The 70712-nt window shown below is 37.6% G+C and overlaps 5 protein-coding genes and 1 non-coding gene across 10 annotated transcripts; 1 reads left to right on the top strand and 5 right to left on the bottom strand.

Annotated features, from left to right (window-relative positions):
• Positions 1-25847: 25847 nt before the first annotated feature.
• On the bottom strand, positions 25848-33425 carry LOC132601379 (peroxisomal membrane protein PEX14-like). 2 transcript variants are annotated; one of them, XM_060314479.1, is made up of 13 exons: positions 33240-33425; positions 33053-33122; positions 30825-31048; positions 30673-30721; positions 30376-30560; positions 28805-28991; positions 28550-28639; positions 27506-27579; positions 27382-27424; positions 27220-27287; positions 27010-27054; positions 26854-26919; positions 25848-26596 (listed from the first exon to the last, which is right to left on the bottom strand). In XM_060314479.1, exons 2-13 carry the CDS (start codon positions 33108-33110, stop codon positions 26144-26146), a joined length of 1542 nt encoding a protein of 513 aa, XP_060170462.1. In that variant the 5' UTR covers positions 33111-33122; positions 33240-33425; the 3' UTR covers positions 25848-26143. The 2 variants fall into 2 exon arrangements, with proteins under 2 accessions (XP_060170462.1, XP_060170460.1); XM_060314477.1 differs by having other exon boundaries at positions 33053-33130; positions 33240-33423.
• A 1110-nt stretch (positions 33426-34535) lies between these two features.
• LOC132601374 (uncharacterized) lies at positions 34536-41344 on the bottom strand. Its single transcript, XM_060314471.1, has 9 exons — positions 41162-41344; positions 40968-41042; positions 39937-40023; positions 37864-37920; positions 37129-37221; positions 35613-35685; positions 35444-35519; positions 35195-35285; positions 34536-35085 (listed from the first exon to the last, which is right to left on the bottom strand). The coding sequence occupies exons 1-9, from the start codon at positions 41210-41212 to the stop codon at positions 34966-34968; spliced, it is 723 nt and encodes a 240-aa protein (XP_060170454.1). The 5' UTR covers positions 41213-41344; the 3' UTR covers positions 34536-34965.
• Positions 41345-44006: 2662 nt separating this feature from the next.
• Positions 44007-44086, bottom strand: TRNAL-UAG (transfer RNA leucine (anticodon UAG)). Its single transcript has one exon. It is a non-coding gene; the product is annotated as a tRNA-Leu (tRNA).
• Positions 44087-44145: 59 nt separating this feature from the next.
• Positions 44146-55795, top strand: LOC132601359 (general transcription and DNA repair factor IIH subunit TFB4). Of its 4 annotated transcripts, none has more exons than XR_009567555.1 (12): positions 44146-44304; positions 44386-44483; positions 44875-45118; positions 45443-45489; positions 49820-49857; positions 49932-49977; positions 50157-50210; positions 50311-50379; positions 51288-51364; positions 52100-52195; positions 53711-54139; positions 54284-55795. XR_009567555.1 is itself a non-coding variant. In XM_060314462.1 (12 exons), the coding sequence occupies exons 1-11, from the start codon at positions 44274-44276 to the stop codon at positions 53787-53789; spliced, it is 879 nt and encodes a 292-aa protein (XP_060170445.1). In that variant the 5' UTR covers positions 44146-44273; the 3' UTR covers positions 53790-53802; positions 54284-55795. The 4 variants fall into 4 exon arrangements, 3 of the variants coding, with proteins under 3 accessions (XP_060170445.1, XP_060170437.1, XP_060170449.1); XM_060314462.1 differs by having other exon boundaries at positions 53711-53802; XM_060314454.1 differs by lacking the exon at positions 54284-55795 and having other exon boundaries at positions 53711-54210.
• Positions 55796-55855: 60 nt separating this feature from the next.
• Positions 55856-60334, bottom strand: LOC132601352 (CASP-like protein 4A3). The gene is made up of 3 exons (XM_060314449.1): positions 59661-60334; positions 59014-59149; positions 55856-56316 (listed from the first exon to the last, which is right to left on the bottom strand). The coding sequence occupies exons 1-3, from the start codon at positions 60230-60232 to the stop codon at positions 56122-56124; spliced, it is 903 nt and encodes a 300-aa protein (XP_060170432.1). The 5' UTR covers positions 60233-60334; the 3' UTR covers positions 55856-56121.
• A 3265-nt stretch (positions 60335-63599) lies between these two features.
• Positions 63600-70484, bottom strand: LOC132601348 (protein EXECUTER 2, chloroplastic). The gene is made up of 11 exons (XM_060314446.1): positions 70101-70484; positions 67655-67771; positions 67480-67545; positions 67142-67248; positions 66983-67064; positions 65777-66478; positions 65277-65403; positions 64898-65064; positions 64743-64817; positions 64143-64235; positions 63600-64019 (listed from the first exon to the last, which is right to left on the bottom strand). The coding sequence occupies exons 1-11, from the start codon at positions 70386-70388 to the stop codon at positions 63918-63920; spliced, it is 1926 nt and encodes a 641-aa protein (XP_060170429.1). The 5' UTR covers positions 70389-70484; the 3' UTR covers positions 63600-63917.
• Between the last annotated feature and the right edge of the window lie 228 nt (positions 70485-70712).

The following is a 70712-nucleotide window of genomic DNA, read 5'->3' as shown; positions in this document are numbered from 1 at the left end:
AGATATAAGAAAAAGCAGAAAAAATAATGTTATGGTTAGCACTTGGAAGTTGGAAGGGGCTCAATGATTATTTGTACTTTCTTCTTCCTTTTTTTTTTCTCAAGTCTGCTGTTTTTCACTTTGTAATTCGCAGTAATGTCCTTATTTTGGAGTGATCTTTAATTTTTGTCCATCAAAATGAAAATATTTAATTTTTGTCCTTCGCCTAAAACCTCAGAGTTCCGCATTCGACCCCTACTCAGGCGAAAATTAAAAAAAAAATTGCTAGGTCGAGTTAGGTAAATTATGCCTGATGGGGCAAAGCTTGCCTGCAAAATGTGCCTTAAGATAGAGTTTTGCAGGCAAACTATGCCTTAGCAAACTCTACCTGATAAAACATAGTTTGCAGGAAACTTTTGGTCTGTCTTCCAGGTACACACATGCATATTGCTTTTCTATTTCATGCCTTGATTTAATGTCATTATTTATCATGCTAATTTTGTACACAAAAAGGCAGAGTTTTGCTTTCAAAATTTTGCCTTGCGAATCCAAACTTTTGTCTTGCGAAAATATCTTTTTTTTTTATTTTTTTATTTACAGATGCTGTGGTTCGAATCCAGAACCTCGGGGTATTAGGCGAAGGACAAAAATTAAAAACTACCCCAACTGAAGGGAAATCCGTGCAAAAAAAAAAAAATTGTAAAGATCTTGAACTAAACGTATTGATCATGGTGCACTTGTGCGCCTTTTTTTTTAGCGGAGTGCCCTTCTTTTGGGCTGGTCTTTATATTTTGCCCCTCATTTATGCCTTCTTTAATTTTTGCCCCTGCCGCCTGTTTAATGAAAGTTTTTTGACGAAATTACCCTTACCCCATTAAAACTCTTTCTATTTCGTCATTTGCCCTTTTCTTTTCTTTTTTTGCTTCTTCGTTCCTCCTCTGTTTTGTGTCTGTCTTATCTGTTCTAAAATTTAGGTACGAATTTGGATCTTTTGCTCGTTTCAATATTGTTTTTTCTGTTAAATTGTTGTTTGTTAAATTGATATCTTTGTCTTCATCGGTTTTTATATTTAATTGATCAATTTTTATTTAAAATTATAGTGTTTTGTTAAAGTGTCTGTATGATTTTTTTGAACTTTAGTTTTGTTCCCCATGCATATATTTTGGTTTTTTGAATGTCGTATTATGAATGTCGTAATATGTTTTAGTTGATTTTGATATGCGTTTTGGTTTTCTCTTTGTTGAATCTTTGAAGTTTACTTACTGAGTTTTCTAGTTCTTACCACTTGCGTAAATTTTTGTTTTGCTCATGAAAATGAAAGTTTGCCTCTAACAGCATACTTTGTTCTTTTGTAAAGTGAACTTCTGCCTCCTCCGGCAGACTTGTCTAATTCTTAACACTTGTGTACTTTTTTATTTTGCTTATGAATATGAAAGTTGCCTCTAACAGCATACTTTGTTCTTTTATAAAGTGAATTTCTGCCTCCTCCGGCATACTTTTCTAGTTCTTAACACTTGCGTAAATTTTTGTTTTGCTCATGAAAATGAAAGTTTGCCTCTAACACCATACTTTGTTCTTTTGTAAAGTGAACTTCTGCCTCTTCCGGCAGACTTGTCTAATTCTTAACACTTGTGTACTTTTTTATCTTGCTTATGAAAATGAAAGTTGCCTCTAATAGCATACTTTGTTCTTTTGTAAAGTGAACTTCTGCCTCCTCCGGCATACTTTTCTAGTTCTTAACACTTGCGTAAATTTTTGTTTTGCTTATGAAAATGAAAGTTTGCCTCTAACAGCATACTTTGTTCTTTTGTAAAGTGAACTTCTGCCTCCTCCGGCAGACTTGTCTAATTCTTAACACTTGTGTACTTTTTTGTTTTGCTCATGAAAATGAAAGTTTGCCTCTAATAGCATACTTTGTTCTTTTGTAAAGTGAACTTCTACCTCCTCCGGTATACTTTTCTAGTTCTTAACACTTGCGTAAATTTTTATTTTGCTCATGAAAATGAAAGTTTGCCTCTAACAGCATGCTTTGTTCTTTTGTAGAATGAACTTCTGCCTCCTCCGGCAGACTTGTTTAATTCTTAACACTTGTGTACTTTTTTATTTTGCTTATGAATATGAAAGTTGCCTCTAACAGCATACTTTGTTCTTTTGTAAAGTGAACTTCTGCCTCCTCCGGCATACTTTTCTAGTTCTTAACACTTGCGTAAATTTTTGTTTTGCTCATGAAAATGAAAGTTTGCCTCTAACAGCATACTTTGTTCTTTTGTAAAGTGAACTTCTGCCTCCTCCAGCAGACTTGTCTAATTCTTAACACTTGTGTACTTTTTTATTTTGCTTATGAAAATGAAAGTTGCCTCTAACAGCATACTTTGTTCTTTTGTAAAGTGAACTTCTGCCTCCTCCGGCATAATTTTCTAGTTCTTAACACTTGCGTAAATTTTTGTTTTGCTCATGAAAATGAAAGTTTGCCTCTAACAGCATACTTTGTTCTTTTATAAAGTGAACTTCTGCCTCCTCCGACAGACTTGTCTAATTCTTAACACTTGTGTACTTTTTTATTTTGCTTATGAAAATGAAAGTTGTCTCTAACAACATACTTTGTTCTTTTGTAAAGTAAACTTCTGTCTCCTCCGACATACTTTTCTAGTTCTTAACACTTGTATACTTGATGTTTTGCTTATGAAAATGATAGTTTGACTCTAACGGCATACTCTGTTCTTTTGCAAGGCGAACTTCTGCCTCCTCCGGCATACTTGTTCAGAACTTTGCCTGATTATTTTTTATCAACTGAAGTTACTGTAATTTCAAGTCTAAGTCATTGAGCATTGTATACTAATCAAATGGAACGTATAAACTAATCAAAATCAGAACAAAGCAATAAATTTGATCAATTCTATGTTGTTGAGTAAAATTATGATTCGCAATGTTGAATCTCAATTGAATATTAGTTGTTTAGTTCATAGAAGATGATTTGTTGTTATTTTCAAATATTAACAAATCTAAACTTAATAAAACATCAAATTGAGTTGAATTACGTTCAATTGAAACGCTATTTATTATGTATTTACCTTTTCCGACGTTGTAGAAGCAAAATCAATGGAGATTTCTCCGGTGAAATGTTGGAACGATGGAACGATTGAAAGGTTTGTTGTTGGAATGATGGATAGGTTTAATTGGATGTTTAGGGTTCGTTACAGACTTTCAGGTTTTTATATGTTATGGGTAGGGGTAGTAACGTCTTTTTCTTATTATCTTTTAGCTCAGAAGGACAAATATTAAAGACCACACATTACAGGGGCAAAAATTAAAGACCATCACATTTGAAGGGCATTCGCGCCAATTGCCCCTTCTGCACTACCCAAAGTGCATTTGAATCATATTGGGCCTCCAGGATATAATGTTTGGGCCTGACCCCTCAAGCGACGAAATAAGAATTCCAAGATTTTTTTTTTTTTGTGCGGATTTCATTCAAAGGCACTGTTTTTAATTTTTGCCCTTCGCCTAATACCATGAGGTTTGGGATTCGCACCCGACTCAGTAAAATGAAAATTGCAAGACAGAGTTTCGTAGCAAAATTAGGCCTATTTGGGCAAAAGTTGAGCATTAAGGCAGAGTTTAGCAAAATTTCAACTGAGTAAAAAAAAATTGTCTTAATGCAAACCTAGAGTTGCCTTATGCCTGAAGGCAATACTCTGCCTTAAGTAGAGTTTACAGTCAAACTCTACCTGATCAGGCAGAATTTGAGTCAAACTCTGTCTGATCAGGTAGAGTTTGACTGCAAACTCTACTTAAGACAAAGTTTGAAACTCTAAAGCAAGAGTTTTGCAGATGAAACTTTGCCTTGCGAATATAAACTTTACCTTGTGATTTTTATTTTAAATATTTGACTGAGCAGGGGTTCGAACTCAAAACCAAGAGGTTTTTAGCGAAGGGTAAAAATTAAAGACGACCCCCGAAGAAGGGCAATATGCAAATTGCCCAAGAAATTTCTCCAACTCTGTTAGCAATTAAAACAAGAAAATGAATATAGATGTACGTTAAATTTTCCTAAAAACATATGCTACTGTGGAAATTCAGATATTTTATATGGTTATCAACCATCATTTCATGTTAGCATTTTGGTCATCTAATGTCTAAAGCAGATTTTCGTTGTAATCCCATATGATAGAGCTTGAAGTGAAAAAATTTACCTTCCTTAAAACTTGCTTGTGATTTTATAAGTATTCCTATTACTTAATTGCCTTAGAGGAAAGGCAAAGGTTCTTTTTTCAATAGACTTGTTTGTGATCTTGAGTGCAAATTTGTTAAAGGGAAAATTTGCAGGATTGTCCTTCGTTGGGGGTGGTCTTAGTTTTTGGCCCTCAAATCAGTAGTCTTTAGTTTAACTTATGCCTTGCGAATTTTTTTTGTTAAATTTTTTATTGAGCGGGAGTTCGAACCCGGAACCAAGGAGCTTTTAGCGAAGGACAGAAATTAAAGACCACTGATTTGAGGAGCAAAAATTAAAGACCACCCCGAAACAAGAACAATCCGGACAAAAAAAAATAAAAATAAAGAGGGCCTTACAGCTTGGGCCTCATGGTAGACGTGGGAGTTCTCGTTCATATTAGAAGCCCAAATGATTTGGTAGACGGGTCATTTGCACTTTTGCACCTGTTTTGTGCTGGTTTTAGTTTTTGTCCTTCAAATGGGATGGTCGTTAATTTTGCCCTTCAAAATCGAAATTATGTCCACAGGGGGCATTACTTACGCATCATAATATCCACAATTTATGTCAACGCTCTTTAAAGAACTTATGTCCATATAGACATAAGTTCGATTTTAATTGACAAAAATTAAAGACCAACCCATTTGAAGAACAAAAATTAAAGACCAGTTCATTTGAAGGAAAAACTGTGCAATTTCCTGTTGGTGGACATCACTTAACTTAAAGGACCATTAGTCAAAGGGAACCAAATAGGGCCATTTGCACTCCGGTCCCTATTTTGTGCTGGTCTTTAATTTCGACTCCTCAAGACAAATAGCTTTTGCATTGGACATAAGTTTATTTTTTCGCATCATAATATCCAATAAGTTATGCCAGGGCGCTTAAAGAACTTATGTCCTGCTAATCAGTTCGATTTTGAAAGGAGAAAAAAAAAAAAAAAAGACCAGCCCATTTGAAGGGGAAAATGTGCAATTTCTTCAACAAAATACTCTGGAATTGTCTGTTTTAACTTTTAAATGTTAAAAAAATTAATTCAATTAATAATATATACACACTTTATTCTTCTAATTAGTAGCTTGGAAACGTTTAAAAATAAATATGAAACTATGTTTTATTATGCACAAAAATTACCTGAAAATATTTATTTAGTTTTCCTCATGACTTTGCTGACCTTTCACGAATAAAATTATAGTACAGAGATTATGTAGGATGCTTACGTATATCATTGGAATTCGGAAATAAAGAAATGGTGCAATGTAAAAAAGTGAAATGCAGTCTAAAAATAAGTTTTTCTTGTTTTCAATATTTCGGAATACAACTTCGAAAAAAAGTGAATAATTTTTATAGCCAAACGCCACTTAGCATAATGTAAAATTTCTTAGAATGTGTGGATATAATAACAGTCAAAGCATGTACATAAAATAACTAATGATCATTAATTACAAGTACCTTTCATCAATCACCCTCCGTTCACTTTTACTTATCTAGTATTCTAAAAATAGATTTTTACTTTTATTTGTCATTTTTAGCATATCAAGAAGCTAAGAGACAATTTCTTTTTTCCTGTTTTACCCATATTATTAATTATTTATTTCAAATTCATTAAAAAGATGCACCAATTAATATAGGTATCATGATAAATTAAGCACTTCACTTATTAATTCTTAAGGGATGTGCAAAATTTATAATAAATAAGTAAAAGTGAACGGAGCGAGTAATTGAACAGCAGACGCGGGCTCTGAATTAGAGAAGAGAGAAACAGTGGATCCATTTTTTCTTTAGAACTTTTACGTGTGGACTTAGACGTCTGATGGCTAGATATTAACCAAGCAAAGAACTACGTTTGCAACTTTATGTACATACATATCTACTACAGCTTCTACATACATTATACGCGTTGACTGACCACCTTAAAAGTCAATTTCCTAATTTCCACCAACTTTTTTCTTACTCATGAGCATTCAGCAACTAATCGATGCATATATTATGGCATAGATTCAGAATATAATAGTCTGATGCTTAGAAGATGATAATAATAGTTATGTTATGCGAAATGTTATACATATTTAAATTATATCCCTATACGGCCAACTAAATTATCGCTAAATGTGATTAAAAGTAGAATATTAAATATGTTAATTATTCGATCTCCTTTACACTTTCATATTTGTATGTTTCAAAAGATTGAAATCCTTAAAAAATTAGTTATAAGCTTTTCTGTATATGTTTTTGCTATTAACATGACTAAATGTAGAGATCAATTGATGTATATATATAACTTATTTCTTCGGTGAAATCTAGTTAAACATGCTAAATTAATCGGCATGAAGGGAGTACAATATTTAGATTAAGAATAGTCACGCACCAAAAAAGAAAGAATATGTACATGTCATTTTTATATTAATTAGTAAAAGAAAAAGATAAGCTTCTACATATGGAAATATAAATATAATAGATTAATCAATAGTATTTAATTTGCCACAGCTCTATGTAGTTAAACTTTAGACCTAGTGTTTTATTAAGTGGAGTATATACTATAACTTGATTAAACGTAACCTTTTATTCTTCAAGAGGATTAGTGAAGTGCTTACTTACATACAATGCATGTAGCAAAAAAATAAAAATATGTATATTTCAAATACGTAAAGTAATATTTATCATTTAATCTTTGTTAGTTAACACAATTGTTGTTTTAATTTATTACTTAACATTGTTATTTTAACATAATTTGGTGCATGCATTATCTAAAAAAAAATCCGTCCATATTCCAACTACTTGCCACCCCAGTAGTCTAGCCTATATATCCACTCTCCATCCCAATTTATATGAGAATTGATCTATTTGAGTAGTCAAATACTTCCTCTATTCCATATTAAGTGACCTTTTAGGTTTTTTATTTTGTTTCAAAATAAGTGACATTTTAGAATTTCAAGAATAATTCTTCCAAAATTGCCCTTGTTTAAATAATCAAGATTCATTAATTATTATTCAATACCCAATGTTAACTTAAAATATAATTAGGGGTAAATTGGTAAAAATACTCCTAATTTTCTAGAAGTGAGCAATTTCTTAAGGGGTATGCATGAGCTAAAAAAGTCACTTATTATGAAACGGAGGGAGTAATTTTTTTCTTTGACTTATTATTTATCATTTAATTATTGTAAGTCATTATTTAGCATTAAAATTTCCCCTTAAAATAATGCTAAATTAACTAAAAACGATTAAATGATAAATAGTAAGTCAAAGAAAGAGTTAGCTACTTATTATTCTAAAATTATTTAGCTTTACTTAACATTGTCATATTAGCATTAATTATCTGAATTCTTTCGGTCCATATTCCAAGAAACACTTGCCTATATATAGAATCTGAAATAACGCAATCTGTATTGTCATAGTATAATCTCTATCTATTTGAAGAGAAACGGGGGAATTTTAAAAGAAGGTTTAAAGGGGAAGTGTTGCAAAAAAATATCAGAAATGCAAGCGAGTCTCTCTTCGAGTTTCGGTTGTTACTCCAACACTAGTCTTACAGAAATTGCTGCTAGAGTTGTCGAAGAATTTAGGGCTGAAACTGAAACAGAGCCCGAATTTTTCTTCAATTGTAATGAGCCAGAACATGAAAAGGATGAGATAAATGAAAATCAAGTAGTAAATGAAGATGATGACTTTGAGTTTGCTTTTGTTACCACAGGATCTGATAATTTTTCACTTATTTCTGCTGATGAAATCTTCGACAACGGTCAGATCCGTCCAGTTTTCAACAAAAACTTATTGTTAGACGACGTCGAATTCAAATACAAAACCTCTTGTAATTCGGAGAAGGTTTCGACTCCACTGAAGTCAATTCGAGTTCCTTTAAGGAAACTTTTCATCCAGGATCGTGAAGCTACGACGTCGTCCTGTTCCTCGTCGGAAGCCGAAGATTTAGAAGGAATTCCTCCGGGAACATACTGTGTGTGGAGGCCGAGAGCGGTGGAAGAGTCTCCAACTGATGAGAGGTGTAAGAAGAGTAACTCTACTGGCTCCTCAACGAAGCGGTGGAAGTTACGTGACTTTCTTCACCGGAGTAACAGCGACGGTAAAAAGACTTTCCTTTATTTGACAAAGAGAGAAGAGAAAGCAGAGAAGACCAGGACTGACGACTCTGTTAAGATCAACGGAAAAGTTACCGGAGTTCCCGTCGGTGAAGGTAACGGAGGTGATAAACGGAAAGTCATACTTGCCGTACAGGCAAGATTTGATAGGCTTTTTTGGTAATGTTAATGGGTTAAATCGGAATTTACAGCATTTCTGAGGCTAATTACTCTTCATGGGATCTCTATTAAGTAAGTACTCTGATATATCATAGTTAAGCTTTTAAGGGGTTACTGATACTGTCGTAGTAAATTGGTGATTAAGCATTTGTAAATATCTGTGTAAAGTTTTGCCTCTATTTTAATCTCTGTAAATGGACTATTATGAATTAATGATGGAATTATCCTCCACTAATCTTGTAATCCTTCTAGTAATTTTGTAGAGGTGGTTTACTCAGCACGTAGCAAATGGTGATTTAGAGCCTCTTTGGATGGGCTTATGCCTATAAGCTGCAGACATAAGTTGGGGTAGTCTAACTTATTTTTTTGGCTTATAAGCTGTTTTTAGTTTATAAGCTGCTTTAGATAAGCTAAGTCAAATGGGTCTAATTATTTTTTTGAGCTTATTTTAAGCACAAAATGACTTTAAATTGGCCAATCAAACACTCAAAAAACTTGAAAACAGCTTATAAGCAACTTATGAGCAATCCAAACGGGCTCTTAAGCTTACCTGAATATCTTTACAGTTTTTCTCTTTCTCTTTTTATTTTTATTTTTATTTTTAATCTCTATTTATGGACAGGTCATGATCGACGGCAATCCTCCAGTAATCTTAATAAAGCAGCCAATCAAAAGAATCTTAAATTTCAGTTACTAGAAAAATTATCTCCCTCGCATTCTATATATATACTAAAAAAAGTAAATAATTTTGGTGGGACTTGAAAGATAAATACTTATATGCATGTTCACATCAAATTAATTTAATTTATCAATATTAAGTAATTTAATAAAATAAAAATAAAAATTAATTACTTATAATTAAGTGATAGAAATTCTGTATACCAATAAATGACATATATTTATGTGCTAGTTTGCGTGTGCAATTGCAAGCTTAGCACAAATATCTGAACTGAAAGCAGTGTCAGTGCGTAATAGCAAATTTGTGTAGTGTGTAGACGTGTCAACTTCGGCTTGTACAATGTCTCTCCAACTTCACTTTTAATTATGCCATTAAAAAGAAGATAACGAGTAATAATTTGACACAACAAAAAATGTAGAGAGCACGATAGAGCTATCTTATGTCTTCCATATATATATTTACGTGTATTTCATAGCACATTTCATGTATCTATTTATAGCACATTTCATGTATCTATTTATACTATTACATAAAGTTGGGATTATAATAGGGATGTTTTAAACAAGACATTAATCATTAACATTATGGGGGAAAGGTCATTTGATAGGTTTTAGAGGTGTGGGAGATCGTGGGGATTTTTTTTTTATTTGTTATCTTCGTATGGGAAATTTTTAAAACTTTGGCTTATACTATATGATTCGTAACTAACACATTGATCTGATTCAATTCATGCCTAACAAACTTTTGATGAATTAATAAATTGCAGCAAATCACAGGACTTCCTTTTAGTCATTATTCCCAAGTTCAAACCAATGAGAAACTTGGTTAGAAAACTTTCTTTTCCTTTTCTACTTTTCCTTATTTGCACAATGATAAACATATACATGGAGTAAATCTGAACCTTGATTTTCTCCATTTATTTAAATATATATGGTTGGGTATTTTATATGTACATATTCCTATTAATTTCCTGAATTAGGTAGTAGTGGTTGTTCTCGCACAGCCTTTGTTAATTATCGGAAATATGAAGTTTGTTCTTTTTCGTGTTATAATTTAAGAGTTCAGTATCCAATGCCTATTGATAATTCTATTAATTAGATTCATGTCGAGTAAGTCACAGAAAAGATAAAATACTCTTTATCAAAAAATTCTTCCATTTTTATATCTGAAACTTCTAGTCGAGAAGGATTACATGCACCGTCCTCATGGTGGTTGTTTGTTCATTATGGCATCATAATACATACGTAATTGCACACGTTATCCACCAATATACCTGTTTACCCCGAATTTGGATAATCAATTAAATTTGTGGGTGAGGTATAACATATGTGGTTATGCTTTGAATCCCTTTGATAGAGAAAAGAAATGTATGAATGTATTATGAAGGAGCAACTAATAATTGGTGGTTTGTTATGGATGCGAGTGTTTGCTAATATATGTGTGTTATTTGATTGAAGAAATGTAATAGAGATGGACACAATGGATTCGGATTGCACACGATAATGAGAGAGATTTGCATATATTTCTAATACAAAAGAGTGTTCTTGATGTTAAGGAGTCAACCCTTTAAGAGGAGGACAATGCCCTTTATTTATAGTAGTGCCCCATGGGCTTCACACAACATGAACAATAAAATAATGATGAAAAAGCTCTGAGTTGGGTTAGGTTGGATTAGGTTGACCGTACGATCTGACAACCGTACGATTGGCAGTTGAACATGGCAGGACGTCATCGACGCGTGGCAACCGCGCAACGGATCTCCCGGACCACCGGCCATGATCAAACGGACATACGGCCTCGATCAACCCGGTCATGGGGGAACCGAACCAAATGATGCCCTTCCCTTGCTTCGGTCCAAGCATTCCCCCGGTTCAGAACGGGAGTCTTCATGCACGTTCTTGTTCCTTTCTTCCCTCGACCTTTGGTCTCACCGGTTTAACATATACCCGATTTTTACTGTATACAGATAGTCCCCACACTTCCCGGACCGAATTTTTATCGGAGTAACGGGAAGTGAATGAATCAAGAAACCGGTGATCCCATTGGCCCGTAGTTATCTCTTAATTTTGGCGAGAACAGTTGCGTCTCGTTCCCCTTTCATCGGCCACGTGTCTTATCCCGGATGGTCCGTTCTGATAACCGCTGCACGCACGTCGTTTCAAGTCATTCCCTATTAATTATGGGGACACGTGTCGCCCCTGGGTTGGCCGGGGAATTGTAACCGTCACAGTCCCATGCCTATATAAGGCTCTTTCATCTCTTCATTTGAACATTTTACCTCTCCAATTAATCTTTCTGCTTCAAGTTTTCTGTCTCTTACACATTCCATATCTTTACTCATAATCATCTGAAAAACTCAGTTCTTGTTGATCTGCTGCTTGTACTACGTGAAAAGAATCGATACTGCCAATTTCTCCACTCGTCATTCTCGTCTGTTGCTGCTTCCTCCTTTTGCCATTTTTGAACTCTTTGACTGTTTCCTTTGCTCTTTCACCTTCCTTTTCGAATCCATTCAACTTCTTCTTTTCATATTTCCAAATGTCTGAAACCACTTCCCATGATATTCCCTCGGTTTCATCTCAAGGAACCGAACCTGCATCTCCGGCTAAAGCAAGGAGCAGCTTCGAGCCCACTGCCTCGGACATTATACCGGCCAAACCCAACTTCAACAAAGATCTTGAGGTCGAAAAACCTTCTTCGGTATCCGATAGGGGGTATGATGTGAGGCGATGCCCCTCATCTATTACTGAGGAGAAGCTCGACATAGTCTGGTCTGACTGCGGGTGGGATATCTGCCCGGTTCGGGTTTTTGCCCCCGGGCCAAGTGAATCAGTCACTGACCACCGAGAAGGTTTTTTGTATGTGTATACTTACCCTTTCACTCTCAAGCTCGACCCTCCAGTAGATTCGGTCATCCTGGACATGTGCCGGACCTATGACGTGACCTTGGCTCAGATTGGTCCGATCGTTTGGCGGGTCGTAGCATGCCTCCGGTTGTTGGCCAACAATGCCAGGAAAGAGCTTACGCTGGCCCACTTGATACGCTTATATTCCCCGAGATTGTTCCGGGGTGGCGTGATAAAGCTCGCAAAGCGTAGCCGGAATCCATTTTTCTCGAAAATGGACGAAGACAGAGACAGGGGCTGGTTGGAGCGTTATGTCCGGGTGAGGACCGCGGACATCATTCCGGACAATTACATGCCCTTTCCGGAGAAGTGGAACAACAAGCGTAAGTTCGAACCCTTAAGTAATTGTTTTTATATGTTTCGTCAAATTTTGATCCCACTTTCTCACCGTTTTTCTTACTTATATCAGCCAATGGATATATTCCTCCGGTCGTCCGGAACCTGAGCGAATGGGTCACTGCACTCCTTAGCCAACATGTCCACGACGACCGGACGTGGGGCCACCTGTCACGCGGCCGATGGGTCGCCCAGAACCACGGTTATACTTTGCTTTTCCCCGTGTTCACTGCATTCTCTCCTACCTGTATTCATTGTGTCTTTGATTTTCAGGTTTGCCTAAGGGGTCGGTGGATCCCAGCCCGGAGACGGCAGCCGAACCCACAACTTCGGAACCCGAGTTTGATTCAGCAAGTGCATCTCGGATCCTTGCTGCTGCCAAAAGAAAAAGGCCCTCAGACAAAGGGTAGAAAGCGAAGAAAAGGGCGAGGAGCGTCACTCGGACCTTACGGGACGAAGCAGAGCCTGATATTATTATACGGAGAGTCGATGCCGATCCTTCCGTGGATCCGATCCCGGAGGAGACTGTCGCCGTTCCAACCCTTCCTTCTACCAGTGAAGGACTTTTGGTTCCGGCGCCACACACAGGTGCGGAAGAAATTCTTTCCCCGACTCCTCTAAGGTCGATTGATTTCGTCGATATTTCAGGTGAGGCTTCCTCCGAAGAGACCCCCCTGCAAAGGGCAAGTAGATTTTGGGGGGGGGGGCTGCTGCTGAAGCTGATCAAAGAACAGAGCCGGCCCCCGAGAGCGAAGCTCCACCGGTTACTGGCCCGTTGCCCGATTACGAGACCGCTGCGACTACGGAGTCCCCTGTCTTTGCTGAAGCTGCTGAGGTCGCTCCAAGTTTTCCAACTCCGGCTCCGAGACCTGATGAATTTGAGGACATATTTTCGGGCACTCCTCCCGCTACCGGCGAAGCTGCAGGATTCAGGCATCTTCCGATCCCTCGGGCCACGAGGAAGGCTAGCCGGACCTCCGAATCTGGCGCCAGGGACAGCTTGGTGCGTATCTTTCCTGCCCTAAGCGAGAAGCTGAGAAGGACAAGATCGGTTACGGTCACCGTCCCCGAGGACTGCAGCTTTCTTTCTCGCCCGGTGGGCGTGGCGAGCTATTTGAGGCCTCTCGTCTCGGATTCGGACAAGCGAAAGATAACGGGGGTCTCTTGGTAGTGCCTCATTAACGAGGGTATGCACGCGGGCAACCGGGTAAGTTTGTTAGCCATCTTTCGCATAATTTCACTAAGAATCTTAACCTTGTTTTGTTCAAGTTTTTGACTCGCTCCATTTGCAGAGCGTGGTGCTCGTCAATGAGGCCTTCGTCCGTGCCCAGCAAGAGGTAGATGATCTTAAGGGCCAACTGGATGCCCAGGCCCGGGAAACGGAGAAATATCTGCACCTTCTTCAAGAGAAGGAGGAGGAGTTGAACCGGGCGGTCGCTCTTTCCAACCTCCGACCCGAGCTTGACGCAGCTAAGGCCGAAAACCATCAGTTAAAGAGTGAGCTGGCCGCGATGGCCGAATACAATCGGAGTCTCGAAACTGACAAGATCGGCCTTAGCCGGGACAACGCTCAAATTTCCTCGAGGCTTGGTGAGCTCGAAACCACCTTCTCCTAACTCCGGGGGGAGATGGATCTGGTAAAGTCTGATGCTGCGGGCTTGGCCGAGAGGAATCGGCTGCTAGCATCTGAGAGTGTTCGATACAAGGAGCGTGCGAGGGTCTTCGAGGAGAAGGCGGAGCAGAGGTCCCAGATATGTGATGATCTGGAAAACGAGCTTAAGGAGACGGCCGATGCAAATGACACTCTCCAGGCCGAGCTTCAATCGGCCATCCAAATGCAGAATGTTCTTAGAGAGGCTCGGGATGCTCTAGCGGCGAAGTTAGCCCAGGCCGAGGTTGATTTGGATGAAGCTTTGAAAAGCGTAGAGGCCGCCGAGGCTCATGCCACTATTGCTGCCGAGTACGAGAAATGGAAGTCTCGGAGGATCACCCTTGAGCAGGCCGAGCATGGCTTTACGGACCTTTCCGCCCTTATCCTCGAGGCTAGAAGAATCGAGGAAAAGGCCAAGGGTGCCCTCGGGGATGACTCCGATGACTCCGAGCGGAAAGTGTCTGAACACTCCGGCTCCAGCCATTCCGAATAGATTTAAGGCCTGTATTTAGCTTTTGTTTTTTGCCATTGTAAGGGTCTCTAGTGTAAAATCCTCTATATAAATAGAACATGTGGTTTTCTTAACTCTTTTCTTTGAATGGCTGTTTGTTATGACCTTCGCCTGAATTGTCGGTTCGTTTAACTAGTCGTTATTTTTTACTATGACTGAATATCGGCTTCTCACTTCATCCGGCACATTTTGTCCGAGAATTTCGTTGATGTTTTGCCCATGGGACTTTCTTTATGCTTTGTGAATTTGGACGTCTCCGAATCACGACGGGCATTTTTAGGGCCGGAATTTTTTGGCTATTTTCATATTTTAGGGCCAGTATTTTTCGGGCACCTGAATCTCAGCCTTAGCTAGAATTTGATGAAAAAATCCCCATTCGTGGGATTAAGGACTTTGTCTTGGTTCGCTATGACCTTGTTGTCCTTGTTGAATTTCGACCGTAGTGCCCGATACAGGGTGTATGAACGAAATTAGTGCCGAAATACGGCGGTTATCACCGGGGGAACTGTTTTAATAGGGAGACATCCGAGATATCGTTTATCCAAGCTTTCGATAATTTTTGCATTGCAAGTGTTTGTGTACATGAGAATGAATTTTTCCCTTCTTCTTTTGCCGTAGCAAATACTAAATGGACACGATTCATTCTGGTCGTTTGGTCCTTACAGCAAAACCTAATGCAAAAGATCCGGTTCTCGGTTTTGCCGTAGCAAATGTTATGCGGACACGATTCATTTTGATCGTTTGGTCCTTACATCGGAACCTAACATTTTTGGTCCGGTTTTGTTTGTTGAGGGCGGCCTCCGGTTTCGGCTAACCCGGGCAAACTCCGGAGTGGGTGTGATAGTCCCCTAGCTCTTAGCCGAGCTGCAAGATCGGGTGAGTGCTATTAAGTCCCCATTCGTTGGGTGTGACCCCGAGAACCGGACGTTTGTCCTTTATCTTTGTCAAGTAACACGCTGTACTTGTTGCCTCATTAAAAACCTTGTCGGAAAACCCATTTTGGGACAAAACCGCACTAAGGAAAAGAGTGCAACACGTGTTTTCAGAATTAGGTTCTTTTCTTTGCCCGGTACTCTATTTCCTGCCAAAAAGAAGGGTCAAAATAGAAGAACATGGGGAGTTCGTACCTCAGCAGTAGTATCTTTTCAGATGAGCCACATTCCAATTATTGCGCAACCGCTGCCCGTCCATGGACTCCAGCTGGTATGATCCTTTACCCGTTACCTCGGTTATCTTGTACGGTCCTTCCCAGTTCAGACCCAGTTTTCCTTCGTTGGGATTCTTGGTGTTCAAGGTAACTTTTCGAAGCACCAAGTCCCCAACTTGGAAATGACGAAAATTGGTTCTCCCATTGTAGTACCTTTCCACCCTCTGTTTCTGGGCTGCAATACGGACCAACGCGTTTTCGCGAAGTTCATCTGTGTGGTCGAGTCTTACGGCCATGGCCTCCTCGTTTGACTCCTCGATTGTATATCGAAATCGGAGGGTCGATTCACCAACTTCTACGGGAATAAGGGCTTCAGCCCCGTAGACCAACGAGAAAGGAGTTTCCCCGTGCTTGATTTCGATGTGGTTCTGTAAGCCCATAACACCTCCGGTAATATTTCTCTCCAATGATGCTTCGATCCTTCAAGTCTTTTCCTCAGATTTTGGATTATTGTCTTGTTCGTGGATTCCGCCTGTCCGTTCGCACACGGTGATACGGAGTTGATACAATTTTCTTGATCTTCAACCCTTCGAGGAAATTGTTGACTTTGCCGCCCACGAACTGGGGCCCGTTATCGCAAGTTTTCTCAGCAGGGATGCCGAAGCGACAGATGATGTGGTCCCATATGAAGTCAATGACTTCCTTCTCTCTGATTTTTTCAATGGCCTGCGCTTCAACCCACTTAGAGAAATAATCAGTCATAAACAGAATAAAACGGGGCTTTACGTGGCGCCCATGGCAATGGGCCAACAATGTCCATTCCCACTTCATAAAAGGCCAAGGTGAAACCACCGAATGCAGCAATTCCCCAGGCTGGTGAATCATCAGAGCATGTCTCTGACACCCGTCACATTTTCGGACAAAATTTTTCGAGTCTTCGTTCATTCGGTTCCAGTAATAACCGGCCCTGATGATTTTTCGGACCAGAGCTTCACCACCGAAGTGGTTGCCACAGGTTCCTTCGTGCACCTCTCTCAACACATACTCCGTTTCTCCGGGACCCAAACACTTAGCCAGGGGGCCGAAGAAGGATCGTCGATACAATTGGCCGTCTACCAAGTAGAAACGCGCAGCTTTGGTCCTTAACGACCATGATTCTTTTGGGTCATTCGGGAGCTTTCCATCACGCAAGTAGTCGATGTACTTGTTGCGCCAATCTCAAGTCAAACCCATTGCTTTTATCTCGGCATGCCCGTTTTCTATTGCCGTGTTCAACAAGTGCACCGTAGTCCCGGGGTTGATTTCTTCCCCTTCAACCGAGGATCCCAAATTTGCCAATGCATCGGCTTCGCTGTTCTGTTCCCCAGGTATATGCTGCATGGTCCATTCTTTAAATCGATGTAGTATCACCTGGATTTTTTCAAGATACCTCTGCATCCGTTCGTCCTTGACCTCGAAGACGTCGTTCACCTGGTTCACGACTAAGAGCGAATCGCCTTTTGCCTCGATTATTTCGGCCCCCATACTTCAGGCCAATTCCAAACCTGCAATCATAGCCTCATACTCGGCTTCATTGTTAGTCAATTTAGCAGTTCTAATAGACTGTCGAACAGCATCCCCGGCCGGGGTTCTAAGGACGATCCTTAGCCCGGAGTCTTTGAGGTTCGAGGCTCCGTCTGTATGCAGTGACCAAATACCCGGGGCTTTTCCCGAGGTCAGCAGAAGCTCTTTCTCAACCTCGGGGACAATATCCGAGGTAAAATCTGCCACAAAATCGGCAAAGATTTGGGACTTGATGGCCGTTCGAGCGTTGTACTCGATATCATATCCGCTAATCTCGACGGCCCATTTAGTTAGTCTACCCGATAATTCCGGTTTATGCTTGATGTTTTTCAGGGGGTAAGTAGTTACTACATATATTGGGTGGCATTGAAAGTAGGGCTTGAGCTTCCTAGAAGCGCTTACCAGTGCCAACGCCATTTTTTCTAAGTGGGGATAACGGGTCTCCGCATCCCCCAAAGTTCTACTTACATAATAGATAGGGAATTGCGTACCTGATTCTTCTCAGACCAAAACGCCACTTACCGCCACCTCGGAGACAGCGAGGTAGAGAAAAACGGCTCGTCCGCCTTTGGCGTATGCAACAGCGGCGGGCTAGACAAGTATCTCTTCAATTCTTGTAAAGCCCTTTGGCACTCCGGTGTCCAAACGAAGTCATTCTTCTTCCTTAGTAAGGAGAAGAAACGATGACTCTTATCCTAGGACCTCGATATGAAACGACTCAACGCTGCTATCCTTCCGGTGAGCCTCTGTACTCCTTTGACGTTATTCACCATCTCGATATCTTCGATGGCCTTGATCTTGTCCGGGTATATTTCGATCCCTCGGTTTGACACTATGAAACCCAGAAATTTACCGGACCTTACCCCGAAGGCACATTTTTCCGGGTTGAGCTTCATGTTGTACTTGCGGAGCACGTCGAAGGTTTCCTGCAAATGTTTTAAATGGTCCTCTATTTCCAAGGACTTGACCACCATGTCGTCAATATAAACTTCTATTGTTTTTCCTATTTGTTCTTCGAACATCTCATTAACTAGGCGTTGGTAAGTCGCACCGGCATTTTTTAGTCCAAAAGGCATGACATTATAACAGTAAGTCCCATATCAGGTGATGAATGATGTCTTCTCTTGATCCTCCGGGTGCATCCGAATCTGGTTATACCCATAGTAAGTATCGAGAAAGCTTAACATCTCATGCCCGGCCGTCGCATCGATCATTCTATCGATGTGAGGTAACGGGAACGAATCCTTCGGGCATGCTTTATTTAAATCCTTATAATCAACACACATTCGAAATTTATTACCTTTGTTGGGCACCACTACCACGTTAGCTAACCAGTCCGGGTACTTTACCTCCCGGATAGAACCTATTTTTAAAAGCTTTGTTACCTCGTCTTTTACGAAGGCGTGTTTTGCTTCCGCCATGGGCCTTCTCTTCTGCTTTACCGGGGGAAACTTCCCGTCTAAGCTAAGCTTGTGAGCTGCTACTTCCGGTGATATACCTGTCATATCTATATGGGACCATGCGAAGCAATCTGCGTTAGCTCGAAGAAATTCAATTAACTTGTTCCTGAGCCCCGGGATTAACCCCGTGCCTAGGTATACCTTTCTGTCCGGTAGATACTCGAACAAGATGATCTGCTCCAACTCCTCTATTGTTGACTTGGTTGCGTCCGAGTCATCCGGCATGGCGAATGATCTGGGCACACCGAAGTCATCTTCTTCGCATCCCGGGTTCAACGTTGTATGTTGTGATTGCTATTTGGTGTCCGTTTCCCCGGTTGAGTCCTTCGCCTTTTGATCCGACTTTTCAGGCTGAGGCATCGCTTCCTCGACCGCGAACATCTCCCTTGCAGTGGGTTGTTCGTCTCGGATGGTTATTATCCCCTCCGGTGTCGGGAATTTCAGTAACTGATGCAATGTCGATGGCACGACCCTCATGCTATGTATCCAGGTACTGCCAAGTAATGCGTTATACTTCATGTCCCCTTCGATCACATAGAACGTCGTTTGCAGGATAGTGCCATTGATATTGACCGGCAGTGATATCTCCCCCTTTGTGGTTTCGCTCGCCATATTGAACCTGCTGAGTACCCGGGCTACCGGTACGATCTGATCGAGCAGCCCTAGCTGTTCGACTACTCTCCATCGGATGATATTGGCCGAGCTACCTGGGTCAATAAAAATACATTTAATCTGAGTTTTAAAGATAAGAATAGAAATTACCAATGCATCATTGTGCGGTTGAATGATTCCTTCTGCATCCTCGTTGCTGAAAGAGATGGTAGCCTCGGCTAGATAATCCCGGCTACGCTTTTCGCGAACAGCAGAAACCTTGTTCCGTTTCATCACCGGCCCTCAAGGGGCATCGGTGCCCTCAACTATCATTTTTATTACATGCTGGGGTTCTACTGGCTAGGCCCTTCGATGAGCCTCCCTTTCCTTGTAGTGATTTTTGGCTCGTTCACTCAGTAATTCTCGGAGATGACCATTCTTTAGTAACCGGGAAACCTCCTCTCTTAGCTGGCGACAATCCTCGGTTCTGTGACCATGGGTTCTATGGTATTCACACACCATGCTCGGGTCCCGTTGGCCCGGGTCCGACCTTAGAGGTCTCGGCCATCTTACATCCGGGACACGGCCAATGGCCGAGACGAGGCCCGAGGTACTGACGTTGAAGTTGTACTCCGATATCTTTGGTAAATCCTTGTTGCCGGCAGAGCTTCCGGCATCGCGCCTGAACGAGAAACCCCGACTGTTCGGCGGGCGCTCGACCCGTTTATTATCCCGACCGGAGAAATGGCTTGGGCTGACCCTTGACTTCTCCGATCTAAAGCTTGGCTTCTCCGAATGAGAGTATGGCCGATACCTTTCCCTCGACGACTCGGCCTTCGTCTCGTAACCTTTCCTTGGTCTCTCAAAACTTTTGTTCACATTTATCGGCCCCGGGGGAAGTTCGAATTGATCATCCTCCACCCGAATCTTCGACTTGTATCGGTTGTGGACATCAGCCCAGGTCACAGCCTCGTACTCGAGCAAACTTTCCTTTAATTTGAACGAAGTCGTTGAGCTCTGAACATTGAGCCCCTTTGTGAAAGCTTGTGCAGCCTATTCTTCTGGAACCGGAGGAGCTCCATTCGTTCCCTTAGGAATCGGTTGACAAATTCACGTAGTAATTCATCGTCTCTCTGGGTTATACGGAAGATATCTACCTTACGGGCCTGCACCTTCTTGGCACCGGCGTGAGCTTTTACGAAGGCATCAGGGAGCATTTCGAATGAGGTGATCGAATGCTCGGGTAGATGGTCGTACCATGTCAGCGCCTCTTTTGACAAAGTTTCCCCGAACTTCTTCAGCAATACCGATTCAATTTCGTTTTCCTCTATATCATTGCCTTTTATAGCGCAGGTGTATGAGGTCACGTGCTCATGTGGGTCCGTTGTGCCGTCGTATTTCTGGATGTCCGGCATTTTAAACCTCTTCAGGATTAATTTGGGGCTACACTCGGAGGAAAAAGCCTTTGGATGTACCTCTACGAGTCCGACCCCTTCAGTAAAGGCGGAGCCCCCGGGATCTGATCCACCCGAGAGTTGTACGTTTCGACCCTCTTTTCAGTCGAGTCTACCCGCTTTGCAAAAGTTTCAAGCATTTTTAGAACCTCGGTGGAGGAGCTAGCTCCGGATCCATTGCTCTCAATAACCCGTGCCTCATCCCTTCTGGGTTCAGCAACGCCGCTCGTCTTCTCCGGGGTCGTTGTATCCCCTCGGGTTTGCAACTGGGCAATTGCGATCCCTTGTTCAGCAATCGCTGCTCGTTGTTCCTGCAACATTTCAAAGATCAAGCGTAAGTCAATATTGTCATTAGGTGCATCCGGTTCTTTCTGGCCCAGTGTCCGGGACAAAGTAACGGAATTGTGGGTATTTAGAGGATCAGTAGCCGGCAAGGTGGCATTCTCCTGGTCCACGGTGTTTTGACGATTGAGGCCCTCCCTCGAATTAACGGGGTTAGGGTCAACAGGGTTTGGCAATCCTCGTGGCCCGCTGCCTTCATTTTCGGCCACGATCTCGTTGTTGTTGACGTGACCAGATTGCCCACTATCAGCCATTTAGTCCGTTTTTTCAGAGACGAACGGAAGGTGGTTTTGATTTTGATGGGTAAGGTAGAGATCAAGATAAAAGACCACTATTATCCTAGCCCCACGGTGGGCGCCAAACTGTTTACCCCGAATTTGGATAATCAATTAAATTTGTGGGTGAGGTATAGGATATGTGGTTATGCCTTGAATCCCTTTGATAGAGAAAAGAAATATATGAATGTATTATGAAGGAGCAACTAATAATTGGTGGTTTGTTATGGATGCGAGTGTTTGCTAATATATGTGTGTTATTTGATTGAAGAAATGTAATAGAGATGGACACAATGGATTCGGATCGCACACGATAATGAGAGAGATTTGCATATATTTCTAATACAAAAGAGTGTTCTTGATGTTAAGGAGTCAACCCTTTAAGAGGAGGACAATGCCCCTTATTTATAGTAGTGCCCCATGGGCTTCACACAACATGAACAATAAAATAATGATGAAAAAGCTCTGAGTTGGGTTAGGTTGGATTAGGTTGACCGTACGATCTGACACTCGTACGATTGACAGTTGAACATGGCAGGACGTCATCGACGCGTGGCAACTGCGCAACGGATCTCCCGGACCACCGGCCATGATCAAACGGACATACGGCCTCGATCAACCCGGTCATGGGGGAACCAGACCAAATGATGCCCTTCCCTTGCTTCGGTCCAAGCATTCCCCCGGTTCAGAACGGGAGCCTTCATGCACGTTCTTATTCCTTTCTTCCGTCGGCCTTTGGTCTCACCGGTTTAACATATACCCGATTTTTACCGTATACAATACCATGTCACGAATCGCTTTTACTGGTAAACTTGACGAAAGTTACATATAATTATATTCAGGGAATCGCTTAAGCAAACAAGGAAAACAAGACATATATAGACATGATCAACCACAAGCATCAGAAAGCGACATATCCATTTTTACATACATATTCCTAGTAGATAAACTCCACCGTCTCACTTATTTAATCCTTGAAAACTTGTTGATAATCATTAAACATTTATATACATATATTTTTCTTCTCGTTCCAGAGGATATAGATGTATTCTCTGTGTGTGTATTTCTTGGCACGTGGTAAAGACTTCCGTCTGGTATCAAATGTTTAAGTCAATTTCTTCCTATACAATTTTTGTAATTATTTATTCTTTTGAACAAAAAAATGGCAAATGAAAAAGAGATATAATTGCATTGATTTGTCTTGAAACTAAAAATTTAATAAGTCTAGATATAATTAAATCCCTAGTTCCAACACCCTGACATATTGTTTGCTGATTTATCAAAGTGTGAGATAATGATCTGAATTTTAATTTCTTATTCATTTGTCTTGCAAGAAACACACACACACACAAAATCCGTAATATTGCCAAAGTTAATTGTATGCACTAGGAAGGGGCAGAGATTTAATTAATCGACACTTATAAAATGTGAATGCATATTATAACTTATGATTAAGTGATCAAAGTGTGTATGAAAAACAAGTATCTTGCCTTTATTAATCTGGTGTAAACTCTAGAAGTGGGTACTCAAGTTTTTACCCAGTGATAAATGTGGTTTGCACGTTGATTTCAAGATCTAATCAACAGTTAAATAAAAATGTAAGAATAATTTCTTTCAAGTAACAGGAGGCTTTAATTTTCTTGAGGAATGTCTCTTAGCATCACAAAAGAAAACAAAAGTTTACTATTAGGCTTCTGGAAGTACTGAAAAAGTTTATTTAGATATTAGCGGAAGTTTGATAATTATGCCACCTTAACTTCTCCCAGTCCCACTTGAGGGTTATTCTACGAAGCAGCTAATGGAGTTTTGTTTTTTTCGAATGAAAATGAAGTTAAGATTAAAACAGATATATCTGTCTATTCCTCTTGAAAATTTAGCTGGGTGCTCTGTATATCTTTTCCATAGAATAAGACTTAAAGGAGAACGTCAAGAAAACCAAAAAAGAAAAAAGATGTAATACTATTGAAGTTGGGTATAGTATTCACGTTCAAAAATGGAAATAATCGAATTAATTAGATCATCATATATCAATCTTGTCTTGGATACCCATCGTGAAATCAGATCTCTTGTCTTTTTACAATTTGAATAGAAGAAAATGGACTTTGCAGATCTCTTATGTGTTCTTTTCAAATCTCTTATTTATAAAAAGTAAAGATCTCTTGTAAAATGGTCATAGAAAAAAATTTATAAAAGGCGAAAAAACCATTTCTCCGGCATAGCCATCTATATAGGCTTGAAATTTCAGCACCGTTATTTCAGAATAATCTCTTGGAAGTTTCCTTCAAAAGGAACTCTTTATACGTGTTTTTCTTTTGCTTTCTTCTTTTTTGGGTTTGAACGCCTATAGTTTGTTGTTGTTGATATTTCTACTTTTCTAAAGTATTGTAGCAAATAATTTTGATTTTTTCGGGGGGCAAATGATAAGCATAGTGCCAAAAAACCTTTAGAAGCTGAAACTTGTTGGAGACAACAGGACAATAATAGGGACAGTTAAAAAGATAAGAAAACTCTTTTTAAAGAAAGAAAAGAAAAAAAGCTTCCACTAAATGCTAACCAGCCATACTCAATGTCCTCATCATAGAGGCAAAAGCTTCCACTATATTTTGGAAAAAGTGTGAAGTGTCTTCATCATAATTTTGAACTAATAGATCCACAGTAATCAGTACATACATAGTCTTTCCATATTGTTTCTTTGTAATATGGTAGGTTGTTTAATATTTAGATTTAATCAATTACATACACCATATCCGTCGTTGCGTACATGGTTGGTTCCTTTTCTCCATTTTCTTTTGTTATTATTAGAAAGGAAAAGAATGTTTGTTTGGAATGGTTAGAATGAACGTACATCTACTTTTGGTAGTTATATACATAATTCAACGTGAAAATGGGACGACTATTAGAGCCGGTTTGGATTAGCTGAAAAAAAGTGGCTTTTAAGCATAAGTGCTTAAAGTACTTTTTAAGTACTGAAAGTTATTTTATAAATAAACAGTTATGTGTTTAGATAAAAGTGCTTAAAGGGTTATTAAAAGTAAGGGTAGTATTGGAATTAATAGAAAATATAAGGGATAAAAAGTTTAAGTTGTTGGTCAAATCAAAATGGCTTATAAGCCAAAAAAGATAAGTTAGGATTGAACAACTTCTTGGTTTTGGCTTATTTTAAGCACTTTTAACTTAATTTAAGTTATTTTTTATTTTTACCAAACACCCAAATAAGTTTAAAATGGCTTATAAGCTGATTTGACCAACATATAAGTCAATCCAAACGGGCTCTAAGCTTTGAGGTACTAGTACCTAGTACTATCCCAATTGACGAATGGAAAAACCTCACACATTTCATATTTACACAAGGTCGACGAATAGATAACATGCATATGCTAATGTACACTGAAAAAACAAACTCCCAGCTGATGTGCAATACAAATAATCCATACAACTTCAAATATCTCTTGGCAAACGAAATTTAAAAAAGAACAAAAAAAAGAACAAAAATGCTGGAAAAAAAAAATCTTAAGGGGTTAAAAAAAGTAACTCGATGATTCACAAAAACATGATTAGGTATCACATTCCATCTTTGGCATATATCCCTTATAAAAGAAAAGTATGAGTATGTAGCAACAAGGACGTGAAACTTGGTTACGGCCTATTATCACATCTTTCCTTTTATCTTCTTTTGTATTAGTTACTACTCAGCATGATGGAGAAAGCTAAAATCCTAATAGCAACTTCTTGGAAAGCTAAAATCCTAATAGCAACTTCTTGGAACCTACCCAATCCAATACTACTATATAGTAGAAATTGCGTCCATTGCTCTCTCTTATCTTTAGATAATACCCATTGTCATGAAACAACAGTTCGAGATTTTAGTTGTAGAAAAAACAATACTACTAATTACAACAACAACAACAAACCCAGTATAATCCCACAAGTGGGGTCTGGGGAGGGTAAGATGTACACAGATCATACCTCTACATTTATGAGATAGAAAGGCTATTTCCGATAGACCCTCGGCTCAAAAAACAATACTACTAACTAAAAAAGTAAAAAGAAAAAAAAGTGGAAAACAGCATATAGAGAATAGCTTTTACAACCACCTCATGTCTAAAATCCTAGGATGAAAATGGAAAACCAAGTTTATGCGCATGCAAATCTTATCCTTATCTTGTTATTTGTTTTGTCTTTGCTTGCAGATCTGAATTAGTAAATAATGCCAAGTGAGAAGTGAGAACAGATCAATATATATTATTCTTAGTTATAAGTGAGAATCAATAGAAAGGAAAGGAAAGAATAAAAGCTCTCTTCACTGATATAACATGTGAACTTCCCAGCTAGAAAGTGTAATGATTCTTCACGGAGATTATAAGCTGCTTAGTAGATAAATTTGATCTGCTTTTCTGCAATTGATATGTGTCTTTCACCAAAAGATAGGGCCCCATGACTGATGTATCGGAGCATTTTCTATATCCACCAAATTACTAAACATAATCATGTTATCTCATTATCTAAACTTTATTCAAACTGTGGAATTATATAAAACGATTCTTAAGTTGGGTAGCCATTTTAGAGTGTATCAATAGACCACCAGGAAGAAACATAATGGCTTTGCTACATTTAGATATTGATCTTTTTTACATATACCTGAAAGTTGACAAATGTAACTGTAGATTTCATTTAGGGGTAAACACGAACCAGAGGCTCGATTCATCAAGAATATGTAGCTGCAAGATCTTGGGGAACCTCCATACTGAATACCCAGCCTTTTATATCAAGTAAAATAAAGGCTCTTTCAGCTGCCGAAAGTTTGATCACCTTCTCCAATTGGCATCGTCTCACTCATCTGTAGCACAGAACTCGAGCCATTAGCTTCAGGGGCACCACCAGATTCGGAGATTCTTGTAACCCTCTGCAGCTCATCCGTTATTTCTGATGAACGAGCTATCAACTGATCATCCGTCAATTGTTCGTTTTGAAACGCAGGCTTTTTAGGTTGACGGATGGCTGCAGCTGCTTCTGCCATTGCAACTGGAGGAGGCTGGGGTGGGACCCAGGATCTCTGAATTGGTCGTTCCTGAACTGGTGCAGCTGGAGATCCAAAGTTTTGTTCACCTTCAGATTGGATTTCAGTTATCCTGGCATTCTTACGTTGCCACCAAGGAGCTGAACTGTCTCCGTTTGTCAGATTTTCTTGGTAACCTTGGGATTGAAGCAAATTGTTTTGGCTCTGGCCAACTTCCCAAGGCTGTTCACAAGCACAAATTAGTAATTGTAATTTTCATCCTAGTTGCAGTGATTAATTCATCAAAATGCAGCAATATAGTAGGATCATAGATTCAATTAGTTAATTATATTTTTCATGTCCAGCTGCCTGAATGTCCATGCATGGTTCTTTTTAAAAGTCAAACATGCAGACACACACTGCTAAAGTGACCCGATTCCAACCTTCAAATTTGACCCAATTGCGACATTGTTAGAAGAAAGAAAAGGAAAAGACAAAACCTTAGGCCTTCCAGCAACACGATCAGGTACAGGCTGGTTAGGATTTGGTGGCTGATCATTTATATCCTGCATCAAAAGATGGATGTACAAACATTCAAGAAACTTCATTTTTCAACATACCAGTATGTCAAATACTGGTGAGAACCCTGGACTTACTCGGATGTTGGAAGGCTTCTCTCCTCTTTGAACCATAGCCATAATCTGCAAATTGAATATCAAGTTAGAAGAGCCAATTTTCTAGTTCTTCCAGCAAGCATCTGACCCGTTTTACTAGCATTTTCATTGAAGAGAAAGAAAGTTCAAAGTACTCAAAGATGAGCTGATAGTTAGGAAAAAAACTAATAAGCCACAGAGTGTAAGAGTTACCTCCATATAAGACTTGGGATGGGGTGCAACAGATGGTTCCACAGATGCAGGTGGCGACAAAGATCTCACTGAACAAAATATTCCAATCGCATCGCATTAGTATTTAAAGAATCAATAAAAACTGAGTTAAGAAAATTTGGCAGCTAGAAAGAAAATTAGAACCTGAACGTGCATCACCCTCCACTTTTCCATTTGCATAAGATTGCTGGACCATAAAAGCAAACATCAGAAGTGGACAGAGATATCAACTACAAGATCCAGATCTTTTTGTTGCTATACAGCTTACCCTAGATTGAGTAACTGAAATTCTGCGATCATCTAGTTCTGTAACAGGTATTCTTCCATAAGTATTACTTTGCCCTGCATGAACAGAGAAACTCCAATTAAGAAACACTTCCTGTCTAAAGATGACTTGGATCCCTTTATTTCCTTCCCCTTCAGAGGTGGGATCCCCCACCCCCACGCTAAGGGGCAGGGGGTGCATGATATATGAAAGTTAACTATTCATGACGAAAACTAAAGAACCTGATATTTACCTTATGATTTCTAGAATTCCAAGGCAATGACAATGTTATAACAAGGATGAGCTAGTGCTGTATATATAAAAGGAAGTGCCAATGGAGTGGAGAGAAAGACTCAGAATTGCGGGGACCAAGAGCTGAATTTTTTTTAAGAAAGAACTCAAAAAAGTCATGCTATAATGCATTTTATGGAGGTGTAGACCAACAGCCACCCTGGTATGCAGATGGTCACAAGCCAGGCAGATCCTCCATAAGGAAGCTTCAAATGATTCTTTGAACAAGTTCACAAGCATTGGTTTGTGGCTTGAGAGTTAAAAACTTTTACGGAAACCACCTAACAGGTATAATAGCATATACTATGAAAATTTCCGCAGTATAGGCACCACAAAAACCTCATATAAACAATGTCCAATGACATTCGAACACCGAGATTATCGAGCCAAAATGATCCCGAGCCGAAAAGTAATCCAGCCGCAGCTGAAGGTGGAATCAGCAAAACTAAACTTACACAGTTTATGCACAAATTATCTATATCTTTCTCCATTGCTCTTTCAGTTATGAATACTCAAGTAACTCTTCACTTCTCAGTCAGTAGTGTTGCTAAAGTTTACCTCTTTTTAACCCCCTATTGTTTCATAACACATCCCTTTTAATTTACATGACCCTCCTAAAAGCAAAAAATGGTCGAAATGCAAAAAGCTTATAGCTTAAGTAGAGACTTTTCACTTTAACAGTGAATGGAAATGTAAGAGGGAAAAGGCGAGAGAGAGGGTTCAGAAATGTGTGATGAAAAGCAACTGTATTACTACCTTCCAGTTTCTCTATAGCACTTGTCATTGATTTCATCTCACGTACTTGGTAGTTTAGCAGGCTTGTCAGCTCCTCAAAATACCTTTTCTCTGTGGAGGAACACAAGGTTAAATTATTGATGGTAATAAGTTAAGCACTGGAGAGGAAAGACAATGAAAGATTTCAGTCACCAATTCTGAACAATTTTTCAGTTTATTTTATGTCATATCCCGTTCTTTAAATTGTTGCTATTATAAGATTTTACATTAACCAACCTTCAGATTTTGATGCCAACATCTCCTGGCTTGCCCGGGCAACGTCAGCAGCAGCTGCTGCAGCAGCTTTTGCAGCAACAGCAGCTTCTTCTGCTAAACTTGGTTTTCCCTTCACAACACCTTTTTCATCTTCTTCATCCATTACAACCTTGCGTATCCAAGACTTCAACCGGGGAATAATAGATTTCTGCGAAATGACGTGTCACTTAACAATGGATGATGAATATAATGATTATTCCATGAGAAAAGTTTCCAAGTAGATTGTGATAAGCACCAGAATCCTACTTTAGAGACGACTCTAACAAGATAAGGCATCGGAGGAGCCCGAATAAATCTGGAGAAAATCTTCATAACAGGGTTACTTATCAAAAAGAAAGAAGGAAAACAAAAATCAGAAAAGGGTTAACTAATGATCTTCAAATCATTCTTCAGTTTAAGGTACACACTATTCTGAAATGACCTGAATATGGAGTATATAGGCGTGATCGAAGTTCCCATCGCCAAGCAAACTTCTCACATATGAGATGCCAACATTACATCTATAAGATACACATTCTTCCTTTGGTTCGGTTCGGTTCTATAAGAAACACCCAAATTTACCAAACTACTAAAAAATTGAACTACCACAAGTAATGGTTTGAGATGTCTCGCATATGAAAAAGAAATTTACCTCTGAAGAAATGGGGAACTGAAATTAAAACCTAAACCAGTATATGTTATCAAAAGTAACAAGTGCACCAAAAGCATTAAGAGCTAAGGGAAACATACATCAAGAGATAATTAACCGTCGGTATCGTTTTACACTTTCTTAAAAAAGAATATGTATAGGAAGTCTCCTTTTCTGGTGGAATTAAAGCACAAGAGGTCAAGCTGTCTGCAAATTACATTTGAAAGGAAAGAATACAGATGCTTCTTTCCAATCTCACTGAAGATATTATAAAAGCGATTTGTGGAATAAATTGTTTTGACTTGCAGCATTGACAAGCCAAAAACACCCTTGGAAACAATTAGTTGTGTTTGGCAGTAGGTTAATTACAAAGAAAATATAGAAGCTGCAACCTTGTTTGGAGGCAAAAATTTGAGTTGGCATAGAGCGACCAACATTTGATTAGGATCTTGTACTTTAGTTGAAGGATCACAGATTCCTTTTCTAAGGCCATTTAATTAGGTGGAAAGGTGTGTGCGAAAAAAAGGTAGTCATCTTCAAATTAAAGTCCTTCCTAGAAGTTCTAAAAAAGTTTGAATGTGGATCACATCAAATCGTAAGATTAAACAGCGAATGAGAGGATTCAGGCTCAATTCTCATTCAGAAAAGAACACATAAATATTAAAATTGATAGACCGGCTTTCGATGGTGTAATTCTACTGATAGACAATAAGCAAAACTTCTCCAGCTTTTCTCTTTTTTCTTCTTTGTTTTTTTTAAGGGGCAAAAGGTAATGTAATCGAAATGGAAAATATTTTGCATCATAACAATAGTCAGATACATTACAAACAGCTGATATGGGACAGACAGAACAAACTTTGTACCAACTGACATGATAAATTGAAGGCTCTTTACTATGCAATACCTTGAAAAGTACAGCTGTTCCAGCTCCTGAAGCAGCGAGAAAACCTACAGCAACAACTGCATGAGTCCAATGGAAATGAGAGAGATATCCCCTTTTTGTCATGCTATTGCTTGTTGCTGATGCAGGCTGCAGATTTTGTATTGCAGCCTGTGGTGGACTAGCTGATGAAGGCTGCTGCTTCCCGTCTGTCATCAAAATATCAGAAGAACAACATACAAGTATGCTCCAAACATTATCAATCTCAAAAAATGAATAAAAGGACAAACACTAATTCTTTTCGAGAACAATATGAATTACCTTCATTAGCAGCAACTGGCTGTGTGCTAGTAACAGTTGGGGTAGGATCCTGTAATTTAGGCACAAGATCGATATAACATCTTAAATTTCATGTAGATGTTTCAATTACATTTTAAGTCAAGATCAAATTTAAAATTTTAAAAGTGGCCTACAGGAACTCGACGAAAGGCTTCGTCTATCTCCTCCTTCGTGAGCCCCTTCCTCTCAAGAAAAGAACGCCTATACTGGACTGGAGATCCCCTAACTTTCGGATGTGAAAGAAATTTCACAGCATTCTGGACTTGGTCGTCCCGAATTGGTTCTGAGTTTACAAACACAGAAGTCGGAGAGCTCCCTTTAGTAGCATCTTGGGGATCTTCCGCTGCTGGTTGTGAAGCTGTTGATTCAAATTGGAAATTAAAGTTTGGATTACAATATAGCATGAATTTTATTTGACTCAAAATTATTAGTGCATCATTATAAAATATAATTCACCAATGGACTCATTGAGCAAAGTAGGAGAGTGTTGCATAGATAAACTTATAAACAATTGGCCAAAGTGAAAGACAACTACTAGATCTCAACCATGACATAAATTCATTGGAAGCAGTTCTTAGACTACAAAAAATTCAGAGCACATTTGGAGTTCCACATATTCTAATTTTTTTAGTATTTTTCTTCATACCAGACATATATGCACTTTCCTTTGATTGGTAACATATATGCACTTTCTTTTGATTGGTCACATATATGCACTCTCAAGTCATCAGCTCATGATGCATATTGATAATTGTCGTGAAGAAGTCCATTGTTGCATTCAGTGGTTGATGCAGATATAACCCCATGAAACCCAATATGTTGAAATAATTAAAAAGAGAATTTGACAACAAATTGTTAATTTTCAAATGGACATGCTCTGTGACTCAATTTACCTACCACATGCTGGCATATCAAGTAATTAGGTATTTCAGTATACAGATACCTTCTCTCCAATCAAGAGTGGGTTTAGGTTTAAATGCAAGATGGGCTAGGAAAAAAAAAAGAGCACAAGGGAACCAAATTATTGAAAGTAAACTCTTAAGTTCCCCTGGCTCTGTTTGTTTGCTTGACCACGCGCATAGACATTACCTTAAATCTTTTCTTCTAATAGGTAAGGATTCCATTACCTAAGATCTTACTTATGAATATATAATATAATATATATAGTGGATGTGGTTGTTACTTGAGATAGTTTATGCGCTGATAATGAGATAATCCGCAACATGTTGCTCAAAATGCCATAGGGTCTTGAGGTTAACGAAACCTCATTCAAAAGTGGTCACGGATATTGCATGCTTTCCTTGTATCTTGAAGCTCATTATTTGACCAAAACAAGATAGTCTTCTTGATTTTGATATGAAAAGAAAACCTAATCTGTCTTTTATAGCAACTCCAAGTATAAACACATGTGTCTGCAGATATGTAAATTCAGCTAGTTGTAGTTCACAATTTCCCCAGGTGAGAAGAACATATTCTCAAGCAGTGTGTTATAACTTCTATTTGATGAGAAAGCTTTCACTTAACAGAGTCTATTGTCCTCAGCTCATATTTTTCTCTCCTAGCAATACAATGTAAATTTTCTAGCAAGAAAATATTCCAGCAAATGACTCAGGAGGGGTTTTAATATGAGATTTCTTTTCCTTCCGTTTCAAACTTAGTACTCCGACCACCCATTCATTCTTAGGCCGCAGATTTATTTGGGTATTTCATAGCACTTCGTCTCTCTTGTTGAGAGGGTTTGCTGGTGCAGTCTACCCTATCATTGTGCAAAGCCTCATAAAGAAAATTATCTAGTTAATGAACCTATTATATTGTCAGAAGCCTCATACTGAACATTATATCCAGTTACTTAGTATAAAATTAATCCATTTATTCAAGAAAGTATTAGGCCAATATCTGTCATTAGATGCTAAATCAATTGTACAGGAACACAGAAAAAGACCTGATTATTTCAGAGATTTGCCTCACCCCGAAATCTTGCAGCTTCTAACAACACAATTTCCAGTTTTTAGATTCAGCAAAAGGTTCATCCTTAATTCCCAACTACACAAATGCTCATTAAATGTAATATTACCAAAATTACTGCTTTATTGCTTGACAAACCAAAGGCGACAACAACCACCAAAAGTAGAAAGAAGTACAATTACATGCTCCTATCAAGTTAAAGACAAAAAAGGCACAAACATCATAAAGTAAAAAAAGATTACATTTTTATGGAAGAATCTTTAATCTATAAAACCAAAAAGCAGTATCAATTAAATTGCACACACCATTTTCTTTGATATTCAAGAAACAAATCAAAAAAGTAGCACAGCAACAATCTTATTAAAGAATTCACACTCACAAGCAAACAAAAGGGTACCTTGATTCTGGGTATTCTCATTTACTGATTTAAGTGGAGAATCTGATTGAGATGCCATGTTAACCAACTCCTATTGAACTGAATTTCAAGAGAAATAAAAGGAAAAGAAGATAGCAAGATTAGAGGAGGAAAAAAAAAAAGGAAAGAAAAACATTGAAGTTGTTAACATAGGAATTGCAGTGATTACCTAAGATGAATTGATTATTGATGATAGGATGGATGTCAGAACAGAACCCACAAGTGGATTTTGCTCATCTCGAAGCAAATACTAGTGGTTTTTCTGTGTTGTGTAAATTATTTTATTGAATGATATTAAACTAGAACAAGACAAAAAACCTTTGCAGAAAACATGACCACAAGAGTCAAGGTCCTCTTCTTTTTTTTTTTCTTCTTATTTTAATTTTGATCTTTTTGGTTTTTTTTAATTCTTAGGCTACTGTCGTCTGGTTCTTAATTTGCCTGCAAATTGATTAGAGGATGTAAGACAATTTCTTAATCATTTGAAAAAAAAAATTAAGACTAGTGACTAGTGAGGGTTAAGAACATCAATTGTAATGAAGTGCTAGCGCTCGATAGAGAATAATTGTATGATAATTTGAATTTGGTGCAACAATCCTTACCGCACTCAGTGTTTATAATATGTCAATAGATATAAGCATATGTTATGTACATAAATTTTTAGTACTTCAAAACGGTCAAATAACATATATACTCACCTCATTAAAGGTATGTTTGGCCAAACTTCTAAGAAGTCAGAAATGCTTATTTTAAAAAAAAAAAAAATATTTTAGAGAGTTGAAGTATTTAACCAAGCTTCCGAGGAAAAAAAATAGTTTTTTCCCGAACTTTTGAAGCCTTGATCAAGCACAAATTGTTGTTGTAATATTAGCAAAAGTGTTTCTCAAATTTATTAGTCAAATACAAAGTGTTACTCTCATAAAGTACTTTTCGAAAAACATTTTTGACAAAAGCAATTTTCTAAGAAACTTTTGAATATCTAAATTTTATTTTAATCAATCTGAATATTCAGATCTTAGTTTTCTTCAATTAACTCTAAAATCAGTCAAGCCAAAAAACATCAGATCATAATACCACGCAACCAGCACTTCAAATGAAAACACTTCTAGGCTAGGAGGGCTTTCGTGCATTTACCAATACCAGAGTCACCTTTTTACCTTGATTGATGCTGAATATCGCCCTTTGGTTTTTGTTTTTCATTTTAGTTATTGTCTTGGTCAAGCTTCCTCCATTCATAAATTTAGAACTCAAAGCTTTAAACGCTAAACTGTCACTTTGCACTTAAAACCTTGACAATAATTTTTCAAATCTTAATGTGGAGAGTTTCTTCTAGTGGAATTTCCAAAATACGGGCATGTTCATTTCAGATACTTCAGAAAGGAAAAAATATCATACGAATTTGCATGTAAGAGTAACCTAAAGCTTTGCAATAAAGAAAAAAACCATCAAATATAAATGCCAAGAAGGATTTAAAAGTTCATATAGATTCATCAAATATCTTCCTGCTCCCCTTTGTCAGAAATGGAGAAGTAGTAGGTACCCGTTAAACTAGTCAAGGTGCGTGAACGCTCCTCTGAGAAGTTCAAATCTGTTAGATGATGGACAGAAGATAGATATATGAGAATAAATACAACCATGGACAAAATGCTTCTACGGACAATCCTCTGATAAAATCTAATTATGCTCATGGTGTTACATCCTTTCGCTATACTCTCACCAGAATCACATAAACAAGCAGGACAGTTTCATGAGTGAAGAATCGGATGAACTCATCCTATAATTCCTCAAGCCAAATTCTACTTTTGGCTTCACATATATGTTCTGCAGTATTGTTCCAATCACATAATCCATGAATTCATTTGGCTGCTGGAAATGGTCGAAATGCTAGATGCAGTTCAATTTATTCTATCAAGCAGCCTCTCCACCATAATCTTTTGCTGCACTGGGGTCAATGACTCAGAGTTCATTATTGCATTCGCAACAAGGATGATCGACGATTGGTGCTCAGCATTTACCTATAGCAGAGAAAGTATCTAAATTGAGAGTAGAAGCAGAACTATTTGACAATTTGGAAGAGATGGACAGTCCAAACCACAATAATAAAGACTGAACAAATTTACATACCCAAACACGACCGTTTAAACCAACAGCTATCTCAAAAGCTATCTTCTTTCCAAGACCTTCAAGTACTGGACATGGTGGTGAGCTCAGCAGCCTAGGAAGAAAACACAAAAAGATGAAAATGTTAGCTAAGGGAATAGCAACAAGATCTTCACCCTTTCTTGTCCCTTTTCTGATGACCAAGTTGCATTTTCAGTAAAATCTAAACCAAAGATCTCACTGTTGCAAGATAAAGCCAAAACAGAATCTTACATCCGTGATAAACCAGTTGATGATTCAAACATATAGCCATCTTTGAGGGGGCCAAACTCGGCAGCTTTTCCAGAAGCTGTATCGAATAAGATAATTATTTTAATATTAAGAAAAGCAGATAGATTAGGAATTACAAGAACCTCTGTTGCAACTTAGAGAAGGCACCAACCATCCATGCACGATAACTCTGGGTTCGCACCAGTGTTGGCCTTGACAATACGAGCATAAATTAGAGTACCTACCTGAATAAGTTATGCATTAGAAAAAAATGATTAAGGTGAATCATACGGTTCATTCTAATTAGTTGAATATTATTTTATTGCACAATAGCACAAAGATGGTGCTGGCATACTTACAAGCAAGTACTCTGTCTGACCTATGAAACATGAAAAGTTCTATATTGGGTGTGAATACCCCATAAAGCTATCTATCCTAGCTGAACATGTAATTTGGGGCCAGTTACTGAGACGCACAAGCATTAATTATGAATCACGTAGTTGAGGAATTTGCTTGGCACAATAAATCCTTTTACATTGAGTAGGAATACTAATATTTCTAGAGCCATTATGCTTGTACTAGCACAAAGATGGTGCTGGCATACTTACAAGCAAGTACTCTGTCTGACCTATGAAACATGAAAAGTTCTATATTGGGTGTGAATACCCCATAAAGCTATCTATCCTAGCTGAACATGTAATTTGGGGCCAGTTACTGAGACGCACAAGCATTAATTATGAATCACGTAGTTGAGGAATTTGCTTGGCACAATAAATCCTTTTATACTGAGTAGGAATACTAATATTTCTAGAGCCATTATGCTTGTACAGCACTGCTGGCAGCAAGACTAGTCGTTTCTGAATCTTATTTACATTTTAAGCAATAAGAATTCATAAGAATAGATTTAAGATATAGCATCTTCCATTTGAAAATCAACTTCTTCCGGCATGAACAAAATTTAACTCATTTGAATATGGAAATCACAGAAACGCAAAATCACGAAAGGCAACATTAAGTCTCATTTCTGTTGAGAATATAATTGAATATTAAAGTGTGAGATGGTCACACACTTCAACAATTTCAATACATAGCAAATATGCCTATTATCTGAGTCTTATTTACATTTTAAGCAATACGAATTCATAAGAACAGATTTAAGAGATAGCATCTTCCACTTGAAAATCAACTTCTTCTGGCATGAACAATTCTAACTCATTTGAATACGGAAATCACAGACGGCAATATTACCTCTCATTTCAATACATACACCTAGAAAGCCACAATGTCAGCATGACTGCTACTCACTTAAAGGAGGGTGGGAGAGGGTAAATTAAACCGCTATCAATGAACTAATGTGATATCTTCTAATTGAAGAGGCCACATCAAGCAATTCTTGAACAAGCAACCAGCAATTAATAGAATTCAAATTTTCAACTAGAGGAGAGTCAAGCTTGCCCCATTTGCAAGGAGCCTTCCAATTCATCTATCTCAATTAGAGTTAAACAATAAAGCTGTAATTCAGTTTCAAATGATCAAGATTCATAAAGTGAAAATTTGCAATCAGATAAAAATTGCAAAACAGTATCTTCATTTCAGTACTTGTACAAGTATTTTCTATCATAAAGAAACATCCAAGGAGAAAAGAACAAAGAATATGAGCTCAAATATAATGGAACTTAGGGTTTCACCTCAAATTTGGGTATATTTCTCCTAGTCCCTCCTTCAAATGCCAGCACTGGCAAGAAAGCCACCATTGGCCCTTTTATGTCCACAAAAAAGCTCTGCCAGAAAATTCAAAAGTGAATTTGAAGTTCACAAAGAAAAATCATAGATCTTAATGACATTAGTTATGCGTGCTATGCATGGACCATCATTATATTTGTGAGAAATCTTGATGAATTCATGAAAATGACAGGAAAATAGACAAACGACAGGAAATCTCTCATCAAAATTGCTCATTATGTCTTAGATAAGTACAGATCTGATTGATCAAAAACAGGAAGCAGAAGAAACACACAGAAGCGAAAAATCTAGAGCAGCACGAAACTCCTAGTTAAAGCACCAACTATACTATTATTGTATAAGCAAATAGAAGAGAGGTAGATAGTTTCACAGCATCACAGGGAACTCATCAAAAAATGAAGACATTAATAAGTTACGGTTATTATATATCAAAAAAGGAATATCAGAAAAGGATAGCGGGATGCTAAAAAAAATTAGTTCTTAAATGCATATCGTACTCAACTACTTGGCTGTTACAGAGTTCATGCTGCAGCAAGTCGAATTAAGGACACGGCTAGGAGTTGCATAAAAATAACAATTCACCAGAAATCGAAAATAAGGAAGTTGTCACAATAAGCAGTGGTATTGCTAATAAATAAGAAGAATAAGCAGCAGTTTCGAAATACTTAAAAATTGCTTACATCTGCTCTTTGGTCCACCACAATTCCAAGGACTGTATCCCCCGCGGTAGGCATATACTGTAAAGAGATTAGAGTGGATCAGCAAATCAAAGAAAGCTCAACTCAACTATTCTTTATGTTCTTTAAAAAAAAGTTCAACTCGACTTAAAGAGATCATCCCAATTTTTTTTTTCCGAACATGGTTATGTCTAAAATAGCAGGATCAGACGGTTACAACTAGAAAACAAGTATTCGCCAATGGAATCATTAGTACTATGGCTCACATTTCAACACAATACGTTGTAATTTCATACTTCTAACTGAGTTAATGAGTACCAGAAAAAACATAAACGACTCCTGCAATTCTGAATTGGATAATCTTGCTTTGTCTCTCATAAAGAGTGTTATCAAAAGCGAAAAGCGCAAAAAAGCTCTAAGGTCAGCTGGGGCTTTAGGCGCAAAGCGCAAATAAAGCGTGAGCTTTAATGAAAAAAGGCGCAATGGCGCAAAAAGACAAATATATATATATATATATGTGTGTGTTTAGTCCAATACTAATAATAATAAGCATGAATAACAAATATATGGTCAAAGAAATTGTAAACAAGGGAGCCAAACTCTACAGTTCAACAACACAGAGAAAGAAATTCATGGAACATCATCCTTAGAAGGAACATACAAGATTGGGAAATGGAGGAGTTGGTAAGCTTACTAGCAGCACTTCATAGTGTTGCAATCAGTAGTGAAACACCAGACCAACTCAATTGGGGAGAAACAAGGAACGGAAAGTTCTCAGTTAAAGCAGCATAAAAGCTTCTAGGCCCACAGAATGAAATAACAGCTCATTGGCCTTGGAAGCTTATATGGAAGATCAAACTGCCCGCTAAGATCAGCTGCTTTAGCTGGACTGCACTTCATGAAGCTTGCTTGACTCAAGACAATCTAGCTAGAAGGACGTTTCAGATGGCTAACAGATGTTATATGTGCATGAAGGAAGCAGAAACTCACAACCACTTATTTCTACAGTGTCCAATAGCAGCAAATTTATGGAATATGTTTTAGTACTTTTTGGACTCAAATGGGTCATGCCTCAGAGTATCAGGGATGGTTTTGTAAGCTGGAGTTGCTGGAAAGTTGATAGTGCCATCAAGAGAATCTGGAAGATGATACCTGCAACTATCTGTTGGAGTCTCTGGAATGAAAGGAATAGAAGATGCTTTGATGGGATATCAACTACCTACCAATCTTTAAAAGCTAAATGCCTCATGTTTTTGTATCGCTGGGTTTATTTATCTCCATTAGATTCCCCTGTTACCTTTCTGAACTTTGTCAGCTCCCTGTCCCTTAACTAGCTATATAAAGGAGAGCTGGCCCTTTTGCTATTCTACTTTTGTAACTACTATGCATCTGCTTGATGCCTGCAATGAAATCATTTACTTCATCAAAAAAAAAAAAAATTGTAAACACATTACAATAAAGGGAAATATCAATTATCTAGTGTCATCTCTTCAAGAAAGGCTCATTGGCAAGGACAAGTATGTCTTAGAGCCTAGATGATGACACTGAAGCGCAAATAAAGCGAGGCGAAGCGCTCAACATGTTTTGAGCCTCACTTCAGGGCTTAAGCGCGCCTTTGACAACACTGCTCATAAATAGTGACATTAACTTACTTGCGCGATGGTTGACTTAAGAAACATCTAAATTTTGCAGATCCACCTCATGCATATTGGCTGATTTTCATTCTAGCAACAGAGCAATTTAGCTATTTATACTATAATATAATCTCACAGTAGATGAGTTACATCAATTTCCAAAGTTCAACCTAAACAGTGAATATGTGCTGCTTTATCCAACTTAATACACATCCCCTTAGTGTTTCACTGTAAATCAAATCTGCAGTTTACTATCTTTGTTTCAGTCATGAGAAGAATGCTGTAGTGAAAAGAAACAGTTTCAGGTTACTTTAAATGTATTAAGGTATTGGTCAACCACCTGAAGAAAGCAACAACCCTGGAATTTTTCCAATAAAATCTACTAAAAATAATAGCAGAAGTTTATACTTAGATAATTCTAGAAAGATAGCACTTCACTTACTCTCTTCTGTGAGCTTTCAATCCAGTACTTGTTTGGCTTTGAAAATCTCAAAATACCCACTTTGACTACAGTTATAGCGTCATGTTCCTGCCAACACGGTAAAAACATGTACAGAAGATCAGAGATATTTATCTTGAAGGCAGTTAGAAAATCTAAAATCTGCTGCATTGCCTCATTATACTTTGAGCACATTAAAATAGGATAGAAATTTCTCAAGTACCAATATTCAGACTCGTGCTACCAATTTCATTAAAAAAAAAAAAAAAAAACTCAAGTACCAATATTCAGACCATAACTCAAATAATGCTGAATGGAATACTACCATCCACAGAGGGAAAAAAGCCACACGCAGGCAAAGTCCAGGAGGAAGCAACCACAAGCTGGAGATTTCAGAGGATCGGTGAAAGAAAAGCTAGCTTTGGATACGTCACCTTAATGTCTCTTTTGGTACACGTGGAATGAACTAAAAAGAAATATTTTTTAACAAAAAAGCAAGAACTATGTGTCTTCAATTGTTGAGTTCTTGGTCTATCAAAGCAAGTAAAATTGTAATGATCCAGAATCAATGACAGATTGTATGGATTCCCCGAATGTGAGAAGGGACTAAAGCATCGTACATGTACATAGTTTTTACTTTTTAACACTTGCTTGGTGCTCTGAACAATGAATAAAGCAATAACAGTGTATAAAACATTAAAAGATCATTTTTTTCATTAATATTTTTATGTAAGGAGATAATAAAATGTTGTAAAGATAGTTGGACACACTTGATAGATGACTATGGTTGACACACTCACACAAGTTGAGTCATATACACAAATTGAACATATTCTTCACACAGTCTTGGTGTTTTTATTAATGAAATTGTTAGACTTGTATATAAAAGGAACCATACACAGGCAAACTTGCTTCTTTTATTCATTGCTACCATGTCTTGAACGAAAAAAAAAACAAAAATTTACAAAACACATGTGCCAACAACAACAACCATTGAGAAATACCAAAGAAATTAACCCTAATAGGAAAAAAACCTGGTGGAGGCCGCCACCTAACTTGATGGTTTGGTCAGTCATTTTAGAAAGATCCAAAATCACATCACCAGGAACCTAATTCAAAGCAAGAATACAATCTTTTTGCATTAGAAAACATGCATGAATACATTAATCTTAATCCTGGAACATAGAAAAATTAATAAGAAAAAAAGTGGGGAAAAGAGAATACTTACTACTGGTTTATCAATGAAGCTTGATAAAGTAGTTGAGGGTTTTGAAGCCATTGTCTTCACAATGGAAAGCTTCAATTTTTTCGTGAAAACTTCAAATTTCAAGACTCACGGCTATGTACTCAAGCGGCGTGACACTGTGAGAGAAGAGGCAGTACCTGGCTTGAGAAAAGCACATAAATGGTCACTTCGACTATGAGAGTGCTCTTTAACGGTTTTAGTCCAAGTTTGTCACAAGTTAACAAAAATAATCCCTGATGAAAGTTGGTTAAAAATAGTCCTTTAAGTATGCACTTAACAGTTTTGATCATTGAAGTTCGCCAAAAGTTAATACTTTTAGTCTCTGATAAAATATTAATCGAACTCTATTTGTTAGATTTGACGAGAACTATGGAAAAAAAAATTAGCAACAACTCATATTTAAAGGTACACATTATTAAAGAAAAGACCAAATATCTCGAGATAAAATCAACGGATATCAGTCGGTTATAGAATCGAGGAAAAACCTACAGACTTTATAATGTAAGAAAATAGTGTCTCGAAACACAAAGATTGACGGACTCTGTCGATTAAAACCGAGGGAGTTCACCAGCTAAGTAAAATACACTCGCCTCCTTTTTACTGAAAACTCGGTATAAAAATAAATATTTCCATCGTAGTGATTCTTTTTTTTAAAAAAAAAAAATCGCGCATTTTTTCTCCAAAATAACCGACGAACGTCTGTTGGTTTTCGTAAAAAACAATAAAAATTTAAAATAGTGTCCCTCGATTTTATCTGTCGATTTCCATCCATCATTTTTAGTAGTGACAATTTTTGTAGCTTATGCTATTTCTTATTTACTTACGTCGGTTTTGTCCCGAGATATTTGACCTTTTTTTAAGTAATGTGTACCTCAAATGTGAGTTCTCGCTAACTTTTTTTTTTTTTTATAATTCTGGTCAAATCTAACAAACTTCAGAGTTCGATGAATATTTTATCGGAGACTAAAACTGTTAATTTTTGGCGAACTTAAAGGACCAAAACTGTTAAGTGCATACTTAAGGGACTATTTTTTAACCAGCCCTCATAGTTAAGGGACCATTTTTGTTAACTTGTGGTAAACTTAAAGGACCAAAATCGTTAAGAGCATAATTAAGGGACTATTTTGAACCTGCTCTCATAGTTAAGGGACCATTTATATCCTTTTCTCTACCTGGCTTGTTTCCCCTCTGATAAGAAAAACCTTAATATAATACAGATATATGGGTTAGAGAAATCGAAAGGAAAAAAGGTTAACCCCAAGAAAAACCTTTAATATAATGAGATAGTGGATTAAATTCCTCCTAAATTATCACGCATTTATTAGTTTCATACTTAAATTATGTTTGATGTATTCTGAATTATAATTTTCAGGTGCTAAACCTCCCTAAACTATCATGTTTTTATTAATTTCATATTTAAAGTATATCTAGTTTATGTTACCTCATGAACTATACTTTCTAGTGCTAAAAAACTCCTGACTTGACAGATGGTAAACTGCTTATAATCACTTCCTTGAGAGCACGTGAAACGGTGAAAAGTGCATCAATGTGGCTTTTACATTGTTAATTAAGTCATGAACTAAGCATAATAGAGGAAGGAGACGGAAAAAGAACTTGCATATATGTTTTTCAAATTATCAAAATTTAGAGCTTTTTTGTTTGCGGTACTTATCCACACCTTTCAATCCCAAGACAGCTAAGATAAAAAATTATAGATTAAAATCACTATGAAATACACTTCAATTTGTCTACCCTCATAGAGCTCTCAACAAAATGAAATAAAAGTGGTGTCCTATATTGGGTTGTATATTTTTCTCTTTACCTTTTCTTATCTCCCTTTTAGCTTTTAATTACTTTAACTTTAGTTCTTCTTAATTTTACTTGTGTATAGATAATTGATCAAAACTATCCTAAACTATTATATTTTTGTTATTCATATTAAACTATGTCTAGTTTACGTTATCCCCTTGAATTATGATTTTCTGGTGCTAAAATCCACTGATTTGATAGATGGCGAGGTGTGTGTAACCACATCGTTAGGGGCGTATGAGGGGCGAAAAAAGATTTTACAACGGCTAACTAAGCCATGGACTAAGCAAAATAGTGGAAAGAAAAAAAAAATTGACTACACAGTCAAACCTCTCTATAACATCATCCGCATATAATAATACCTCTCTATAATAGCTAAGTTTTTTAGGAACCGATTTTTTATGTTATATTTTACTTCTCTATAACAACATTTTACCTATAATAGCAACAACCAACTTTATAACTAAATTTACCCCCCCCCCCCCCCCCCATATAATAGTTATCTTCTTTTTTTGATAATATAATAATTAACCATCTTTATAAAAATACAATATCTATGATTACCAATTATTAGTGTAGAGATTTTGATCGGGTATTTAATTAATAATTTAATATACTATATTTATGACAGAATATTACAAATGAATGAACATTTATAATGTAAAAATATCATTGTTTTCTATTTTTATTTATAAATAATTTTCAAAAAGGGAAACAATATGAATAAATAGACAAATCTTTAATGTATTTTGGAGTTGAAGAAGGAGTTGTGTTTGATTATAGTTTTTGCAATGAAATATTTGAATGTATTGAAAGTAAAAAAAGGTGAAAAAATAAGTTTTGGTTGTTTTCCAAATTCCAAATACAACTGGAATTTTTATGACCAAACACCATAAAGTAAAAAAATATCCCTGAAAAAAATAAATAATTCTCATGGACAAACGGGGCCTAAGGAAAACCCTATAATAATACTAGTAGATATTTGGGTTAGAAAAATGGAAACAAAAAGATTAATTTTTGACAGCTGTGGGATTTGAACCCACGCCCTTTCGGACCAGAGCCTAAATCTGGCGCCTTAGACCACTCGGCCAAACTGTCCTGATGAGCAGTACGCGTCACTGAAAATATAAATTACTTCCTACCTCTTCTTATACTAGTCTTTATCGTCTCCAATCGCTTTGTTTTGTTCGGCTCTTGTTCTCTGTTTTCACTTCATTTTAACACAAGGGGACGGTTAAAAGGCAAAAACCCACTCTCTATATTCCAGTAAGTTCCGGCGGCGGCCATGACTCCGGTTTCATCAAAGCTTTACGCAGGTAATGGACTAACATAAATAAAAGAAAAACTTCACATGTCCATATGCATTATCAAATTAATTCTCTTTTCAATAATTTCAGATGATGTGAGCTTATTGATGGTTCTCATTGATACAAATCCCTACTTCTGGAGCTTCATGAAGAATACTTCCTTCCCATTCTCTAAATTCTTATCTCATGTAACCACCCCCCAAAGCCCAAAATTGTTTTTTTAAATGAATATTCCTTGCATTTGCTATTTACGTGGTCAAAAACACACTTGATCTATCACTTTTACCCCGAGTTTGACATCCCAAGTATCAGTTGTTCCCTTTTCCTACCACCATATATCTATTAAAACACATAGTTGAGTAGATGGTGATAGTTCAGGTAGGAAAAGGGAACAACTGATAGTTGGCCTAGTCGTGTTTTGATGCGTAGATGGTGGTAGTTCAGGTATGAAAAGGGAACAATTGATAGTTAGGATGTGAAACTCACTCGTGAAAAAGTGATAGTTCAGGTGTGTTTTTTGCCCATTAACTCTTCTATTTATTGAATTTTGATTCTGGAATTTATGCAAAAAAAATGCAGGTTCTTGCTTTCTTGAATTCGATACTTTTACTGAATCAGATGAACCAAGTGGTTGTGATTGCAACTGGGTACAATTCATGTAACTACGTATTTGATTCGTCTACTGCTTCGATGCAAAGGGCCGAATGCTTGTTGGAGAAACTTGAGGAGTTTGTAGATGAAGATGAGTTGTTGAGTCAAGAAGACTCTGTTGATGGAGTTGGATTTTCACTGCTTTCTGGCTCACTTTCTATGGCTTTGTGCTGTATCCTCAATTAGTTCATGTGTTATTTTTTAAATTTATTCTCATTGAGTTGCAACTTTGATGCTTTTTATCTAGAGGCCGATCTAGATAATTAAAGTTCTTACATCTGAATTTCTTGTACTTTTGAAATTATGGGTTCAAAATATAATTTTTTGGTATTTTTCACTTATATATATTCATGTTTCGTATAAAAAATACTGAGTTTGGTTGAACCTGTAGTTAATAAGCTACATCCGCCACTGGTTTTATCTGTTACGGTACATGGCTTTGAATTCATGTATGTTTAGAGGAAGTGCTTTTCTTGACCTGTGTGTGAACTGTTAGATATCCAACGGGTATTTCGTTCAGGGCCTCTTCATCCACAGCCTCGGGTAAGTTCTTCATTTCAGAAGAAACTGAAAATGGGTTCTTCTGGGAATTTAGATTGGTGGAATTTGATATGTAAATTTCGAAAAGTATTTCTGTGGATTTTGTTTGTTCCTATGTGATATTTTACTGGTCGATCAATTTGGGATAGTAAATTTTAGCATTTATTTGCATAAAATGTTGTCATGCCAAATAGGTTAGCCATGTAAATATCTCTCATCCAAGGGAAAAAGAACTTCTAGGTTTCCCCAGTGACTTCTTTGACCTTTTTCTGTTTCATGTTGCTTCTGAAAGAGCGTTTCTTAGTCTCTAAGGTGCATAACCAACTTAATGGGGGTTTGTTGAGGTAATATTTTAATTTTATTCTGATGTTTTATGTACCTTAAGGCTTAAACAAAACCATCAGTTAAATATCAACGTGTCCTGATCTACTTGTACTGTAACTTTTCCCAATGGTATAGTGGAACTACCATTCCCATCCGTATCAAGAATAATAATGAAAAAAAAAAAAAAAAACTACTACTTCCCCTTACACCACCTCAGCAATGAAAATGAATCAGCTCTCTCCTTTCTGGTTCCCGAGAAGTCAAAAGGAAAATACACTACTTCCAAAAACCAAGATAGTGCCTCATGTATTGCCAACTTCATCTCCTCTGACTGGTGAACCAAGTGAGGCAGGAACTGGAATTAGGTTGTCTGAATAGTGCAAAATGTTACAGCAGAAACAAGTGCTTGATAAACTAATGAACAGTTGAATATACATGAAAAGGTTGGCATACGTAATAGCTGATTTGATTTGTGAAAAATTCTTGGCGTTAAGATGTGCGAAATATGCAGTGTATATATAAGTTTATCTCGATTTTCGGTAGAAAATGGTTCTATTGATATATGCACAAACTGTTATTCAAATATTATTTCAATGATCATATTCAGGGCATAGTATACAATTTCTCCTATTTTATTTAACAGGAATTGACGAGTTAGTGGTCAACTATGGTGGAAAGATCATCCATAGTGTTAACTGTCAAAGCACTATCTATGTTGATTCCCTATCTCTAGAGAATTATGTAAAGGTGGGACAAGGAAAAGAAAAGGTAATACCTATACAGCTATACTGAATGTGAATCTTACAACTGGCTGTAGGCATAACGTAAACAGGCGAATCCTAATGTAAGCATAATAACATGAGTAGCTTCTAGTCATTGAAACAAATATAATGCCTTCAGATGAGTAGAAGAAAAGACAGAAAACTATAGGATATGAGGCAAGTGATCACCAATAATCCCAAATAAACAAGTAATTACCACACCCTACCAAACAGGCATTTCAGATCACATTATTAAAGCTAAAAATAAACTGCTTAATATCGTGAAAAAACTAGTTAATGAAACAATTTTTTTTTTGATTAGTGCCGGGTGTCCGAGTCTCTTTGAGCCCTGACTAATCCCGGGGGTGCACAGGCCCTCGGCAAGGAGTTAATGAAACAATTTAAAATAGGATAAAACAGCACTTAGTCTCAGTAGATTGTCTAGAAGCAGTACATTAAGCAGCTAGGCAAATTACCAAAAAGTAAAAGCTAACTCACTCTCTTCAAGTGTTGTCTTCAGCCATTGCCTCTTTCACATCAAGTGCAAAAGTATGTTCCTCGTCACAACCTAGATAAGAATCACACATGAAATAGAGTGTGTACTCCCTCGTTCCAGCTTCAGCAGGGGCGGTGAAATTAAGCTTGATCTTTGACTTTCTCTGGAGAGTAACCCTCTTAATAGCTAATAATTGGTTGCTTTTAGGATCGCCAACAACAAGCCACCATCCTTCTTCCTTGTCTTTAGGATATCTTGGCGCAAACACAGGTCCAACCTCAGTTCTACCCTCAAGATTTCGTTCAAGAGTTACCTGTAAAGTCACATCATCTCCTGCTCTCACATTAACACCGTCCAGCACATCACATTTTTTTGATGAAGTAAGAAGTTTCCATTAAGAAAGGCAACTGGAAGGTGCCATTTACAAAAGCAAAAGCTTGGGAGCTTTTGGAGCAAAAACAAAAGCTAGTAAGCTTTTGGAGAGGAAACTAAGTTAGACTATGCAAGAACCATGGAGCTAACAAAGTCCAGGTAATTGTCAATGCTATTAACAGGGGAGTGAAAGCTCCAACTGAACAAAACTACTAAACATCTAGCTTTTAGAGTATGAAGAGGAGTTGAAATCCCATCAAAACACCTGCGGTTTCTCTCATTCCAAATAACCCAAAAAATGACGGCAGGAACCATCTTCCAGACCTTTTTGATGGCTTTGTCAACTCTCCAATGATTCCAACTGATATATGCTTCCTTTATGGACTGCGGCATGGTCCATACTAACCCGAAAATAGCAAAAAAGAAGCTCCAGATCTCAGCAGTGACTGGACAATGTAGCAGCAGGTGGTTGACAGTCTCCAAGCTTTTGTGGCAAAAAAATCATCTATTAACTAGAGTTATTTTCCTTCTGCTGAGGTTATCCGGTGTAAGAATAGCTTCCTTGAGGGCACACCATGTGAAGCATGAGACTTTGAGAGGCATCTTTGTCTTCCAAACATGTTTCCATGGCCATTCCTCTAACAGACCATTCTGAGAGCACAAAAGATTTTAGCTTTCTTTGACGGTGAATCTCCTTTGTTTAGAAACTCTCCATAAAATCCTGTCAGGTGTTTGATCATCCATAGTAAATTCCCCAAGTGATGCTAGAAGAGCAATCACGTCGTTTATCTCCCAGTCGTTGAGATTCCTTCTAAGTGTAGGCCTCCAGTTATTATTCTCTCTGTACTCTGCAATAGTAGCCTTCCGATTGATAGCAATTCGGTACAAACCTGGATAGCAATCCTTTAAAGCTTCATTTCCAATCCACCTGTCCTCCCAGAACTTCACATGAAGCCCATTACCAACTTTGTAGGATATATTCTGGAAGAGAACCTGATGGAAGCTGCTGATGTGTTTCCATGGCCCAACACCGTGTGGACATGTGCTCTTCTTTGGACTCCAATGATTTAGGGCTCCATATTTGGCAATGATGATCTTTTTCCAGTAACCGTCCAGCACATCACATGTCAAATCAATGTCTGGATACCGGTTACAGAAACAGTCAATGTCCATAAGCTGTGATTCTGACATTTGCAAGAGCTCACGCCTCTCATTTTCTTCTATCTCCACTAAATCGAACACAGTCTCTATACTCTTTCCTGGATTCTCTTGGTACTTCTTAGCCAATTCCTTTGTGAAGTGTGGGAGTTGGAGAAGCCTAGAATCACGCTCCCACACTCCTTGAGTGATCATCTGGCTCGCTTCCATTGCTAGAATTGCTAGATTCAGCCATCCATTACTTGATATTACATCAACCATTGCTTGAAGAAGCCTACTAGTAGAAAGAAGTACCCCTTGCTGGTCAGAAGCAAGATTTCCACCGACCACTTGCCTAGAGAAGTAGGCTTGTAACAGAGCATTAGCCTTGACATGAGGATCTGTGTATTTCGGATTCCCAAAAGAGAAGCGCTGATGATTAATTAACCTTCTTATCAACCCCTCTTCACCGGGCCTTATTGGCATCTGTTCATACTCCGATGCTGAAGCCAAGATTTCAAGCAAGCCGTTCAACTTTGTTTCGGAGGTCAAAGAAGAGACGTTCGATGGTTGTGTAACTGATGTAATAATATGATGCAATCCTGCCAAGATTCTGGGGTGAAAGCAAAATGTCATCTACCACAGTAACACATTTGCTTGACTCCAAGTCACCGATAGTATTCTCAACCAGCTCTAAAAGGTGATCCGAAATATGCCTGTGACTAACACCTTGCAGATTATAGTAGTTTGGATTCTGAGTGAGCCTTCTGTACATAAATGTCCATGTAAGGTAATCTACAGCATCCTGCTTGTTCGAATAACTCCAACAACCACGTCAGCGTTGAAATTGTCATGGAGATAGTTCTGCAAATGACTCTCAACTGGGAATGCTTCACACAAAAATTTCTTGTAGTAGTCCTTGTGTGGTGCATGGCATGGGATAACACACTTCCCGGAGCTATCTACAAGAGGTCTCCCCTTGAAATGCCCACATCAACTGCCGTTTCCTGTCCCATTTCATGGACAATTTCTTAATGTTATGTTACCAGATATTGCTACAGCATTGATGCTGTTTGTTGTATTTGTTAATTTGATCATTTAGTATTTTAGTGTCCTTTAACAGTAAGGTAATTGTTAGGATTGTGTCTTTTCTTGTTTTGTACTTCAAAATTTGATTCCTTTTCTGTTATGTTGGACATGGATATTTATATTCGCTAAGAAATTGTGCTTGAAATTATGGCAGATATTATGTCTGCATGGATCTCCAGATGGACCCGGACAGTATGTTGGATCTTACCAGCACCTACAATCTTCTCATTGTTAGGTTCTCTGCTGAAACATGTTCTTTTTTGCAGATATGTTGCAGTCATGAATTCAATTTTCTCAGCTCAACGTTCAATGGTATATAGAGGATTTAGCAATTCTTTCCTTCAATTTTGTAACCGTTTCATTTCCTTCTAGATTAATTAGAAAGTAGTCATATTGTCTTCATAAATGTAGAATTTATAAAGTTAGGGATCTGTACTCGGATTGTTATATTGTATTTCTACTCTATGAAATGCAATGCATTTTTATTGCAGGTGCCCATTGATTCATGTGTAATAGGATCTCAGCATTCTGCTTTTCTTCAGCAGGTAGCATTTCTATACTTGCAAGTTTTGGTTTTAAATCTATTCCTTCCCGGCATGAGTTTTATTTTGGCTCACTGATGTAATGGTGCATATCTGGGGACAGGCTTCTTACATCACTGGTGGTGTATATTTGAAACCCCAAGTATCAGATGGACTGTTTCAATATCTCTCTGTAAGTGTTATTCAAATTGTTACTACTAAGTTATCTCTAGCTTACGATTTTAACTCGTCAATAGCTTGTATTGTATCCAACATTGAACATATACGGTTGTCTTCTGCCTCTAAACATTAGTTTCTATCTGAATTGGAAGTATGTTGAACAAGTCACTATACTTTGATTTGTTTATTGTATGTAATTTTTTTCCCGAGGAGCTTACACTGAAAAGACCTGCCAAAAGTTTTCCCTATTTTAAATCTGGTTTCTATCTTCTGATACGTATGCTTATCTGTTGCGGTTGGATATACAGTGATCAACCAAATGGTGACGATTTGCACTTCATATGACTGAAAAGTAACAATTTACGCTTTGTGGATAGAAACTCTTCTCCAAATGTCATTTGGACTACCAGTTCAATGACTTTTCTTTTGCCCTCTATAGCGAACTGTTCATGCTATGCCTTTATGAGTAGGATATGATAATATCATGAATGTAGATGTAATTGTTGTATGATCTTGTTTTCAAAATCGTTCACTTTGCATGGAAATCAATGGTCCGTTGCTACAACCACTTTCATGACTAGAATATAATATCTGCACCAGAAGTTATTTTGAAATTGATTGCTTATATAAAATTAGTTTTTCTTTTTTTCATTTCATTGCACCAAAGGCCGGATATCATCGTCTGCCTGGTTTCCTGAATATGATATCAAGTTGGCATGTTTCTGTCGGATCTGTTGATGTACCATGTGTTTTCATTCACTTGGTGTGATTTTTAAGATGGTTAAATGCCTCGTTTTATTTGAGATGCTTTATTTATAGAATGTCTCGTGTTAGATGTTTTCTATTTTTCATTTGAAAATACTTTTTCAAATGTCCTTTTTTTTTCATTTGAAAATACTGACGAGACTGTAATATTTACAGACAGTTTTTGCGACCGATTTACATTCTCGGGGTTTTTTGCAACTTCCCAGACCTGTGGGAGTTGACTTCCGTGCATCGTAAGTGATTCAGCGTGCCTATTAATTAAATTATTTCTCATATGATGAGCTGGTAATTTTATAATTGGTTAGTATTACAGATTGTGCATATCCCCTAATTTATAGCCTTCATCTTCATGTGTGCTTTTCATTTGGCTCTTTCTGTAAAGAACCTCTCTCATCTGAAAGTAAGAAACATGAACCATTTAATATTCAAACCAGTGTATGCTAAGTAGTGACAATCAAGAATCTGAATTTTTGAAATTGAACTAGAACTTGAATTACATAATATAGAAACAGGGCGCCGAGAAACAACACATACGTATTACTTTTGAAAGGCCTGGACCCTTACTTAAAGCAGGGTCAGAAACACTTACAATAATTGAAAGTAAGAAACTGATGAACTGGAATAAACTGATGAACTGGAATTTTCTGTCTGAGCTACTTTTAGATGGTGGTGACCACTTTCTCTTTCAATCACACTAGTTATGTTTGCAAATTGAAAAGCATCCAATGGAATCCTTTTACAACAAAAAGGAAAAGGAATGTTTTTCAAGGAGACCTATGTTACTAATAGCAAAAGCAGAGTATCCTGCTATCTAAACTCAAATAAATCTGTGCTCAGTTTCCAGTCCATTCTGACACAAATTCTTGAATTTAGCCCCCAATTTGTATTGGGATTACTCTTCGCCCTCGTTACACTCAATTAAATTAAGTATTGCCGCTTGTCTGATTAAGTTTGCTACTAACTTGCAGGTGCTTTTGCCATAAAAACACGATTGACATGGGTTACATATGCTCTGTTTGTTTATCAATATTCTGCAAGCATCACAAGAAATGCTCAACATGCGGGTGAGTCTTATTAAAGTGTCTCATTGACGAGCTCTCCATTTCTCATTAATATGCTGCATTAAGAATTGTGTTCCGACCAAAAAGGTCCACATGATATGATCATGTCACATGTTACTGGCAGTACTGGTTACTTTTTAATCTGTAAGGAGTTCTATTGCAACTAACATCAAGTAATGCTGTGGAGTGTGCATTACAGAAAGCAAAAACTCAACTCCATTACTGCACACACAAGGAGTTGAGGTAGTCTAATAAACAGCACTCCTAAATTCTATTTGGGAGAGTTGCCATGATTTACACGCCCTAGCTCTATTTCATCAAGGTTTTCACACTAAATAGCTCTGTACTTCAATCTATGTACACTCTCATGTTTTCCTTCAAAGAATCTCTGACTTCTCACCTTCCAGACCGCCTACCAAATACGAGACGGGAACTGGCAGTATTGGTTGCTGTTCTGTATCAATCAACCATGTCTCAATCCTTTTTTAGTTGGAATCAGCGATATGAATCCTTTGTATCCTTGGTTATATTATTTGCAATGACAAGGGAGTCATGGACTTAATAATGTGTATCTTAGTTATCTGATTTTCACATTTTAGTTTTGCGACGTGATATCTTCTAGTTTCCTGGAAAGATTGAGGTCTGAACAGCAATTATTTGGAAAATAGGTGCTGTTAAAAGTCCTACTAATAACTACTCGTGACTGGCTGGATATTTCCTTTATAAGGTGAAAAAGACTGGACCTAGATATGTTACGAGAACATGTAGTTATTAATAGGTCTGCATACACACTACTGACTACCCTCCCCAGACCCCACTTGTGGGATTACACTGGGTATGTTGTTGTTGTATGTAGTAACTGTGCCCAACTCTGTTATTTTAAAAAAGAAAAGATTTGTTTGTTGTCTGGAACAGGGAAGTTCTCTTTCACCAGTGATGTCTCTTGCTGTTTTCTGGATTTTTTCTCCCTTTTCCTTGGCTTTTGCTGAAGTGAAGCATTGCATTGACAAAAGATGTGCTCTAGTAGTTGATTTATAATATATTGTTGACATTGTCTTGCTGTCGAGAGAAAGATGTGGTACATGCATATTTGCACTATAGGGAACCTAGGATCAATAATCAGTGGAGTGAATGCATCAAACCCAAAAGCTGAGCCGGTGTTACCGACCTTGCACTTTTTTTAGATTGCTCTAGTAACCTTTTTTGCTTTCTGGTGTCTCACTAATGTTACTACCTAAATTTCTTAGAGAAGATACATGAACTTCACTCACCTAGTTAGTGCTAATGGATAACTTGTCATCTACATTTTAAGGATTCTTTTCCTGTTTCCCGAGAACATTCCACACAAAAACCAAAGTCACAGGAAAAAGTTTTGCTAATTCCAATTCAATATTATAGGCGTTTATCATGTAGTAGCATCCTATCTGTTCTACAACTAACTCCACTGATAACTCAATTCATATAATGGATGCTTGAGCCTGGGTATCATAATTTTTAGTTTCATGCCATCAAATGCAGATCAAATTTTGGAGAGGCACGAAACCAGGATCCCTCAGCCTCGGATCCGACGAGAAATACTCCAGATTTGAACAGATAATCCTAAAGCTCAGGTTGCTGCACAACTGTCTTTCAAGAGCTTCTTATGCTATAAGCTCCCAGTCCCATATAATGTTAAAGATGAGTGTAGGCCTTCACTGGGACTCTTAATGATGAGTGAGGTTGGAAGGATGTCGATTTGTATTCGGGTCACTTTTGGAGAGAGGAAGGCAAAGGAGGACATGTGGAGAGAGGAAGGCAAATTGTTGCTGAACCTTTTCCAGTGTCGAGAATCTCTTTTTCTAGGTGAAGGAATACATAGAATGATTCTAACGAGCTTGTCTGGATTTAGTCTTTCAATATAAAATGTTATTGCCAATTGAAAAGTTGGAGATAGAATTCCAAAACAAGGTAAAAGTTACAAATTACAAGTCATTGTACCAAACATCATCCTTCGAAATTTAGGTCCATGGTTTCTGCTAGTCCTGTGATTTAAATTATTTATGGTATTGGTATTTCCGTCATTTTAACTTTTAGTATAACAAATCTTTGCAGGTGCATATAATGAAAATTTAATGGAGTTCGGGACCAATTTCCCCAGTATTCTTATTTCGTGGTGGCATTTCAACTGGAAACTAATATGATACTCCCTCTCTTTCAATTTATGTGAACCTATTTGACTGGACACGACATTTAAGAAAGAGTGAAGACTTTTGAAATTTGTGGTTCAAAATAAGTCTTGAATATTTGTGTGGTTGTAAATCACTTCATAAAGTGAATTTATTTCCAAAGTAGGAAAGAGGTCATTCATTTTGACATGGACTAAAAAGGAAATAAGTTTATATAAATTGAAACAGAGGGAGTATGTTTTTACAAGAATTTTTTTACAGTGCTTCAAAATTAGACTTAAAAACGTAAAATAAATGCTCTCTTTTGTTTTTTCACAGGATTTCCAATCCTAGCAGGAAAGGGAGGGAAACGGATACTCAATTTAAAGTGAGTAAACAAAATTTCATATTCGATCTCATAGATACATATAGAATTCTGCGGAAAGGCGTATTCGATGAAAGTCGTATGTACGGCTCGGTGCAAAGCTTCACATGACTTGTTCGTTGTTCAGTTGGGGCAAAGTTGCAGATTAGGTATCCTCACCTTAATTTTCATCATCATCAACAACAACAACAACATACCCAGTGAATCCCACAACATAGGGTCTGGGGAGGGTTACGCAGACCTTACCCCTACCTGAGGTAGGGAGGCTGTTTCCGGAAGACCCTCGGCTCAAGAAAAGGCATATGAAAGGTTAGATACGGGCAAATAAATCAAAGCAATTATGAAAATGAAAACAATGAAAATAAATAAGTCATTATAAACCAACAGATACTCGCATAAATCAAGAGACAAGAAATTATAGAGCAATATAACTACTCGTAAGAAAGGATAAACGCGACTACCTACTAACCTTCTACCCTTATATGAGTCCTCCAAACCCTCCTATCTAAGGTCATGTCCTCGGTAAGCAGGAAATGCGCCATGTCCTATCTAATCACCTCTCCCCAATACTTCTTCGACCTACCTCTACCTCTTCTGAAACTGTCGCTAGCCAGCCTCTCGCACCTCCGCACTGGGGCATTTGCATCTCTCCGCATCACATGCCCAAACCATCTCAGCCTCGCTTCCCGCATCTTGTCTTCCACTGAGGCTACTCCAACCTTATCTCGGATGACTTCATTCCTAATCCTATCGCTCCTAGAGTGCCCACACATCCATCGTAGCATTCTCATTTTTCGCCACTTTCATCTTCTGAACATGAGATTTCTTGACTGGCCAACACTTTACCCCATACAACATAGTTGCCTTTAATTTTCATCAGTTGTTAATATATAAGTTGCTCCTTAAACTAATCAGGAAAGGTCATTTACACACCTTAACTTTACCGTGATTCCATCACTCCCGTGCCATCAAAGTTGGATTGTGATCAATTATAGAATACCCATCTGATGTGGTCATTCATCAAAAGTTAATTATTTTCAGGTTAGCAATCAAATTATCAATCCTCTTTCATTTACCCGAACTTGAGACTGGTTTGTTAACCCAAAAAAAAAAACAAAAAAAAAAACAAGGGAGTTAACATTCACAATACATCTATATAGTAACTAACATATACCATATCCAAAAGAATATATGCGTATTTGACATTATTGTTTTTACGTACTCAACAATACATTTTGCTTAACCGGATTTCGACACTTTATTCCTCTGCAATAGGAGTGGAAAAAATATACTGCTAAATCTATTAACTACTTCTGTACAACTTATGATCCACTAGAAATAAAATTACATGCAGCAATTTCTCAAAATTATGTGATGAATAGTTGTAATTGATTTCAAGATCATGAGGAACTGCCGTTGCAGAGGCTATAACCAGATATAAGACAGCTGAAGGCAAAAGCAATGAAAGCCAGGAAAGACAGCGCGATTGATGCACTTGCCATTTCTGTGAACGAATCTTTTCCCCAATTTGATACCCAGTCGTTTACCCTCGTTGCAGCAGAAGAGGACGCTGACATAAGAAGATATGCCAGTATCTGCACAGGTACATGCAAGAACAAAAGACTCTTAGCATATATATACACACAGAACAACAGCATAAAGTCAGATATGATGATGCATATTAGATAATGGGCAAATATACCCCTCAACTATGGAATATGGAGCAAATATACCCTCCGTTAAAAAAGAAGAGGATTTATGCCCTCACCGTTAATGAAAAGGGGCATATATACCCTTTTCTTAACAGCTCCTTATTTTATTGAATTTAAAAAATTTTAAAATCAATATTTTGAATCCAAAAATGCCACATGGCATTAAAAGTATTGAATCACCTGTTTTTTTAAATTACCATACCCCACCTGGCATTAAAAGTATTGAATCACCCAATTTTTTAAACTCTACAGTGGCTTTTGCATTGAGTTTCTTTAAAGCTTGTTCCAATCCACTCAGGTGGATGAAGAAAGTTCTCAAGGAAGAAAGAAGAAAACAAGCAGCCAAAGGTCTAGGAGTCAAGCTGGACAAAACTCTACACAAAGTGTCAATTTAGAGTATGAGGCAGAAGCTGCAACCCAACAATCTCAAACACAACAGTTGACTGCATATGGTCCTGAGATTGGGAATGAAGAAGATCCACCATTGAGGCCAATGGTAATTTCTGAGACACAAGCAATGCTGGAAAGAAGGTCTCAAAGAGTTGCAGCAACAACAGGGAACAGGAAGATTGCTTTTAAGAGTGATGCCAGAGGAGTCTCTATCCCTTCAGATCTACCATATTCACCAAAGAAGATTACTTGGAAGGGTAAGGAAGCAGTCACTACCGGTCAGTTGCAAGCTGAAGCAAGGAAGAAAAAAATGAAGCAACTAGCAGGGAAGGGAAAATGTCCTGTGGGTCCTGATGATGATCTTGTTTAGAAGTTAATGTGTAGTTTAGGGTGTTTGATATTAGGTGGTTATTTTGGATAGTGTCATGTGATGTAAATCCAAACAATTTCTTTTGCTACCAACCATAGAGTATGTATTTGTGGTTGGTTTAACCACCTGAAGGTTAAACTACTTTTGTTCGGAATTGTTGCACTAATTTGAAGTTAGACCGTCATCTGAATTGTTCCCTGTTGCCCTACTTTGGTTGATGTGTGTTAGTAGTTTGCTGCTGCATTGGTTAATAATTGGTTGATGTGGGTTAGTTGTTTGCTGCTGCACTTTTAGTTTGCTGCTTTTGTTGACGATCTTTGCGTTACTTTTGTTGTGAAGTGCAACTGCTGCATTTCTTTGTTGTTGTAGAAAATAGCCTTGATAAAATCTTTTTTTCCGCTCTTTCAGATGTCGGATAATTAGTAACAGCAATTTGTGGGCTGTTTTGGTCTTCTCTTAGGGAGTATTTTGAGGCTATCATGGCTTTCTCACAGTTTATGCACTTTTATAAGGTAAACTGTACCTTGCATTGAGTGGATTGGAACAAGCTTTAAAGAAACTCAATGCAAAAGCCACTGTAGAGTTTTAAAAATTGGGTGATTCAATACTTTTAATGCCAGGTGGGGTATGGTAATTTAAAAAAACGGGTGATTCAATACTTTTAATGCCATGTGGCATTTTTGGATTCAAAATATTGATTTTAGAATTTTTTTAAATTCAATAAAATAAGGGGCTGTTAAGAAAAGGGTATATATGCCCCTTTTCATTAACGGTGAGGGCATAAATCCTCCTCTTTTTTAACGGAGGGTATATTTGCTCCATATTCCATAGTGAGGGGTATATTTGCCCCTTTGCCCTTAGATAATTTGGTTGTAACAGGCACAATCACAATAAATGAAACTGATCAGGAAGTTTTCAACTGGCTAAATGGAAACTATACGAAGCATTAAGTAAATGTCATGTAGAGTGCAACAGACGATGAAACCTTATGGTCTATTACATAAAAGTATGTCATACTAGGTTAGCAAACTGTTAGTCGAAATTATTAGCGTCCTACCAGTTATTGGGCCACGCTGTGCTTTGATAATTTTGGCAATAGCAGTAAATTTTGATCACTTTCAATCTCAAATATCCTCATCCTTTTAGTTCCTTGAAAATCTATCTCGTTACCTTCCTAATGATGAATACGGCCATAAGTTAGCTAGCCCGAATTCTTGAAGTGCTGAACCCTCCTTACGGGAGGGTCCAAATAGCTTTTCAATGTTATGAATAACGATGTGTTATAATTGATTCTATTGGTTATCTATCATTCCATTGTTGTGCTTGTCTTGAACGCACAATGGTTTGGATTAGTAGACCTACCTCTAATTCTATCCTGCCTAGTGCCTATCAAAACTTTGAATAAGGTTGTCCAAAGCCTAGATGAGGCATTGATAGGATTTTATTCAACATAAAAGAGCTGAATTAAGTTATCTAATAGCTCCTCTATTACTTGGTATTTTTTCTTTCGCACAAATCCCATCATAAGAATTCTGGTAAACTCTGAACTAAGATCTTTTTTTGACTGGACAGGACTCTAAACTAAACTCTACTACATTAGCCTCTAAAAAGCTGGACTAAAATATCCAACAAAAAAGCTTTTTTTTTTTTTTTTTTTTAACGAAACAAGAGCTCAATTGACTATATAGGGTGCACCCCTTCCTGTTAGCAACATTGTAAGAGTCTATATGAATACCTAAGAGCAATATCAATCACCAATTTCATCTCAAACTAGAAACACATGTTTAAGGAAGTACAACAGTTGAAACGGTATTACTTGCCTGATCCATTGAGAAATCGAGATGATATCGCATATGGTAAGAGAGGAAGTGTTTCCCAGTTGTCAAACTGTATGCTAGATCAAATGCTTGAAATCCAGAATATGCAAATCCAATAACATTAATGGCTACCAAATACCTATGGAAAAAATTAGGCATAACATTACTTAAAGCTAAGGAAAGCAGTTCATAAGGAAATAGTAAATGAGAAACAGGGAAAATAAATGAAAGAAAGAAATCAACTTTGTCCTGATAAAAGAAAACTTCATAGCAACAAAACATTCTTATGTACAGCTAAAATCTATCAGGTGCACACAAGCTGGTTCACACACTAGCTCTACAATGAGAAAATAGGTCACTCTCTCCATTCCGTTCCTAATTTATGTGACACTTCTACTCATATCTATAGCCACATAAATTTGTTGGACTTATTTTAGACCACAACTTTCAAAAGTCATTCTATTTTCTCTTAAATTCCGTGTCAAGTCAAACACCTTCACATAAATCGATGGAAAGAAGTACTCGTACTATCTTCCAATTAAAACTAGATACTGCAACTTTTTATGCAAAATTAGCTTCTCCACTTAAAAATAATTTCTTTAAAATTGAAGCAAAACTAACATAAGCAATGAGATTAAGCAAATAGTAACCTGTATTCTGTGTAACGATCAAAGGAATCACCAGTCCAACCTTGTGTTTTATCAGCAGCCATAACCGAAAACGCAATCAAACAAAACACAACCTCACATACCCTAAACCCTAACGCCGCCCTATTCATCACAACATCCCTTTTCGACCTTCCAACAATACCCTCCACAGCCGCCCTCTCTCCCCTTTCCACGTCAGCACCTGGACCCACCTTCGTAGTCACCACAGGTGCCGTGCTCTCCTTCATCGCCCTACTCAAATACACCACCGGTGACCGGCGCTCCGCCGGCGCCGGTGGTGTCGCCGGAAAAGACAGATTTTCCGATGGGGAGAAGTACTTGTCAACGGATACGATTGCTTTAGAAGGGGATTTAAGGTTGTGGGGTTCAGGGAAAGGGTCATCGGAACGTAATGGTGAGTCGGATCGGAGAGGTGAGTGGAAAGAATCAATTTGAGAATCTGTGTCCGACATTGATATATGACTACTGCTTTTGTTGTTGTTGTTGTTGTTGTTGTTGTGTTTTTGGAGATTCCTATGACTATTGAGTTCTTGGTTTGGGTTTGGGTTTTTCATGATGAAAAATCTGATCTTTATTATTGACAGAAAGTAGTATTGATTGAATGAAGAGGAAACAAGTAAACGACTGTGAGAAAATACTTTGGCAAAGAAGGTGGGCTGTCTATGTCGATTATTTTAAATAACTGGAGTGTAATGAAGTATGTGTGGGAGGTCTATGGTTGTTATGGTGTTCCTACTAATGATGAATGGGCTGGTGCCAGGTGGGACATTTGGAATTTAGTGTGTGATGTGGCGAGTAACGATTGGGTGGTAAGTTAAAGGAGAGATGGTCTGGCTCGGTAGGGATTTTGTATTCGGCTTAGGTTGTACGTGAATCTTTTATGGCAGTGATTCCTTACGTGATGCTCTTGAATGGTAATGCCATGCTAAAATATGATGCTGTTTCTTTTTCATTAAAAAAAAAAATTATTTGATGTTTATATACATATTTTTTCTAATGGTAGTAATGTCTGAGATATTTTGCGTGCATAGTCACTATTCCGTCGCATACTTGCTGTAGTATATATTTTTTATGTTTTACATTAAATTATACTATAATAATTTAAGCTAACTAAATCATAAAAGTGAGGTAAATAATGTATTAATTAATCACGAGTAAAGTAAGTATTAACTAACAATTGAGATAAAGACACATATCATGCATTGATTAAGTTAGTGTAAATATTAATTGTAGACAATTTTCTTTTTGTACTCTTGACTCTTGAGTAGTACTTTAATGCTGAAAATTGAACTCTTAAAACTATAGTATAAATTGTGAATTGTGATTCCTTGGTTACAAACTACTATCTCTTTTAGACATTTTAGACCGGCATATATATTTCAAAATTTGAACAAGAAAACTTTAGAAAAAGCCAAAAATTTGCATGCCTTTCCTTTTCTTCACCTTATCTCTCTTGGTCTTTTTATAAAGTTCGTGCTAATACAAGAGATAAAGGAACCCTTCGGATTTGATCTGTCATTTTTTTCATTCAGCACTCAAAAGTTTCTCAAAGTTTTCGTTAGTTGTCGTATTTATAATTGGTAGCGGGGATGAACTCTTTTTTCTTTACTTTATGTTCCACGATGACATCGACGCACAATCAGTCGGTTCAAACAAATATTCTACTACTGATGAGTATAGCATTTTAATTTTAGGTCAAAGTCTCTGTCATTAATTTTCCTCGTACTTTGACACAAAAATGAGACATCAACGGACTTTGCACACTTGTACCAAGAAATTAAGGTGACAGTTGATTCTCCGCCTAGTAGTAGGCTTAAGAAGAAAGTTGCGGCTTGCAAAGTGTGTGTTGACTGCAACAAAGTGAGATTGTGGTAGACGCAACTGCGCAAGTATGTATTAGTGGCGAAATCAAAAATTTCACGATATTTATCATCTAATATGAAAAGTAATATCAATCTTGAGATTACACTGGGTACGTTGTTGTCGTAAACTATTTAACTAACCACCTTCAGTCCAGGGGCTATAACACTGGTACATGCCTCACCATGCTAAAGGTAGGCTCTTATACCTAAGTACTACTCCTAACGAGAAGCTTTAAATCATAAAGAATCCATAATTCTATATCTTCGAGGGCCCAGAGAGTGTTTAATATTCGCAACATGCTTTCAAGTAGCATACTCGATTGTTATTTAATTACCATTAGCTGTCCCTTTCTTCAATTGATTTCAAGCTTTTCGATTAGATTTAATTGACATCATTTAAGAGTACATAACGTGGAAGACCAGATGTCCAATTCTTATTTTAATCAAGCAAAGCACTTAGAAACTTGTCAAGGCAGACTTGGAGTTAAAAAAAGAGCCATAGCTCGGGCGGTAACAACATCTGCTCAATCAAACTATGCATAAGCGTAAAGTGCAACTAAAACTTTATTCATCAAACTTGTCTTGCGTGTGGTCCACTAAATACTTCAAGTGTCTTCTTAGTTGACCTAACTTTGTCTATCTGAAAAGCATAACCTACAGATTAAACATAATCGCATGAATATGAAAGAAAAGTAAGGTAAAAACGTAAAAATAGTCTGGCCTCATTTGAACATGCAATTTGAATTTCTTAAGTTGTATTTTTTCTCATAAACATAAAAATTCACAAGTTGTGAAACTATCAAAGCTTCCCCAATTCCAATACAATCTTACCAAATGAACAAACCATAGTTAATAACAATAATACGCTACTAGAAGACATTTCTAAAGAATATAACATCTATTGATCGAACTGTAGTTCAATAAAAAGGAAAATTAAACATGAGTTTGTAGTATAACTGCTCTTTTGTATAATCCTTTCCATGGTACGAACAATCTCTTCACGCCAAGCATGCATTCACGATCAGATGACCGAGAAGATGAGGCAACATTGTTACACTGAGTCAAGTTTTACATTTAAAAAACAAATCTACCAACTTATGAGTCATTCTTTTTACAAAATATAAACTTATAGATCAAGCTTTACATTTAAAAAAAAAATGAAATCATGATTGAGAATCCCAAAGCATACTTTTTGGAGAATTTGAGATTTGAAATCATGACATTATTTGAAATTGAAATTTTGTGCAAATTTCGTACAAAACGCTGATTTAAAATCAAAATATGAAATCATGATTCCAAATCGCATGGTCAAACTCCTACTAACTATGATGAATCTTAGAATTCATACAGCTTGTGACACACTTGCTTTCTTAGCACTTCAGCAGCAGTGTCCGGTGATGCCACGAGCAAGCAAGGGCAAACAATGTTTTGTCGGAGGATATAGACATACTTCAGGCTAGAGATTGCATCATGTCTCAAAAGGGCTTTAAGGTTTCTTTCAGGGTAGGCTTTGTGCAACAAAGGCCGATTTTTAAGTTCACAACATATGTTCCTACTCCAAAAGGAATCCTTCAAACAATGTCACATAGCTCATACATACAATGTCACGAGGAGGAAGCTTTATCATAAAAACAGAAAAATTCTCTTAATACACGTGATTCCTGGGCCCGGGCAATCATGGCAATTAAGCAAGGGATCTCATTCTTTTTGCAATTCCATAACCACCAAAAAAAAAAAAAAAAAAGAGAAAAAAGAAGCAGAGAACAATCGAAAAGCTTTCTTTCTACAAAGTGGAAGGACCAACCAACAAAACCACTCGTTACAACTAAGATCTTATTGTTGCATCTTTTATTGATCACATTTTATTCATGAAATGGCTTGGATTGGTATTAGCCTGTATATGCCTCTGGGATCAAGGCTACCTATATTGCCTCAGAACAAAAGTAAGCCACAAAAAGGTGTGACGTTCTGCCTTCCAGAAACATTACCGTGTCACTTTCTTCGAGAGCTAATATGAACAACTTTCTACGACCGTACAGAAGAGGAACTCATCAATATATGAATTTCAACTCTGCTAGAATACTATTATGCAGGTCATCTCTTGACAAAAATATGGATTACATAATATGTGTTTTAGTGTTTACGATGAAAACTGAAAGGATGTACCATTATTGGAGAGCAAAACACTCACTATGCCAAAAAGGGAGAGGAGAGGATTGGCTTTTTCAGTCACATTGCAGGGTGATGCCTCTCTGATCAAAACACTACAAAAGTTATCTGGCAAAAGGGAAAAGCCTGTTGGAAGATGGAATATGCTCTTCTCCTAGCCTAGCCGCACAACTGGGTTCAAAGTCATATAACCAACTTGTATCTTTATTTACTCTGGTAATTTCAAGCGATTGAAGAGTACAAGAAAGCTGTGCTCCGGAATCACATAAAGAAAGCCAAGGTCTGCACCTTTGACGTGCGGCCCCATTCCCTAAGAAAATTAACAAACATATGAATAAAAACCAGGACCTCTAGCTTATGCCTTTCAACGACCTGTGAGATAGAAAATCCACGGGCAAAAAAGACAAGCAAGAATCCCCAGCAATTTTATTACCTTGCCATTTAGTTGTAGAAGTTCCCCCTCAACCCACCTTGGGTTTTTGAAACCATATTCAGCTATTCTTCCTTGACCTTTGTAACCAGCAAGCTGGAAGAAACAAACATGATGAGTCACACCTGTAATTTCTGAAGCAATCTAAAGTTTAAACTGGATCATTTGACTGTTATATTTCTCAATGCAATAGCTGACTTCGCATATAGCCAAATTAGTTGCTGCGGAGTCACGCTAAAACTAGGGTTCACCATGAAGAGTTGCATTCATCAGTGTAATACGGCATCATGGTTAAAAACTAATGCTTTATGGGCGCAAAACAAAAACAAAAAACATGTGTATGATGTCCCAATTATTTTAGCTTTTTCAGTTAAACAGGCTCAAGCAACTTTAAATTTGTCAAATTTGAAGTAAATGATTAAATGTTGAGATGCTGGTATCTATAAGACTTTTTTCAGTAGTAGTATTACTAATATTACCTGGATATAAAAGAAGCAGACTCAAAATACCACCAACTTGTGTTGTGTGCTTCTTGTGTTGTGTGGTTAGTAATATTCACTAAGCAGACTCAAAATAGCACTTTTTCAACCAGCTATTACTTACCACACCAAGTTCATCTGGATACATCCCTCTGTTGGACAAGCGACTTCCTTTACCTATTTTAGCTCGAAATGTCACCTGAAAATCAAAAGCTTTACAACTCGTTAGGCTATCATAAGAAGAAACAAAAGGCAGTTCCCAGAGTGAACTATACGAACCTCGCCAGCAGGCACATTAATATCCCCTGTTAGCTTTACTGCCTCAACATACTCAAAGAACTCAACATCAGAGGATTCCTCAGCAGCATTTACATTCCAGTTACCATATTTCCGCCTTAATTGCACTACCTCAGTTCCATAAGGTCCAAATGCACCAACATATAGACCTAGAATTAAGAAAAAACTACATTACTGACAAAGTCCCACATCTCTAGCTCTCTCCACCCTGTCTCCCTCTCCTGGTATAGGAGTTGAAGTAAACAAAGTCAGGAACGCATACGAACGCATATTCACGTGAAGCTTTAGCAGGTACAGAGGGATGTATATTTTAGTGTGGGAGAGAGAGAGAGAGAGAAGCGGGGACAGGCAAATGTCTTACCTTCAAAAGGATCTAAATCCCCAGGAGAGGTTGTAATTCGACTAAAACTTGTGTATTCAGATAATCTGTATCGCTTCTGTGCCTGACTAACTGCAAGCTTTAGCATCTCTTTCACATCTCTAGAAACCTACAGCAAGTGCACATTCAATGAATCAATAGAGTAATACACCGAAAGCTATTGAAGCCATAAAATCTTGACAACGCGAAAGCTAAATCTTAAACTTGAAGGAGAAAAATAGAAAGGCAACAGTCTGAAGAAGGACGAGTCTCATGACAACTTTTCTCACTTAGGTCCCAGCTATCTCTTAATATGACAAGGTAGCCGGTTGACTTTCCATCATTTTACTTGTGATGATGAAATGCAAACTACAAGTTACGTCTAATTGTGAAAAAAACATAAAAATTGCAAATGATAGAGTTCACTGTGACATGAGATGATATCCTCAGACCACAACTGCAGGCAAAATGTAACAATTATATTTAGAAATATGTTTGCATACTTTCGAAGAAACTTTATCAGAACTCCAAAATGCCTTGGCCACATCAGGAGGCATTAGTTCAGAGATACTCTGAGCTGCAACAGCTGCCTCATTAGTGCTGGACGCAATATTTTCTTCAACATCAGGATCTCCAGGTCTCTTAGGAATGTGAAGCACAAAGGAATCCCTTGCCACATCTTTGATTTCAGCAGGTAAACGAACAAACTCTTCCTTTACTGGATTGTCTTCTTTATTATGTAATACACCCCCTACAAAAAGCTTGGTATCTACAGTTTTTCCATCTTCACTTGTGTCGCTATCTCCTCCTATAGTAACTCGATCAGGATTCATGTTATCCAAATCACTAGTTGTTTCTTCAGTTTCCTCACTGGAAATAGTGTTCTCATCTTCTTCTTCCAGAAATTGCTTCACTGAATCACCATCATCTGTTATTTCTTCTGTAATATTGACTTTCATTACTTTTACTTTCAGATCAGGTATTTTATCTTTAAGAAAATTTATCACACTTCTTATTCCCTCTTCAGCAGCTCCCTCAAAATCTATGCTCTTCTCATTGCTTTTTTCTGCTTCAGCTTCATCTACTTTAACATCAATTACAGCTCTGTTCTCAATTTCAGCAGTTGAAGGCCCCTTCATTGGCTTCGATTTGGATGATAGACTTGAACTTGCTGCACTTCCTTTGGCTCGCTGCAAGAATACCACCTGGCAGCGGTAACAGACATCAGAAGCAGCATTAACACAGTCAGGGGACAGTATAACATATAGAATCAACCCTGAACATCAGCAACATTTAGATGGCGTGCAAGACACCGATAGTTATTAGAGTGCACCCAAGTATGACTACTAACTGAAGGCAGTATTTTCCTGATTTGAGTTTAGGAAAAGGTAACAGTGAGTTAGCTCATCTTGGAAACATACAATGAAACCTTCCAGTACAATGTTTTGGTTATCACGGTGGATTGGTATAATGACACAAAACAAGCTATCACTTGGTTACATGTGGATATTTGCTCATTGTCCACTTTATAGAGAAAATACATTTGAGAATCTGTGTCAGCATGATTTACGTATCAAGAAATCTGAAAGGGAATCCTCATTTTCGTGGTAGCTCAGTGGCAAGACACCAGCAAAGTCAAAAGATAAAAATAAAATAAAAGTGGATAACACAAAACTTCATAAATAAGATCAGTTGCACTTGCACATTACCTGCATGTTGTAAGTGTTATTTCCATCTTTGACAACAAAAATCTCAAACAGTGGAGTTCCAGGAGAGGCTTTGACCAACTGTCTGAAATAACCAACTGAGTTCATCAGAAAAAAACAAAAAACAACTAGCAGCTTTGACTTCCAATTTTTTGTTCTTACCTTGGACTATAACTTCTGCCGATAAATCTGCCCACACCTGGTGTAATACGTATTAGTCTACCAAATGGATCATCTGAATCTTTTGAATAGCCAACCCACCAACCAACCTGCAGTTTGAAGCAAAAGAAGAGGTAAGGGAAAGGTCAGTCATGAATTTTAACATGACTATGTAGGTGGCTCTAAGGTGCAAAAGTAATCTATCATATAAAGACACAAACACAGATTTGATACAGGATGAATAAGTAAATAAATTGTGTATGCGTGGTTTTATGCCAGTAATATGGTTGTACAACAAGTCTATCAGGGGCATATTTAAAATGCTAGATGATAAGTATTACCAGCCCACTTCCCGTACTTTGGGACAATCTTGAAGCATCACGATAACGCTCTTCATCTATTGCATTCTGGCGGCAGAAGAAGAAAAGAAATCATTGTCAACATTTAGGTGCAAACGAGGAGCAGTGGAGACAATTCGAAACTCGGTGGATAATGGGATCTTAATGCAATTAGTACCTTCAACATGGACATAATTTCAGCAACAGAGTCCTTCGCTGTGGCTTCTGCAATAGATGCTTTCAATTTGGCAGCTTCTTCAAAGTCTTCCTTTTCTATTGCTTCTTCCAGTTGAAACTGTAAAACATATAACCAGTTAGACTCATAAGAATCAGAGCTTCCTGGGATATATTTTTTAATACAAAAGATATAACCATCTGAATATCATTTACAATGGAGCCACATGTTCCATAGAGCAACTTTTCAAGCATTTAAAAGAAGCGTACTAAAATTGCTATTAGAAAATCAAAAACCATGAGATGCACATGCTAATATAAGAGAAAGCATTTACAGTCATTTTATACAACAGAAAAAAAGCATAAAAGAAAATGAAATGCAACAACAACATACCCAGTGAAATCCCACAAAGTGGGTCTGGGGAGGGTAGAGTGTAAACAGACCTTACCCCTACCTTGGGTAGAGAGGCTGTTTCCGGTAGCATATAAAAGAAAATCAAATATCAATTGAATATCACGACCTATCAGACGATCGTGTTTACCATTTTCTTGGTTGCCTAGTGGAGTTTTTTGGACAATTGCATGGTGGAGATGCCAGGGGAATAGACTAGAGCAATGGATCACAATGTATCTAAGGGCCTGTTTGGCCATAAATACCAAAAACTTTTTCACTTTTTTTAGAATTTTTGAAGTTGGAGTTGGAGTTGTGTTTGGCCATAGTTTTTGAAATTGTAGTTTTTGGTGAAATGTAGTATAAAAAAGTGGAAAAAGTTGAAATTTTTTGAAAAACAAGTTTTTCTTGTTTTCAGTATTCCGGAATACAACTCCGGAAAAAAGTGAATAATTTTTATGGCCAAACGCCCACTAAATTCTTCACTAGGGAACTGAAGTGTGATGTTATTATGTAACCATCAACTCATAAGTTCCCCATTTACCCACTTACTTCTAGTAAATGCAAATTAAAATATGGACACCGGATATCTGCACCTGTCCTAGAAACAATTGAAAAACAAGTATTCTCTTTCTTATAAGAACCGAGGAATTTCATCTTGAAAAGCAAATAATGAACAAGTGGCATGTCAGCGCTGATTTGTACCACTAAACTAGGTTTTAGAGAGTGGTAACTCAAGTTATACATTCTTTAGGGACATACAGAAAGATCCATTACATTATGAATTGCATGCAGACCAACTGTGTCAACTCCGTATTGGTCTTTCTTATTTAATTGTTGCTTTCCAGTTTTCAGACACGACGCCTTCACACACTTCTAATATTTTTTCTGAATTGGACGGTCAAGCAGCTGCTTTGACTTGATAATTTAAATATCTTGAATATGGAATTGTGAACCCCTCTAGGGCCTTTCCCCATTTACCACATTGAAAGGAGACTCCCACCTTGGCCAGCTTATAAGTTCTGTCTCCTCTCTCACCTGCTGAGCACCTTTCCTGGACAAAATCCACCACATCTCTTGTGTAAAACACCTCGCAACTTGCACAGTGAGTGTAGAGGGGACAAGACCTCACCAAGATTCGATGTTGAAGAATCCATTAGTCAACAGTTGACATCCGCATCAAGATGGTTATGCCTCTTCCCAAGTCTTTCATCTAAAGAGACTCAACATATACAAGTGGACATTGTCTCATGTCCCACATTGGAAAAATACGACAGCCTTGGGTAATTATATGCTCTCCCCCTCTCTACGCGAGGCACTTTTTCAGCACAAGATTTCCTGAATTCTTGTATTAAGTTTTGAGATACCAAAACTAACGCATGTAGATGGAAGAATGCCTCACGGTACAAGAGACTACCTCGGGGGTACTCTTGCCGTTGATAAATCGGTTAATCAACAACAGTTATCAAACATAGGACACAGCTAGCTGCCCAAAATATACAAATTCTATACCAATCAGCTGTTAAAATTTATCTCTGTCGTTGGTGATATACTGGTTTCAAAATTTTAAATGTAAAAGTTTAGACATAGCTAATAAATTCTAGATTCCTCATTAATAACACAAGTAAAGATGACAAGGTGGGGATCAGATAACTCCACAACTTTCTTTTAGCTGATAAAATAGGAAAGAAGAAATACGGCAATGAAGAAAACATGGCAACTAATAAGGAAAGCACTACAGAGCATTCAGAAAAAAAAAAAAAACAGTAACAACAGTGAAATAGAGTTGACTATATGAATACTCTCTATCTATCTATTTGAGGCAGTTTGATTCCACTATTCAAGACTTTGTGACTTGTAGGACAAATTGGACAATCTCTTTTACAGATTCTCCAAATCTCACACTTAAATACATACAGATTGCTAACCAAACTAAAAAGACTCCCACCAAACAAGGCCTTAGTTAATAGTACCAACAACAACTAATTAATTCCATGGATTCTAACAGATATTTCTAATTTATCAAAACACATGAATGAAAGAGAGAAAAATTAGGGACCTTTAAGACAGAGGCATAGCTCTCAGCTTGTTCAATTTCAGTAAAATAGCGAGTCCATCGATTCCAATCCCAATCTAAGGATTCAGAAGCGAAGCAGCTATTATTGCAATTTTCATCAGAAGAGGTGCTGTTTACATTGACGCATCGGCAACAAAGCCTTGAATTTTTCCTAAGAAACGATTTATTTGTGAAATTAAGGAAATAATTAGATGAAGAAGAAGAAGAAGAGAGTGAAGGACGGATATTGGTGACGTGTCCAGCCGCAGCCCAAGCGTTGGCTACAGCCATATCTACTACTCTTCTTCTTCGTCGTCGTTTCGCTCTCTGTGTGTATACTTTGATTTCTGCTGAGATGAGTTTGTGGATAGAACAAGATAGAGGAGTATGAGAGAGGGATAATTCTCGGCATGATTTTGCACTTCTCCGTAGACAAGGACCAGTGGGGCCTATTCTTCTTGTCTTTTTTAATCAACAAATTCTGATTTTTTCTTTACTTTCTCCACATCTTCCATATACGATTAATCTAGTCTTTGGGTAAAAGCTAGAATACTTAATTTATGACTTATGTTTAAAAGTCACTTAAAATAAGCTCATTCAATCAGGCTATAAATG

This window comes from Lycium barbarum, chromosome 1, assembly GCF_019175385.1.
Source record: "Lycium barbarum isolate Lr01 chromosome 1, ASM1917538v2, whole genome shotgun sequence".
In the NCBI taxonomy this organism is placed as follows: Eukaryota; Viridiplantae; Streptophyta; class Magnoliopsida; order Solanales; family Solanaceae; genus Lycium; species Lycium barbarum.
This window is presented reverse-complemented; position numbering and strand designations above follow the sequence as displayed.

Bases quoted from the DNA above. Each gene is read 5' to 3' on its own strand.
- LOC132601379 (XM_060314479.1), bottom strand. From the start codon at position 33,110: ATGGCATCTCAATCAGATTCTCCACTTAAATCAGTAAATGAGAATACC. The intron at 28,992-30,375 runs GTATTGCATAGT...GTCATTTCGCAG, and splicing joins GAACAGCTGTACTTTTCAAG to AAATCTATTATTCCCCGGTT. The intron at 27,288-27,381 runs GTTCTAATTTTC...TATTTTGTTCAG, and splicing joins GGAGGGTGATGCACGTTCAG to TGAGATCTTTGTCGCCACCT.
- LOC132601374 (XM_060314471.1), bottom strand. From the start codon at position 41,212: ATGGCTTCAAAACCCTCAACTACTTTATCAAGCTTCATTGATAAACCA. The intron at 40,024-40,967 runs GTTTTTTTCCTA...CCGTGTTGGCAG, and splicing joins TAGGTGGCGGCCTCCACCAG to GAACATGACGCTATAACTGT. The intron at 35,686-37,128 runs GTGAAACCCTAA...TAACTTATTCAG, and splicing joins GAAATATACCCAAATTTGAG to GTAGGTACTCTAATTTATGC.
- LOC132601359 (XM_060314462.1), top strand. From the start codon at position 44,274: ATGACTCCGGTTTCATCAAAGCTTTACGCAG. The intron at 44,484-44,874 runs GTAACCACCCCC...AAAAAAATGCAG, and splicing joins TCTCTAAATTCTTATCTCAT to GTTCTTGCTTTCTTGAATTC. The intron at 50,380-51,287 runs GTAAGTGTTATT...TAATATTTACAG, and splicing joins GACTGTTTCAATATCTCTCT to ACAGTTTTTGCGACCGATTT.
- LOC132601352 (XM_060314449.1), bottom strand. From the start codon at position 60,232: ATGAAAAACCCAAACCCAAACCAAGAACTCAATAGTCATAGGAATCTC. The intron at 59,150-59,660 runs GTTACTATTTGC...TTTTTTCCATAG, and splicing joins GATCGTTACACAGAATACAG to GTATTTGGTAGCCATTAATG. The intron at 56,317-59,013 runs GCAAGTAATACC...GTACCTGTGCAG, and splicing joins TCGATTTCTCAATGGATCAG to ATACTGGCATATCTTCTTAT.
- LOC132601348 (XM_060314446.1), bottom strand. From the start codon at position 70,388: ATGGCTGTAGCCAACGCTTGGGCTGCGGCTGGACACGTCACCAATATC. The intron at 66,479-66,982 runs GTAATGTGCAAG...TACCGCTGCCAG, and splicing joins ATAACACTTACAACATGCAG to GTGGTATTCTTGCAGCGAGC. The intron at 64,020-64,142 runs GTAATAAAATTG...TAATTTTCTTAG, and splicing joins TTCTACAACTAAATGGCAAG to GGAATGGGGCCGCACGTCAA.